Consider the following 54,296-nt stretch of genomic DNA (forward strand, 5'->3'; position numbering starts at 1 on the left):
AAGTGTGATCTGCAATAATATTAATGATATTTTTAATGGCCCCTGTGCAAATGTTTTCGTGTGTGTTGTCTGGTGTTTTTTTACACCTTTCAATGCACTGTTATTTTATAAGCCCCAGAGAAAAGGTTTTTATATTTGTTCTCTCCTGTTTTTCACACCTTGTAATACTCTCCTCTCATATTTAAACATGGTAGACATAATTTTCACTGTACCCGTGGATACATGACGTAAAATGCCCCCATGTTTGAAAAAATTGTATCTGGTGTTTGGATAGTTTTTATTCATATATTCACTAGCATGTTTTCTCACTTAACACGCTCCTTTTCCATGTCCCTTGCAGAAACATCTTAATGAGGTTTTACTGCATATATATATATATGCTCTACTTTTCTTTTGCTGAGGGTGGAAGCATATATACTAGCTGTTACCCATGCCTTTGCTCGCGTGGATTTTGTGATTTGATTAAAGTAATCGTTCTCGGTACTGCACTAAGACATTATCTGAAAATCCCTAAAACAGAGTGTCTGTGAGGCCCCCTGAGCATATTACATGTCCTTGCCACAGACCATTTAGTAAATAAAAACAGAATTTTGTAATGATACCATACCATGTTTGGTTTTATTCATGTAATTTAGGACTAATATTTACTTTCTTTGAAAGTTTAATTCATTTACATAAAGATACTTTATAAATAACACAATGTGACACTTGGCTAATAATCATAATAGTCTGGATCTGGACACTTGTTGCGGTTGTTGGATGAATGGTGCTGTTTTACAAGCATAGTCACTCGAACCGAAGATCAGCCTCTACATTAGCTCTGTTTCTGTACTTCATTTTCATGTGTGAGAGCAGAAAACGTAATATCACACAAATATGTTGTCATAAAAGGCATTCAACGCAGCATTTCCTTTCTACAAAATGTAGGGTATAGGGGGTGTCATGGACCCAAACGTCTTTTCAAATAAATATTTTTATATAATCCTCCTATTTAATACAAATCCTTTGAAGAAGATCAACTAACTGAAGTATCTTGACAGAGAGAAAGTGAAAAATAAATTGTACTGAAAAGGAGGATTTATATAAAACTTTTTATTTGTAAAGTGATAACCGTCAATACGGAATGAGAATTATAACATGAACACCAAACATCTGTCATAGACGTGGAGTTGTGATGCATTCATAAAATTTCCTGGAGCTAAATATGCCACACCATGTGATTCTCCACCCATATCATACTTCAATTTATTTTTCAATTTCTCTGTCTAGATAAGTCAGCTAGTTGATCTTCAAGGGAGGGCAGTTCATGTTCACTTTCGAAGAAGTGTTGCCAAGGTAACGTGTTTGGAGCCCTCTCCATTAACATTTTAGACCTGGCAAACTCACCGTAGAAATTCTTGTCACTGGGCATTTATTGTCACTGTGTTTTCTACTGTTATTTCCTATGTGACTTGATGTCACATTTTTAATATTATATCCTCTACGTCTTGAGCACCAAGCTATTCCTTTAAAAACTTCATTATGTCTTTCAAAAACTAAGCATGATATAAGCTTATTTGCTTCTGCTTGGTGCTGTTCTCTCTCCGGCAGCCACTCTAACCTTGTTGGCTCTCTCTCTCTCTCTCTCTCACACACACTGACCAATCAGCGCACAGCATCTTCTTGGCTCAGTTAAGGAATTCTTGTGAGCTCTAGTCCGCCATGACTCGTTGCTCAACTACGATGGAGGAAGGATGTTTTTTTTTAGTCCACACCGCGCCCTGGCTTTGAGCTTTATAATGGATCCAGGATAAAACTCTACAGTTTTGAGGGTGTTAGAGCCCTCAAAAGATTTGTTTTAATTCTTAAAAGCCGAGGCTGTTATGAGGAATGCCATGTGGTAAGGCATGTTAAAGTGTTTCTACAAGATGAACCAGAAACTGTAAGTGTTTTTCAGTCTTCTCTTATTTGGATTTCCTTCCTGGCATGTGAATTTGGCTTCTGAAGAAACTATAACTCCTCATCGTAATATTTCGTGTGTTTGATGTGATGCTTCGAAATTACGTACATTAACTTTTTTTTCTTTTCCCTGTTTTGAAAAGGTTATCGGGTCGTTGAAATGTAATATCAATCTATATTACCTAAATGGTCTTGCATTGCTTGTCAAACTAAATAGTCTACTGCTATATATTTGAAACATGTAATCATCATCATCATCATCATCATCATCTGGGCATCCTTCCAGCGGGCCAGGTACGACTTTCGTGTACAATATGTCTCCATCGTTCCTGTCATTATAGAGTTCCTCTCCTTTCATATGTTTTCCATTGCTCATATAGTTTGTGATTTGATATCAAAATGTGGAGTGGCAATTTGAGGGTCATTGATTGGAAGACAGCCTCTTTTGCTGCTTGATCAGCTGATTCGTTGCCTGGCATTCCTCTGCTAGATGGTGTCCACATAAAAATAACGTCTTTCCCTAGAATCTTGATCTTGTGGTACAGCATTTGAATTTCTTTAACAAGGTGGTGTGTTGTTGAGGGATTTTGTATTGAATTTAATGCACTTTTGGAATCAGAGAATATTATGAAAGTTATTATAGCTTGCTTTTGAAATATGAATCGTGGCCTGTTTAAGAGCATACAGTTCACTTGTAAAAACTGTGAAAAGTTCTGATATTCTGTATAGCATACTATAGTCTTTATATTTCATTCATTGTGCAACCATTTCTCTCTTTGAATTTTGACCCATCAGTATAAATTGCACTATATGCAGTTATTTTATGAAATAACTGTTGGGATTTCAATGTATCAGTTTGAGCTTTAAGACTGTTGTTCAATTCCCAGTTGATTGGAGGCAAATGAGCCTTCCATGGAGGGGTATGTAGTGGGTTGTACGGAAGTAAAATGGTTGGAAGGCTGAGGTTTTGTTCTTTGAGAAGATGTTCTGATGTTAAAGGGTTGGGGTTGAGATCCAGTTAGCTTTGCTTTATGTCTCTTTGAAAATAGGTGAGATTTTAAGTAGCGGTTTCTTGTGCCAGCTATCTTGAATGTGTATGTCAAACTCAGCTGTTTACGTCTTGATTTCATGTAGTGGTTCATTGGCTTCAATCTCTATACTAGCAATGGAGCTGGTGCGATGGGTATTGGAACTACAATGACATTGCGCCATTGATCAGGAAAAGTCTTAGAACTCCATATTATGTGGTTGAAAATTACCAGAAGATATATTGTATTTAGTGGAAGTTGTTTTAGAAATTTATGAAGGACTGTAACTGGGCCAGGACTAGATTTGCCACATTTGTCAAGTTCAATAATTATTCACTCTAGTTGAAAAGCATCATTTAGATTATATATAGTTAGGGTAAGAGATGGCTTTCCTTAGATCAACGGATTCACTGGATTTCTTTGTATGGAGAAATTCGGGGTCATAATTGTCACTAGAGATCTTGGCAAATGTGTCAGCTAATTTATCAGTGATGTTTTGAGGTTTGTTTATGAAGGGTCCATCAACCGAGTTTCTGAGGAAAGTAATGCAGAAGAATGTAGAATGAGTCCATTTATTCTTTGAAGTTTATTCCACATTTCCTTTTGTGGGGTTTGGAAACTTAGCGAGGAGACAAATGATAGCCATGAATTCTTTTTGTTGGGTTTTATTTCTTTTCGAGCAATTGCTCTCCATTTCAGAAATTGGGCTTTATTTTCAGGTGTGGGTTTTCTTTTGTAGAGGTAGAAAGCGTGATTCTTATTCGTTCCACTAAGGTACTGATTTTTAAAGGAATTTGAGATTACTTTTGGAACACTCATGTCCGCAGATTTAACGAGAACTTCTGTGAAATCTTGAACCATGGTATTTATGTGCTTAGAAGGGAAATTATTTGGAGGGGTCAAGTCATTTAAGTGATTATTGACTGTCTGCCTAAATTTCGTCCAATTTGTTTTATTTAAGTTCCATTTAGGGTTGTTAATAAATGAGGAATTGACCGAAGAATTTTCATTATTGATTAGTATCGGGAAATGGTCACTATTTCCTTGGAGTGTTGAATAAACAGACCAGTTGAAAAGGGTTGCTAACTCCAGCATGCGGATGGTTAAGTCTAGTGTATACTACTACAGGTGCTGTGGGCTATGTCAAAGCGAGTTGGAGCAGTAGAGTTCATTAGAATTAAATCAAATTCATCAAGTATCTTTTCTATCTTTTTTCCTCTTGCATCAGAAATATGACTACCCCATAACGTGTTGCGGCTCTTGAAGTTGCCCCCTAGGATGAATGATTTAGGTAGTGGTGGATAAGGTTTCGTAGATCGTCACCTTGAAACAAATAACTGTGTGGAATATAAACATTGCAGATACACAGAGAAGGTGGTAGATGGACTGAAAATGGTACAGCTTCCAAATTAGTGTTAATAGTAATTTCTTTGACATAGATAATATTTTTGATATAAGTAGCTACTCCTTCACTTGCATGATGCACATTAGTTCTATTTTGTGTTAGACACTGACAGCAAAGTCGTTCTGAAAGTTTGCTTCTTGGAGACAGATAACTAATGGTTGGTGTTTATTTATTAGGAGTTGTAGATATTCTAACCGTGATCGATAACTCTTAAGATTTCATTGGAGTAATGTTGTCATAATAATGATCAAAAGCAGAACGAGATTTATCTCCATTATTATACTGGGAAGGAATTGTCGTCACTGGAATAGTCTGGCATTACATTGATATGCTTTGGGTCTGACGGATTTCAGTAGTTTTTTTTTTTTTTACTATTCAAGTGCTTTAGTTTTTTATGCTTTTATCGGTGTAGTAAGGGTAGAGTTGTTGTAGGGCTTTAGTAAAGCCCTCTATGTCTTGTGTATAGTTGGAAGCGATTGCTAATACGTCCTTGGCACCAAGTGTATTTTCAAAGAATGATTGGAGCTGTAGGTAACTGAGGGGGAATAGTGATGGGTCAGCTTCGAGAACTTGTTTTACTGGCAGGAGCATATCACTTATTGTTGATTTTTGCATGTCTGTCTTGTGTTTCTTAGAAGTATGATTTATTTTGCGGTTTTCGATTTGTTCAAGAGAGGCCAGTATGGATTTGTTGCTATCAGGAGGATTTGGATTAGGTGTTTCACTACTAGCTAGAGAAATTGGCCTTTTACATCCAGGAAAATTCACTGTTGTAGGGGTGAAGTGTGTTGCCATTGGTCCAGCAATTTCTCTCTCAGTTTGAATTCCAGAGAAAGGAGGATTACAGACTTGGATAAGTGCTAAGTCAGTGTTGGTCAGTGAATTGGCTTCTTGAATATCTTTTCGGAGGGAGCTAGAAGTACCGATGACAATTTTGAGGTTTTCGATCTCTGACTTTTGTGAATTCTTTTGGAATTGAGGAAAATGATTGGAGGAGGATTCATCTTTTGGAAGTGAAATGTTATTAGGACAATCTTTGGCCAGATGTCCTTTGGCATGGCAAAGAAAACAAGTGGGTGAGTCGGATGATAGGTAAATCCAGTAGTAGTACCATAATATTCAATATGAATGGATTCGGGGAGTTTATCAAAGTCTTCATTTTGAATGTACATTTGTCTTTGGAAGCTTAAAATGTGGGAGAATCCTGGAATTGACAAGCCTGCTCTAACTGGAGTAATCCTAGACATGATTTTCAGTGATACATTGCTTATTAAAATCTTGGGGTTTGTCATTATCATATCTTCTACAGCTTTCTTACTACAGAGAAAGATGCATATCCTTCCGTTCGATATACGTGAAACAAATCGAATGTTATTAGGGATTATAAGTTTCCCTATATCTGTCACATAATCCTTGATACTGATCCCATCATGACATTTGATTACAATAGCTTGTTCTTTGGAGTGGTACAACTGTATTACATCAGAATAGCGTAACCTTGAATTATGTTTGTTACTAGTTGTAACAGTTGTCATTTGGTTACCTCATGAACTGTTAAGATGTGGAGGGTTATTTACTGTGTTGTTATTATTCGTTGGCTTACTTGGTGTCTGTTGAGGTAAAATATCAGTGATTTCTTAATTCACTGAATTTGATAGATGCCGACTTCTATCAACAGAGGTGGCTATTTTGAGTGAGTCAACAAAGAGTTTTAGGTTATCTGTATAGTTTTTTACTTCTCACAAATACCACGGATATATGTCAGGTATCTTACTTACAAGAATGTAGTAGGTGAACCAAATATTTACTTCTGATCAGTCATACACTAATGCAATGATTACGAACCTCTATTACTGTATATAGCAAAACTTAAGTAAGAGAATTACTCGCGAACATCATCAGTCACTGCCTTCTCAGTGCCTGCTTGAATGAATGTTCTTAAGTTGATCCTCATCATTAAGGCTAGTGACTACATTATCAACACAAAAGACCTTTAATTGTGGTCTCGGAATATGCAGAAACTCCCTGACGACATTCATCTAGAACCCTAGTGAGACTGCATTTAGCAGATATGGACTACAAACAACACCAAACACAACTCTCCTGTGTCGATAAACAATTACCTTTCCCAAATCATCCTTCCATAAAAATTGTAGGGAGTTCCTGTCATTTGCATGTCCACTGTTCTGCAAGAAAGCTTGGTAGATGTCAGCTACAGCTCCTACTTGCTTCAGACAGAATCTTAAAAGAAGTTGTGGTATCTGTTCTATGAATGGTTCTATCAAGATTTCTCCAAGCACATATTCAATGATGGACTGTTCTTCACACAAGCTGATGCATCAAACACAGATCTAATTTTTGTACTACTATTTTCTTTCACTACATGTCTGGGAGGAAGACAATGACACCTATCACTAACAAACTCAGAGTTGGGAACGCTTTCAGTTACACCTTCTACAAGCCACTCCTGAAAAACATGTTCATATTCTGAGTACAGGGCATTAGCCTTCAACTTCTTGACAATAGAATCCAGTTATTTTTCTGCAAGAATGTAATTTGATGGAAGAGGAGGATGTCTATCCTTCCAGGGAAGCTGAACTTTGTATTGACCTTCACAATTTACCCTCACAGTCTCTTAAAAATGCTTATTCTGCAATTCAAGCTTTGTTTTTTCTATCAATAGGATCAGTAATACCAAGTGTACCGGGCGGTACACCTCTACACCGTTTATTTAAAAGTTGCGCTAGTTGAAACTCCTCTTCTGGAGGAAGGTTGAACTTTATCTATTCTATTAATTCTCTACTTTCTCAGAAGATGTCACCACGTGGAAAATTTTGAGTTTTTGAACTGTGTCACTTTTGATGTGTTTTTGTCTCGCTTGAAGTAAGAAGTGTGAACTTTCTCTTCTAGAGGACACTACTGAAGAATTACAATAGTGCAACCTAGTGCGAAATCAAAGAACTATTTTGTTGAAGAAATTTTTATTTCAAATGTTTGTTCCTTGCTAAATTTCTTTCTGTTATTGTTTAAGTTGGCTGTATACCCCTCTTTTTCCCCTTAGTTTGGATCTAGCCAATCCCGAATTTCTTTAATTAATTTTCCACCAATAATGTGTTTCTTTTTCCTCTATGTAGGGGTTTCTTTTCCCTAGCCAATAAAATTTTTTGTGGGAGGGTGTTTTATTTCCCCTAACGCCTAGAATCTTCCGCGAGAGGATATAAACTGCTGATTTTAGGGTCTCCAGGCCACTTCTGTTCCATCTTTCAGTGTATTAAGTACATAGCAGGAGGCGGGAAGCGCCTCTTTCTTCGGCGGCGTCTACAACAAGGTAATGGCCAAGTAATAACTTCTTTCTTTGCTTGCTCAGCAGTTTAATCTTCGGGGCGGGTTCTAGGCCTTCCACCATGTAACCTTCCTTTAAAATGTAAAGACTACTGGTACCTATCCTATCTTCTAAACCACATATTGGGATAGAGAGTGCTAACCCTCTCGAGTTCCCACTCATATTGTTTTGAGGTGGACTTATTTTCTCAAACCAATTCTTCCGTGATGTAATGTAAATTGTTATTTTCTGAAGTCACCTCCGTAGTATGGGATTAGCCCTTGTATTAACGGCCTAGTGCCAAGTAGGTCTTAAACAAAGTGTATCAGGAGTGCGGTTAGCCTCCTCTCAAATTGTTATTTTAGAGATCATGTAATCAACTTTCTTTTTCATTCAATAGACCTCAGTAGGTTGGGTATTTTACCCCTGTGAATACGTCCTTAGAGGACAGCTTGAAGGTAGAGTTTGGTGTGGCCTTTGAGAGGCTTAAATTTTGAGAGCGGATCGCTCTTTTGAAATGGAGTGTCATATGCCTCGTGGAGGCTTTTCTGTGTAATTCGGGGCCAGGGGCTCCTAGGGATGAATGGGGCTTTCTGCCCCTCTGTTAAAACTTGTGTTTGTGGTAAAACTGAGCTGATCGCTGAAGTCAGGGCGTGAAGCCCAAAACCTGTAAATATTGTAACTCCCCTTGTTTTGCTACATTGTACCTGCCATGTCTGTTATTGCTTTGTTTTTGAAAAGGAAATATAACCTTGTTAAATTTTAAATTAATTTTACATGCACTATAATTTCGTAGCTTGAAACCCATTCACACCCGCACCTTCTTTTACGCATAACTACCGCTAAAACACGGTAACACCAAGCAACTCCAATTTCCAAAGATCTGAGATATTTTTAAAAAATGGTCCAACTCAGCCTAGTCTCCATAGCTATCAAACCACATGATACACTTCTAACATTGCCAGTGAAGCAATGTCAGCACCAATCAGAATTTCTAGAGGACCTGGAGTATCTGCGACTTCTGGCAAAATTATCATCATCAGCTATTTCACTAACAATGCACTATGTTGAATATGAGGTACATTATTACAAATATTGTCTTGGTCCAAGACCTCAAAATTGCATGCAAAGTCATTATTGAGACTTGCAAGATGACTTCTATATTTATCATGCTCACAACTGTCAATTTTTTGACCTCCAAATAGTGTTTCAAATACTTTGTTCTACACGCGATATGGCTGAAGATGACCTTTAAATAGGTCAAAACTAGTCCCGTTAAATGTTTATTTAATGTGTATTGAAAAGGTGGAATAACTCACTTATTATTTTACTTGGTTCAGGAACGCTTACTGTCTTCAGGGAGTGAAAAACCAAAATGTGAATTTTTAATGACTTTTCATGTGCATGTGTCAATGTGATTATAATAATTGAATTTTTGCCTCTCTTTTTTTAGATGCGTGAAAGAAAGCGCATCAAAGAAGCAGGAGGATTCATTACCTTTAACGGCGTGTGGCGCGTTGCTGGCATTCTCGCTACATCTCGCGCGTTAGGCGACTATCCTCTAAAGGACAAGAAATTGGTTATAGCAGATCCAGATATCTTGACATTCGATTTAGCAGACCATAAGCCAATGTTCTTGGTCTTGGCTTCAGATGGATTGTGGGACACGTTCTCTAATGAAGAAGCCGTGTCATTCATCAAAGAGAGACTGAATGAGCCTCACTTTGGAGCCAAAAGTATCACTTTACAGTCTTTTTACAGAGGCTCTCTGGACAATATTACTGTAGTTGTAATTAATTTCAAAGATCAGAAATGGAGTTATGTTTCTGTGAAGAAGAATGAGTAAGTGTGGTTTGCACAAAATGGCCTATCCTAGATTTTGTATTCATGAATTTGTATGGAATATAAGTTTATTGTATTATATTTAAATTGGTTACTTGTTACAGTGACTTGAGATTATAAAATATTTTAATTACAGAACTGCCTTTGGTGCAGTGCTGGTATTTTTAAAGAGAAGGTATTTATTTTTGTGATATGCTATTTACACTATTTTGAATGATTATAGAGGGGTAAGACTATTGTCATTATTGTTGTTAACAAGATTGAGTTTAAAGAATGACAGAGAGTAGTATCCCAGTACAGCATTGATCTAGTCTCAAAAGATATCTAGTGACTAAATTCTGTACAAAGTGTTGTGCCAAAACTTGTTGTACTGGGAATTTGTTGTGAACTGATGCCAAAGGTTTGCTCATTAATTCAGTATTTGTAGTCTATGGTTTTACTGTTTGTCCCACCATCATTATTCATCACAGTTTAATAAGTACGGGTTTCCTGAATTGTATTTTGGGAATGTTTGATGATTATTCATGTGTATAGAATTTTGTATGTTCTGTGTGGTGAATAAATATCTGAATCAATGTAATATTTGTATTTGTAACTACTGTTGGATGGTGAGCAGTAGTAGTTGTCCACCTAAAGTTTTATAATTGTCAAGAATCCTTATAATTGAAAGGACTACTCAGAGAGGTAGCGTGTTTTACTGTTGACTAAATTTAGTAAACTGCTGTTTACATTTGAAGGGTATGGGGAAGAAACAATGAATGTCGAAAAATATTGGGAAAAAGAGGCAAAATTTTATGTTGGTGTGGTGAACAGAGATCCATGATGGTCATCCCAAAAATGAGGATGAAAGAATCTGTGTGCAGGTGAATGTCACTGCTCAGGTCGTCATGTTGCAGTGACATTTCCTTTCTTCCTAGTATAGTAATGCAATACTGGCAGCATTTTCTATATTTGTTTGATTTATCATCATCATCATCTTCTTCTTCATTTAACATTGGCCAGGTCGGGGTGTTGATGGCACTCTCCACCGTTCCCTCTCCTTCCACCACTCATTTTCAGTAATTGTATTCCAGTCCAGTCTTCTTTTTCTTATACTGTTCTTGACAGAGTCATCCATCTTGCTCTGGGCCACCCTCTTGCCCTCTTTCCTTCTATCTTAGCCTCCAACACTTGTTTTGGTATCCTTTCGTCCTCCATCCTCTTAACATGTCCAGACAATCTCAATTTATTCTTCTCCATCCTATCTCTCAGTTTTTCTACCTCTATCTTTTCTGACCTCAACATTTCTTACTCTCTCTTCTTGTTTTCCCTACCATACTCCTCAGGAACTTCATCTCACTGGCCTGAATTTTGCTCTCATTTCTTGCTGCTAAAGTCGCTCTCTGATGCATACGTTAATATAGGGTTAAAGTACATCTTGTACATTATCACTCTAAATTTCATAGGAACTCTGTTCCACACCAGATTCCTTACATTCTGGTAGAACAGATTTCCTGTCTCCCAAATATTTGAAGTATTAAACAACCTCAAGGTCTTGTCTCCTGATACTAGTGATTCCTTTTCCTTCTCTTTCTCCTCTTGTCATCACCACTGTTATGCTCTTCTCCACACTGATTTTCATACCATATTTCTTAATATTGTCATTTAAAGCCTCTAGTTGGATTTGCACTTCTGTATTGTTGACTCCCCAGATCACTGTCATCTGCAAACAATAATATTTTCATATCCCCACCATATCTTGCCTTTGTTTCCCTTATAATTTCATCCATAACCATTATAAACATAAGTAGAGACAATACACTTCCCAGTCTTAGTAAAGTTTGGTTCATAACCCAATCTGTTCTCCCCACTGGGGTCTGGACACAACTGGAACAATTCGTATACATTACTTTCACTAGTTCCCTTGACTGCCTTTCACACCTGTCCTCTATTAACACTATCGTATGCTTTCACTAGATCAAGGAATACTATCACCAGATCTTTCCCACATTCCCACTGTTTTTTCATTAGTAATCTCATGGTAAATATAGGGTCTATTGTTGACCTGTCCTGTTGAAATCCATACTGCTCTTCTTGTAAATTTCTTTCTGCTCTTCCTCTCATCCTACTTTCTTTTATTCTCTCCAATATTTTGGTTACTTGGGACAACAGTGTAATTCCTTGATAGTTGTCACATACTTTCCTGCCACCTTTCTTAAATACTGGTATTATTACACCTTTACGCCAATCATCAGGAACTTGCTTTTTCCTCCATATACACCTTTGCGGTCTATGTAACCAATGTAGACCAATAGATCCTGCTGTCTTTATCATTTCCACACATATTCCATCCATCCCTGCTGCTTTGCCTGTTTTCATTTGTTTAACAGCCATTTCCACCTCTGCCATTGCAATATCACTCTCAATTTCTGGATCATCCTAATTTCCCAGTAAACTCTCTTCTGCATCATTTCTCATATTCAGAAGTTTATCAAAATAATCTTTCCACATATTCTTTATCTCCTCTGGGTCTGTTATTATATTTCCACATTCTTCCTTCACTTGTTTTGTGTAGATTTTGTCTTTTCTCTTATTTTTCACCAATCCATACATCATCTTTTTCCAACTCTTGTGCGAATCTCTACCAACATTTTTTTTCTTTTCCTAATTCACCAATTATTTACACTTGCTTTTAATTTCATGATATTTAATCGTACTTTCTTCTTTTGTTTAACAACCTTCTTTACCTTTTCATTCCTTCACGCTCGCCGAAGTTCTGCCACAAATCTTCTTTGCACAGCTTAAAAATATATTTTTAAATTTGGTCCATTCTTCCACAGTTTCTATTTCTGATATAGGGATGTGCTGTTTTAATTCCTCCTGAAATATCTCGCGAGTTCTTTTATCTTGTAATTTCCATACTTTTATTTTCTTCTGTCTTATTTCGTTTACTCTTACAATTTTACCTATTTTCAGTTTTGCCACCACTACTCTGTGGTCTCCATCAAACGCCTCACATGGTAGTGCTGTTACAGCCATTAACTGTTTATGATTTGTTTTCTCAACCAAAATATAATAATGGTAACTTTTGTCCCTTCTTTCACCCCAGCCATATCTAATGATCTTTCTACTATTCTTCTTTCAAAACAACTGTTACCGACAATCATTGCATTTCTCTTACAAAAATCAATCAACTTATCTCCCGCACTATTTCTTTCTCCATATCTAAATTGACTAATCACTTCTTCTTTACCAATTCTGTCATTTCCACCCTGCGCATTGAGGTCTCCCATGACTAACAGTTCCACATCTGTGATGTATTGGTTTGTTATATGTCATTAATTAGTTCCTCAGTGTTTTAAATTGCTGTTCGTTGTAATGTTGCTAATTGATTGTGTATGTGTTTGAACTGAGTTTGAAGAAGTTTCATATTTCGTGATCGATTTTTGTTTTAACTGTCAGTAGAAATGAGTAACATAGAAGATAATGTACAGGTAACCTCTAAAAAGGCCTTCTCATGGCAGAATTAGTGGGGCATCAAAAAGCACATCAAACCCACGAGACTGGAGATAATTGCAACTGCAAGATATTAAAGTGCTTTGACAATGTGGTTGAAAATGAAAGGATTAGAATAACTAGATACTTTAATGAGTTAAAAACTTACTGAATTTTCACGAACGCATTGTAACGTATTAGGTCATGTTATGTACATGTAGTACGTGTTGAAGAGATGTTAAGTACAGAACAAAAATGGCCAGCCGGACACCAGTGGGAACTGAACCCACAACCTCCCGATTTCGCGTCGGTTGCTCTACCAATTGAGCTATGGTGTCCAGCTGGCCATTTTTGTTCTGTACTTAACATCTCTTCAACACGTACTACATGTACGTAACACGACCTAATACGTTGAAAGTCTGTTTCGATTACAATGCGGTCGTGAAAATTCAATATTCATTGACATGCCCCACAACGGGCGACTTAAACGCACTCTACAGTGTGCTAGCAGCAGTGCCAGACCTGTAGCTCAGATCCTTTCAAACAGAACAAAGATGGCCTAGGCCACCATAGCTCAATTGGTAGAGCAACCGACGCGAAATTGGGAGGTTGTGGGTTCAGATCCCACTGGTGTCCGGCTGGCCATTTTTGTTCTGTACTTAACATCTCTTCAACACGTACTACATGTACGTAACACGACCTAATACGTTGAAAGTCTGTTTCGATTAAAAACTTACGATGAGCAAAACATTTACTGTATTTTCCTCCGATCTACAGCATTGAAGCCTTATTGATCTATTAAGGAGAAAAATAATAATGCCCAACCTAGGCAGCTTACTCTAATATACACATATAATCATTCCTGTAAAATAAACATATCTAACACCAAAGCAAGGGAAAAAAAAGCAATATTGATGTACATAATAATAATCAAATGGCAACGAGGCAGAATGGTCTGTTTTCCCTAGTATAAGACAGTATGGCGATATGGCAATGAGAAACTAAATTGGTAACATATTGCTATGTAGAGTACGATGTTGTGTCAGATTTGCATCTGCACTTTAAACAAGACAGTATGATAGTATGGCAATGAAAAACTAAACTGGTAACATATTGCTATGTATAGTAAGATGTTATGTTAGATTTGCATCTGCACTTTAAACAAAGAGTATATCACTTCCGGCCAGGTTCGCACTCAGCATATTCTTTCTTGAACACTGACCTCTCTGGTTTTCTACTTAAATTGCAAACCTGGCTTCGTATTTCCTCTACTATAGTGCCGGTGTGCAATTTTTCACCCTACGTTTCGTTACTGTTGACCACTATTTGAATACTGTTGTCTCACTATATTTATTATCTTTAGAATCCAGACAACTCACCACATTAACTGAAACCATATTCACTCACCATTAACTTGGAACCTCAGCTCATATACCAACCATCTCCACATATTAGCTTTATCCTTAACACCTGTCCAATTTACAGTCACTCTCTTCCTCATTCACTGCATACTTTACCGCCTACGGATTTAACTATTTAATCACTCTTGTCATGGTTACGAATAACACACAAACTCCACTATTTTCATGTGTACACCAATTTACTTTCTACTGCAGATTGCCTTTTTTGCTTCTTGTCACTATGCCTTCGTCCAATTTGTTGTTCTTACCCCATATCTCCCTTAGGCTCAAACTTCTCCCTTTCGCCAGGGTACCTCTTGCTTCTTCTTCCTGCCTCCCAGCCGTATTTTCACTTCATTTGTGTGCTCTTGTCACATCTTGTGTTTCCGCCCCCACAATCACTTCCTGTATCTTCCTTTCTTCTCTCACACAGGCCTTCGTCCTCATCTCCTTAATTAATGCCCTGGTCTCCTTGGTTTCCTTCCTTATCTCCCTCCTCATCTCAGCTGTTACCTCTCTGGTTCCTTCTTCGATCGATTCAAAAATAGCTTCTGTCAAGTTAATTTCTTCTTGCTGCGAGCTTGGGTCCAGTGTCTTATTTTCTTTGATTCTTTCTTTATCTCCAGGTCCGTCTTCACCCACTTTACTGTCTCTGACTTGCCTTTCTTCCACTCTTCCCCACTACACCTTCGTCCTTCCTGTTCTCTTCCATTTCCTGTAATTTCACTGTCCACACTCTGGTCCATAGTCCATTGGATACTACTAGTTGTTTACCCTTAATGTAGGCTCTTAACCCTTGTATTTTAGCCCTGACTAAATGTTTTTTCAGCGTGTTTATATTCTTTATCCCTTCTCTTCCCATGTCTCTTTTAATCCAAATTTTTTTGCTACGTATATTATCTGCGCCTCTTATCACTACTTCCGCCATCAGGGTGGAAAACAACTTCAATTTTATCGGCCTATCACCCCGTTTTTTACCTATCCTTTCCACATCATCAATATCAACTTCACTAAAATTAATTTTCATCATTTTCTGAATAACTTCCACAACTTTGTAGGTTGTCAGAACTTTGTCTGCCCCTTTGTCTTCCGGCACTCCATATATAAATAAGCATTTCTTCCTGCGTTCTCGGTTGCTGTCTTCAATTTCTGCTTTCAGCTTCACCACCTCTTCCTCCATCTCCTTTGTTTTTGCCTTGAGTGATATCATTTCTCTCTCGATGATTTCCACTTTGTTCATTGTCTCGTCTGTTCTTCCCTGTATCCAACGCCTCATATGTTCAAATTCCTTCATTTGTTCTTTCATCATATTTTTAATCTGCTCAAATGGACATACTTCTTCCATCACTTCTTTCACCACTCTTCTTATGATCTCCACATCTTCCCAGTTCATGTTGCCACTGGAAGTCGGGCCGGGGTTCACCTCCACACCTCCTATGGCTAACAGTACCATAATCACCGCTGCCACCAGTATCATCTCGCCCATCATTCTTGTTTCCACTTTACCTCCTTTATTTCTAACAGTTTCCTTTTTCCATCGCCCCTGCCATCTTCCAATAGCTGCACGATATTGATCCACACCAATCATCTTCCTCTTCCTTCCCGTCTTACTTTTCCACTCACCGGTCACACTCCACACCGGCTCTACCGGCACTTCAACTCAGCACGTCTGTCACCGAACGCTGACTAGGTTAGACTGCAAAACATTTACTGTACTTGGCAGGATTAATTACATTGTGGCCTATATGTAATGAGCGTTCTACAAAAGATGAACATGAAGCCTCTTATAGATATACAGTGCACTCCCAATAATTCGTGTGTGGATAATTCGCTTTGCGGTTAATTCGCAGGTCTCTGAAAGTTATTATTTAAAGTATTAATTCTTACACCCACTAATCATCACATTGAGTAAAATTATCTCTGCGTAATTTAAAAGAATTTTAATGCGGTGCATGGAGACAAAATCATTGATATTTGAGGAGACTGGACTTCGTAGCAGTAGGCCTATAAGCACACTGCTGCCAGAATGCTGCAAACTTGGAAAAATTCGAGCATGTTGCTGCGCGTGGCACAGCACAGATTTCCGTAATCTTGGAAACAGAGACAGTGAAAGAGGAATGCACTCAGAATTTACCCTCCCTTTCCCCATAGCCCAAGGTCGCTGAACTGTACGCCAAGTGAAGGGTAGGTGCGCCGGCAGCGAGTGTATTGTAGGCTACTCTACTTAAGAAGTGTGAACGGAGTGTGGAAGTTTTTTCGAGTTTTGAATAAGTCGGTACTGTAGTAAGAGTTTTCAATATGAGTGGTTGAAAAATGAAGTATAAAAGGTTAACCGTCTGTGAAAAACTGAAAATTATAGAAAGACTGGAGAAAGGCGATACGTCATCAAAGTTAGCCTGCGAGTTTGGTGTGGGTGAAACAACAGTGAGAGACATGAAGAAGCAAAAGGAAACCCTCATCAAATTTTCTGCTAATTGTGATCGTTCATCGTCCCGGAAATCAGTGAGAACATCGGACTATGCAAATCTAGACAAAGCCACAATACGGTGGTTTAATAAAAAACGAGTGGAAAGTATTCCTGTGTCTGGCCCAATGTGTGCGGAGCAAGCAAAACGTTTTCACGATGCTCTTGACTTAGAAGGCGATTTTAAAGCATCTTCTGGCTGGCTTACGCGGTTTAAGAAACGCTATGGAATATGAGAAGTTGCTATTAACGTCTCAGCGCAGACACGGGTGCTGCTGAAAAGTTTGCACAGGAATTTCAATCATTCATTGAAAAAGAACAGCTTGACCTTGGACAACTTTACAATGCAGACGAAACAGGGTTGTATTGGAAATGTTCACCGTCCAGAACATTAGTGATGCAACAAGCAAGCCCCAGGCCACAAAACATCCAAGGAAAGAATAACCATTATGGTATGTGCTAACGCAAGTGGTGATCATAAATAAAAATTATTAGCAATAGGGAAATCCAGAAAACCCCGTTGTTTTAAATGAGAGAATGTACCTTTGCAATACTACCATCAAAAGGCATCGTGGATGGACACAGATATTTAAGGAGTGGTTTCATAATCATTTTGTGAAACAAGTGACGGCCTACGTAATTAAGCAGTCACTGCCAATCAAAGCAATGTTCTTCATTGACAATGCGCCTTCTCATCCACACAAAAGTGAACTTAAAGAAGGTGATATTTACGTGAAATAGCTTCCCCCTAATGTAACTTCTATTCTTCAACCTATGGACCAAAGCGTTATTGCTGCTTTAAAGAAGAACTACAGGTCATCTCTGTTACAGCAATTGGTTGAGGAAGGCATCGATATTCCAACATTTTGCAAGGACTTCTGTTTGTTGGATGCTCTTCATGCAGTCAATAAGTCATGGGACAAAATTACCGCTACTACGCTCGCACGATCATGGAAATCTGTTCTAGGTGAAGAGGAAGCATTTGCCGGCTTCAGTGACGATGATATTTCGAACGGGCAACGTAGTCTCGCTACGATGATATCATTATTGAAAAACCTGGATAAATGCCAAGATGCAGAAGAAAGTGACATTATTGAGTGGTTAGACATCGATAAGGACGATTATGGTTTCGGACATGAAAGTGAGGAGGATATTGTACGGAATTTGATAGTTGGTGAGGAAGACAGAGTTTCAGATGATATAGAGTGCGGGAGTGATGCAACGGAAACTCCGAAAGTTTCCCACAGCCAAGCTAGTGCCTCTGTAGACACACTTATCTCTTACATAGAAAATAAGGTGAATTTTCATTTTCAGATATTGTTTTCTTGAGAAATGTATGATCCAAAATTAGAAAAAATGAACAATCGTCTAAGAAACAAAAAATTATGACCGATTTTTTTCGTTAGATACCGGTACGAATGTTGGCATAATCCACATGGCATTTTGTAATTGTTCTCTAGCGTATCTTACAATACATTGTGAAGTGTTATAATTATTTTCTGTTTGTTCATAAAATACATTTCATTGTTTTGACCTACGGTTTTGTTTTTACGAGGCTTAAAAATGGCAACGGGTAATTCGCAGTTTCCGATAATTTGCGGAAGTGTGTGCATTAATTACCACGAATTATCGGGAGTGCACTGTACAGTGAAAGTGAAGATTCCATTGTTGACATTCAGATCTGCTACAAAGCTGTGTTGTCATTTCATGGTATTACAGCTTAGTGAATCCAAAATATACAGAGGCATTTGAGGTTAACTGGAACAGCACTAAAAGATGGTCGTCTTCAACGTGTGAATAGGCCAAACAAGTTGAATGATGAAACAATCCGATGCATTAATGAGAACATAAAGCCTTTCAAGGAAGGAATTAACATTATTCTTTTCATGATTTCAAAATTTCAAGATTTAACTGTTAAAAAAATGCATAACCTATATGTACAGAAATGTCCTGAAAACAAGGTTTCATATGAATGCTGCAGGTGTATATTTAATTTGGTTATCCTAGGAAGGGCAGTTAGGGTGATTCAGTTAAGGTCAATAAAGAGAGTTATGAAGATAAATTGTCAACACTTCAAATTAACCGACGAGCAGGAAATGAAGAGGGCTGTAATCAATCACAGTCATTGGCTTGAGAGTTGCAGACATTGGAAACACAGCATCAATTACATCTCTGGAAAGCAGTGGAATTTTATAGCAGCAAAAGGAAAGCAATCTGGAACGGAGCAAATCAAAGCACAGCGAGGCCACACGTATGGATTTCCAGAAGAATCTACATGTGCCATGATGTATACTGGCGCCGTCAGCTATCGCTTTTCCTTTTTAATATACATGTTCTCTCAGCTTAACTTCCAAATCCTTCTTTTATATTTACACAGAAACTCACGGGAGAATGGGAGCCGAAGAAGTTGCTTCGATGATATGGAATTTCATATTTAATGACTCAGATGAATCTGCGGAAGAACTGGAAATATTTTGTGATTCATGCCTTGGCCAAAATAAAAACTACGTCATTTTTTCAGTTCCTCCATTATGTGAAGACAGTGAAAACGACTTTCCCTGAACATGGTGACTCCTTTGTGGAATGTGACAGGAACATGGCTTTGCTGAACCAGAAGGCTATCATTGTGACCCAGTCAGGGTGGAATGACGAATTTATGAAAACCAAACCATAGTTTTTGTCATGGACTAAATTTCTGATACCATTGTATATAAAGAAATGTCCTTTAGTAATGGCAAGTCCAAGGACCTTATTATGTTGAAAAGCTTCTTTTGAATCATTACCTCATTGTAGACAAGCCCAAGATGAATGAAAATGCACTTGCAACATTCATTACCAAAGTTTAAATACACTGACAGAATGATTATTGTATTGTTGTGTTAGTGTTCATATTGATTGGTTTTTAGTAGTTTAATGTGACATTCATTTTTTTATCTTCACGACCCAGTTTTATAATGGATAAAACATTAAATAATACCTTATAGTGAGATGATGCCTGCTTGTAATGCTAATATGTAAGTACCATTTACTACTGTGAAGTGGAAGAATACATGAGCCAGTAAACTTTAACCACTCAGACCGGTTCGATGTACATATCACGTTCACGGGATTCTACTCGTTCAGCCGGTTCAACGTACCACAAACAGCCGGTGCAGGCTACTCATGTAACACTGCTGATTCGCGGGATTTGTTTTCACCTTATGAATCGAGAACTTATGTACTTTCATGCCTTCTCTGTTTCATAACTAGAACTAATACAAAATTGATCTATATCTGTTGCTTTTGAATCATATCGATAAGGGATAGAACATGAGATACGCTCTATTTAGTTTCAAGGTATTTGCTTTAAAAGGTATCTCGTCCTTTCCTGCCATCTCGAGAATATTTTATGAACTATATCTAACTTGAAAATTCTTGCCACATATGAAGGGAAAGCACCGAAAGCAAATATTGTGCAGATATTTTTTTGCTTAGCAGGCTAGCGGCTACTCGGTCGCAGAGGAATGGCTGGGCCATCTCATTCTCTTACGGGTGCGGAGATTATTGGTTTGATAGATCACAGTAGTGGAAGTGATGTATCGGTAGTGATATGCACAACAAGAGGTTACTGGAGAAGTGGCAGACAACGCAGATGAAGAAGAAATAGCTTCAGCTGCTGTTTGTTGGTTGTGGCGAGAGGTAGCTGTTGTCACGAGCACACAAAACATCCTCTTCACAGGTGTGTCAGGTACAAGAAAGCATTTCGTGTCTGTTTTAGATGCTTTTTCTTGCTATTTGTCAACGACAAAATGATTGACCTAATTGTTTGAGAAACAATGTAGGTACACGGCAAAGGGTTTATTTGGTGCGCCCTTGAAACCAAGGTCGCACACCCAGAAGTGGAAGACAGTGACAGGGGAGGAAATTTATGTGTTCTTAAGGCTTGTAATGTTCATGGGCACAGAAACCCACCCTGAAGAGCTATTTCACTAGGGATGGATTTTTAGAAACCCCTATATTCCTTCAGACAATGGCAAGAGACAGGTTTGAACTCATCTTGCGATATTTACATTTTGTTGATAATTCTACACGGGACCTAAAATGCGTTTAAAAATTCAGCCTCTCCTGGAAATTATAAACATAAATTTTCAGACGGCCTCATCTCCACCGAAAATATTTCTGTGGATGAGTCCCTTACACTCTGGGAAGGCAGACTTGGAATAAAAATTTATTTTCCTCTAAACGCTGCAAAGTTCGGAATCAAACCTCTGCGAATCCCCATCAGGGTATCCGTGGTCATTTATCATTTACAGTGGGGCTGACACAGATATCACACCTTCCGTTGAGGTACCTGATAATTTGAAGAGCTCTAAAATTGTGGTCACACCATGTGAGCCACTAATGCAAAAGGGGTACACACTGTGGATGGACAATTATAATTCTCCATCACTTTCTATTCTTTTCAAACAAAAGGGCATAAATGTTGCTGGCACCCTCGGACTGAATAAAAAGAATGTTCTGGATTCAGTCAGACGTAAAAAACTAAAGAAGGTCGAAGCCATTGCTGCGGAAAGCAACAGAGTAATAGTGTTGAAATGGAAAGATGTCTCCATTTCAAGATGTAATAGCAATGAAATGGTCTGCAAAACAATTAGGGGAAAGGATATTGAGAATCCTAAATGCATTTTTGAATACAATTGCTGTGTGGGATGAATAGACAAGAAGGACCAAATGACACAGCTGTATCCCATGGAAAGGAAAAGATCACAAAAGTGGTATATAAAACTGTTTATGCTTTTCTTGAGTATGTCAATACACAATCCGTAACATTTTGTTTTCAAAGAAACAGTCCACTGATAATCTGGCATATAGTCTGGATTTGGTAAAATCAGTTATACTGGCTCATAGGGCACAAATATCTGTCTGTAATTCTGGACGCCCCTCAATAAACACCCCGCCAGCAAGGCTATTGGAAAGGCATTTTATTGAGAAAATTTTTGCCAACTGGATCAAAAGCTTGGCCCCAAAGGAAATGTGCTGTATGTAAGGCACAAAAGAACAAATGAGAGGACACATATACTGATATCCGGACTGTGAAGTTGGGCTGTGTCGTGAATTTTATTTCAAGGGGTTTCATACAAAAATAAACCTGTAAATGCAAAAGAAACTCCCTTTTAGTACCTGTGTGTATATGTAGATTGAGTATTATCATGTAAATATGTTGCTTTCATTGTAAATATACTGGAAACAAATTTCAAAATTGGAACTTACCCAAATTATATATTTTTGTAAATATTGCGTGTGATTATGGACAACCCTGAACAGCAGCCATCGCATATATTACTAAAAAACATTGGACTTGATCTCGGTAGGTAGTCCTAAAATTTTTATTACGTTATTTTGTGAAGATTTAACATTATGAATTTTTTAACTTGATGGTGTCTAAACCTCTGCTGAGCTACGATTTAAATACCGCCTGAGAAGTGAGCAGCTCTGGATTAAATTGCTGGCTTGAGGGGTTAATACAGCATGGTTTCAAACTTTAAAATTCAATTTAGACAAAAGTAGAAAAATTGACTGTTGCTTCTCCCCTGTACCCTTTAGTTGTTAACAAGTACACTCACCATTCAAGTTTTCCACTTCACCACTTTGTACTCGTTCACACAGCACATCTGCTCTCCAACACAACCTCCCACAGGGCAGTATCATCTCCTGTGCAGTTAACGTCACAGTTTACCGTGTGTTGTGTAATCAAGACCATCTTATTTCTTGCTGACACACTACCAAATGACTTGCCACCGACTCATAACTCACTCACAACTGACTGACTCCTGCCACCTTCTTTCTTTAGGCCAGCAGAATATTATTGCAGTTTCCACTTCTGAGCGCCTTCTTCATTCACCCAGCTTCTTCTAACTCTTATTTTGAAATTTTTCTAATTCTATATTTCCTCCTGTTCAATACGTTTTGTTTACATTCTAGTAATACGTGTTTGGGCCATCTTCAGTAAAATAACTCCAAATACAGCTTGCTTACTTACTTAGTCGGTCCTCTTCTAGCTTGCAGTGTCAAGGTTTTCTAGAGGGTCCTCCAGCGAGTTCTGTCTCGGGCCAGCTGCATCACTTTGCTCCTCTCTCCATCCCTGGCTTCCCCAGCTGCCTTCATGTCTTCTTCCCATGTTCTTTTGGGGTTCCCGTGCGGTCTTGCTCCTTGCATTCTGGCATCCAAAGCTTGTTTAGCCATTCTTTGGATATGTCCAAACTATGTAACTGGCTCTGTTCAGTTTTCTCGAGCACAGACTAGACATTAAGACTAGTTCTAATGGTCTGGTTCCTGATTCTCTCCCTTCGAGTTTCCCCTCTATTTTGCGGCGAAATTGTATTTCTGAAGCCTGAATTCTACTCCGGTGTTTGCTGGTAGGTGTCCAAGTTTTGCAGCCATAGAGCAAGGTAGGGAGATATATCACTTTGTATACACAAAGTTTCATGGATTTAGTCACAGATTGGATGTTAAGGAAATTTCTCTTCAGTGCACTGAAGAGCTGCCCTGAGGTTTGGGATCGAGCTGTGATTTCACCATTCATTCTACCATCTTGCTGCACTGTAGCTCCAAGATATTGAAAATCTGTGGTCTGAGGATGCACCCTTGTTTAAGTCCCACTGAAGACTTAAACTCCCAAGACTGTACATTGCAGGTGTAGACATAATTCCAATATTTCCTATCTGATCTGGTGTGGGTTAGGCTATTGTGACATCATCATGGTCTTAGTTTTGTAGCATTGAATTTCATGCCCCTTTTTTTCCAGCTCTACTTCCCAGATTAACAACTTTTGCAGGTTTCTTTCTGAGTCCCCCAGTAGTAGTATGTCATCAGCAAAGGCACAGTAGGTGATATATACTGTCCTCAGAAACTTATAGCCAAGCTTGAATTTCTGCACCTGCCCTTTACATGATTTGGTAACATCATCCATTAGGATATAGATGTCGATTCCCATAGGGAACCTGAAGTATTTGTCCCGAATGAGTAAATTTTTAATACCAATATAAATGGTCCATTATTGGACATTATACATTTTCCAGCTAACTCATTCCTGGTTGCCAGCGTTTCGCCCTCGTGTGCTAAGTTGGGCTCATCAGTTGGTACTTAGCACACCCACCAAGACGCATGGCTAGTGCATACCGTGGAGGCCACTCATTCAGGACAAATATTTCAGGTTCGCTATGGGAATCAACATCTATATCATCTGATAGCCAAGCAGGCATCAATTTTTGGTAAAGAGACAAAGTCTCTCATAGTGCATTGGCATTGCCGGTGGCTCCAAGTAGCCTACGCAGTGGCCTCCACGGTATGCATTAGCCATGTGTCTTGGTGGGTGTGCTAAGTACCAACTGATGAGCCCAACTTAGCACACGGGGGCAAAACGCTGGCAACCAAGAATGAGTTAGCTGGAAAATTTATGTCCAATAACGGACCATTTATATTAGCTGGAAAATTTATGTCCAATAACGGACCATTTATATTGGTATTATCCATTAGGATAACGGAAGAGAAGTGGACTGAGCATGCACCCTTGTTTAACACATTGCGTGCCAAGCGACCCCATTTGGGTATGTGAGAGTAGTCAAGTTTTTGAACTTCATGTCCCCATATGGGGTCGTACATTCGTTCTAAATCGAGAACTTTGCGAACCCATTTGGGTGCGCAGTAAGTATGTGTTTCGAAGCTGCATAAAGTCTCTTCCTGAGATCTGCTGGTCGTCTATTTAAGTACGTGCATAGTCCATCTTCCATTCCTTAATTCCTGTTTTGGCGTGACCCCATATGGATACGTCAAGAGTGCTTTGTAGGGTGACAAAGTCATTGTCTATCTCGCGCACGGATTGTTTATGTAACTGTGCAGTGCTGTGAGTTTCCTTTTATTTTTCAAGTCGTTACGAGTAAATTGAGCAGTAAAATACTTAGTGCAGATAGTCTGGACGACATATCGAACAAGTCGGACAATGGTTATCTTGACAAAGTTTATAGTTACAGTGATTTTGAACCCAGTACAGAGTAAATAGCGATCTCGCATGTTCATCCACATTGATGAATTACAGTCTTCAGCATACACATCCCCACTCTACTCTGGGTTTCCAAGCCAGCTGTTGCAACAATTCTGTGGCTTGGTTCTAAAAGGGCCAATGTCAAAAAACCTGTTTTTGAGCTACGAGCATTTGAAGTTTTGCTTATAGTTTTCAAACTATTTTTTTCAACAACTAACTTTAAATAACTTTATACCTTCTTTGTGGAAGTCACCTTATTAACGCTAATTTTTTCTATCGTATTCTTTAAAAATTGCCAGGTCTCTAATCTTTATTGGTAATCTAACATTATTGGCAAGGGCCTATTTAATAAAACGTTAACTGTTCGTTTAGTACTTAACAGAGACATTGCCCTTTGAACATGTTGCAAGCCAGGATAAAACGCGTTTGTATCAGTTAATATCTCAATTTCGATAAAAAGTGACATTGGCCTTTTTAGAACCAAGCCACAGAATTATGACCGTCTTCAACGATATAGTCACTGATTTCCCATCTGGTACAATCATCGCTGCTAGGTTCTCTTACTCAAATTAAAAGTTATACAAACACAATTATATACTTATTCAATATTCCGTAACTAATTCTTATTATAATATTATTCTGTTACATCCTAATTTACCAAATTCACATGATTTTCAGTACTTTATATAACTACATTTTATACGAAAATTTCCTAACCTAAAATCGGAACATTTCCTGACCTAATATCGGGGATCGTACATTTTTATGGTTCCAGTATGAACAAGCTAATACATCTCTCATAAGCAACAGCATATAATGCGTCCCTGCAAAGGAAAAGGTAAGTATGACCAAGCGTCGGGACAGTAACTACTGTATAAGTACGACCCCATATGGGGGCGCGTGTACGTGTACAGTTCGTAATGACCAATATCGATTTAGGCGTAATCCAATTTCTAGGCTTGCTTCCTCTACTCTCTTGATCAGCTCTGTCAACTCCTCTTCAGATGATGCTATCAAGGTGGTGTCATAAGCAAATTTCAAGTTGTTGATCTTGCATCCCCCAATGGAAAACCCTTTGTCCCAGCCATCGAATGCAGTTCTCATTGCATATTCAGCATAGAGATTGAAAAGTAACGGTGACAGGATACATCCCGGGCAAACTCCAGCCCTTGTACGAAACTGCTGAGACTGTTTGTTTTAAATCTTCACAGGGCTGTATTTTCCTTATACAAGGACTTGAGGAGATCAATCAAATGGAGTGGCAAACCCATGTCATCCAAAATTTTCAAAAGATGGTTCCATTTGCCAGTATCGAAGGTCTTTTGGTAGTCAACAAAGCACAGGTATACCGGAACATTGAATTCTCTAGCCTTTTCTATGATTTGTCTTATGCTTAAGATCTGTTCTCGAGTGCCTTTTCCTTTCATGAATCCAGTCTGGACTTCAGGAATTTGATACTCTAGGAATGCTTTAGTGCCTTCCAAATTTCATCCATCGGAATCAAAGACTTTCCCTAGATCGATGAAGGCCAGGTGTGCCTCTTTTCCGTACCTCATCAGTTTTTCGCTGATCTACCTGATTGTAAATATGAGGGCTTGGGTGCTTCTTCCTGGTCGGAACTTACACTGTGCCTCTTTCAACTGTGGTTCTATAACTTGCCTTAGCCTGTCTTCCAAAATCCTTGCATATATTTTCCCCGGCACACTCAGGAGCAATATCCCTCGATGGTTTGTGGAATCTCTGTTATCACCCTTCTTGAATTTTGGCACTCTTCCAGGCAAGATTGATAATCTGGTGGAACAAGTCTTCGCCACTTTTGCTCATAAACTGGAGCATCTCAGGTGCTATCTGATCACAGCTTGCAGCTTTACCTAGTTTCATTTTCATCAATGCACACTTTAGCTCCTCAATAGGTCCAACTTCCTCTTGGTGCTGCTGTTCTTCTCCAACCTGATCACATCTCCACTTTCCATATTCCCTCCTAACAGTTCTTGAAAGTGTTCTTTCCACTGTTCCATGATGTCATTTTCATTTCGGAGGAGGTACAGCTTCTGTTCTTTCTGAACTTAAGGGGATCCTGCTTCTCTGTTCACAAATATTTCAACACCCTATAAAACAGCTTTTGGTTGTTTTGGAGGTTTCTTTCCATTGTTTCTCCCAACTTTTCCCACGATTGTTCTTTTGCATCTTTCACTGTGTTCTTCAACACAAGCCTTTGGTTTTTGTGGGTCTCATAATCACTAGGATGTTTTGTGAGTATTTCTTCCACAGTTCCTTCTTCTTTCTAACTAGTTCCTTTACCTCTTCCGTCCACCATGGTGTCCTCTTCTGTTGTTGCCTTCCTCTGGAATTCGAGACTTTGGCTGCGGCTTCGAGGATTACCTCCTTGAAGAGCCACGATGTCTCTTCCAGTTGGTCTTCTCCCATAGGCGGCAGTTCCAATTGGTCAATCCTTTGTTTCACCACCTCTTGGTAGACTTTCAATTTATGAACCCTTATTCTTTCTTTAGGTTTACTCCTGCTAACAGGGTCTTGGGTCTTGATGTTAACATGCAGTCTCATAACTACTAGATGGTGGTCACTTCCAATCTCATAACCTCTACACAGTCTTGCATCCAAGATACATCTCCACCGACTCCTCTGTGCTATTGTGTAGTCAATGATAGATTTCTCTATGCGGCTGGGGACTTCTCTTGTATAGTGGTGCACTTCTTTGCATGGGAACATAGTATTTGTGATTACAAAATCGTTTCCCCACACACATATCCAGGAGTCTTCTCCCATTATCATTCTGGTGTGTTTCTCTGTATTTCCCCAGCAGGTCCTCCATTCCCTCTTTGTTGTTTCCAACCCTAACATTGAAGTCACCAAGAACAAAGACAGTTCCCGTGGTGTTGTCCACTGTCCTCTGCAATTCATCATAGAACCTGACTTCCTCTTCTGAAATATCATCTTCATTAGGGGCATATATTACAATGAAAGTGGTGTCTTCATTGGTGCTTCTGTTGAAGGTTAAACTCACCAAGATCATTCTTTTGTTGATGAATTTCCAGCACTAGACATAAAGTGGGCAGCCTTCGGGTATAACTATATAACTATGGCAACTCCTCCCTTTGCACTCTGTTTCTTGCCCATGTCTGAATGGACCATTAAAAACCTTGCACCACTGCTTGGTTCCATTAGCTGATCTTTTCTTGGTCTCTGTCATCGCCAGAATGTTCAGCTTCGCTCTTAGCATTTCCAACATCAATTCAAACTCTTTACCTGCAACTCCTCATACATTCCATGTTGCCATATTCATAATCCTTTTTCCTTGCTTGGTTATCAATACTTTTTCCTCCAGTTTCTTTTAATAATTGTATCTCGGACACTTGGGTTATCAGACCTGGTTCTAAAGCCTTATGGGAGGAGCTGCCTCCCTCATAGTCCTTGCTTAGCCTGCTAGATTTTCTGTCAGAGTTTCTTCCCTTAGCCTTTGAGGTTTCTCCCTCTCTCTGCCTTAGTCCCAGACTGCTTATTCAGGTTTCCTGTTATTCACAGCTAACCCCCATATTTGAGGGCTGTTTGCTATCCGCCACCTGCGTCCCACCTGGTAGGTGAGGGCTCATCCTGGGTCCAAATATAGAATGAGAAAAATTTCAAAATAATACTTAGCTGTCAATATGGATAAATAATATAATTTATATCATGTACTTCTTCTAACTGTTTGTGGGCAGAAACATACATTTACATACAGTGAAACCCTCATTAGTGCATTCCTCTTTAACACGTTTTCCCGCTTAGTACATCGTAAATTCAAAGTCATGATTCTGATCGTATTATATCGATGTAAAAATACCTCGCTTGTTGCATCACTAATTTTTGCTATTACCGCTTAGTAGATCACATTTTTCCTAGCCCTGAAAATGTTATTTATCATCCCTTGTGAAAGGAGCATGATTTACAACTCGGGCAAGAGCCCTCGTCATAGTTGCGTAATAATAGGAAAAGTCCCTGAATTACTGAACTTCACAGAATACTGTAAGTTGCACCTTCAGGGAGCAAACCGTTAGCCTCAGGAATGTTCAGTTTTGCTTTCCGGTTAGCAGTAAGATTGTTGAATAACACAATGAGCCTGTTTGTACTTGTATTTCGCATTCCATTCAGAAGTTAGAAATTTGTTTTGTGTTGAGTGCTACAGTGAAGGGTAGCGAATATTTGTCATGTGATAGCCTGCATCTGGATTAAGAAGATAATAGTGTGAAGTTGACTAGTGTGGTTCATATTTGTCTTGTGATAACCTAATTATGGATACAAAAAACATTGTAAAATTCCATACTAATGAAGACAAAATTAAAATCGTCAGAAAGTGGAGTGGCATCCGTTTTAAGCGTGCAGAGGTGACAAGAATGTTGAAACTCGCACCTTCGAGTTTCGACTCGATCACTCAAGTTTTATTACATGTTATAAACCTCATTTTAGGTCCGTATTGAAAATTTAACAGTTCAACAATGATAAAGGTGTTTTAATTTATTCCACCTATTCAATACTTATATTATCACGTATAGTTGTTACATAATTAAATTCTTAGTTACATGGGACATGTTTCGCCCTCAATTAAGGGCATCTTCAGCCTAAATACAATAATCAAAAATACAACTAAATTAAAAGTGGACGTTAAATACAATCATCAAAAATACAACTAAAATAAAAAGTGGAAGTTAAAAGTTTAGTCTGTTCTTAAAATTCAGAACAATAAAATTGTGAAAAATGATAAAATAAAAAGATGCTAATGGAAAACTGTCTTATGATTAAACTATAATCTTGTCAGAGACTAAAACTTCTATTAAAATTCGAATTAAAACAGTTCATATAAAATATTGGAAAATCAAAGTAGTAATAAAAAGCCAACGACATGAGGGCGTGTACACAAGCATAAACTTGATTGTCATGAATACAATCTTTTCAAGGCCGTTGATGAAATTCGTAGTAAGTAAGGCAGAAGCATCTATTGAAAAATTGTAAGAGGCCGTTAGCACCGGTAGGTAATAAAATGGCTGAATCCTTGCCAGAAAATGTCAACAGATGCAGAAATAAGTTTTCTGTAAGAAAAGGAAAAGAAGAAATAAGAAATTGAACGTAAGGAGAGAATTCAGTCTTGCATAATTTTGAAACAGATGAGGACTTACATGTAAGTGGAAGTTGTTATTTCTTAACTACTGTTGAGTTGGTTGCTGCCCGTCTGTTGGCTCTAAGTCTGGTGTTATAACTGTGCTGCAGAGGCGGTAGCGAACTCGGAGGGGAAGGAATAGGGGAGTGCGGAAGGGAGGAGAGGATGGGTGGAGTCAAATGTGACGAGGCTGACAAAGGGGCGGAGTCAACTGCATTGCTGGAAGTAGGCCTAATATCTGTAGGTATGGGAGGAGTATTAGGGTTTGAAGAATTAAATATATTAGGTATCCTAAATTTATTCGAACTAACTGACTTTAATAATTTCGGCATTAATTCATGTAACATACTTTTATTGTCCGTGGTTTCATTGAGATTCTTTTGCTTATTGTACGTCTGATCTAAATAGATGTATAAACTTTCTAATTCATTCAGCATTCTTCCTTTTTGTATGTTTCTAATTATCATTAAGTCTTTCTCTATGGATTCAAATCTGTGGCCAGTCTCCCTCATATGCAAACTCATCGCTGAGTATTTCCTATGTTTTTCCGCGTTAACATGTTCCATGTATCTTGTCATAAAATTTCTCCCAGTCTGTCCAACATATGAAAAATTACACTGAGTACATTTAAGTCTGTATACTCCCGATCCTAAATAACGATTCTTATCATAATTAACTTTTTTATGATTAAAGAATATGGACTGGTTAGTATTAGTAGTTTTAAAAGCTATATTAAAATTATGTTTCTTGAATACGCTAGTAATCTGGTGTATAGCTGGATTATTAAAAGTGAATGTAGCATACTCAGTTTTTTTGGTCTTTTCTGGTATCAGATTCGTAGATAATTTGTTCTTAATTTTATTGATTAATTTGTTGATCATTTCTATTTTGAAACCATTTTGTTTAGCGAGGTATCTAATATAATTCAATTCTTTCTTCAAATTCATGGGAGATAGAGGGATTCTAAATGCTCTATAAATTAGACTGTGAAAAGATGCTTGTTTATGTGAACTCGGGTGTAAAGAGGAATTGTTTATAGTTGTAGATGATTGTGTCGGTTTTCTAAATATTTGGAAATCAAAAGTGTTAACCTTACGCGTAACTGTTATATCTAGAAAATTCAATGAGTTATCGACTTCGTCCTCTTTCGTGAATTTCAAATTAGGTTCGATTTCATTTAATTTATTTAAGATTTCTTGACTATTAGTGACATCTTTGTTTATGATTACAAATGTATCATCTACATATCTCAACCATAAATCCATTCCTTTAATTTTTGCTATTATTTCATTGTGTTCGATTGAATCCATAAATATGTCGGCAAGGATGCCCGATATTGGGTCACCCATTGCTAATCCATTCTGTTTATAAATATTATTGTTAAATGTGAAGTAGTTATTGTCTAATACGAACTTTAACAATCTAGTGAATTCTTCTACTTCCATTTTACTAAGATTACTGTGTTTACAAATATTATCATGAATGATATTAACAGTTTTATCTGTCGGAATATTCGGGAACATATTCACTACGTCATACGAACACATCATCTGGTTTGGAAGTACGCCAAATCCAAGCAAAATGTCACACAAGTCAATGGAATTTCTTAATGGTTGTTTATTATTAAAAGTGTAATGTCTTTTCAAAAAATTGTGAATGTATTTGGAGACTTTATACGTGGGAGAATTACGGCAATTGATAATCGGACGAATCGGAATATCTTTTTTATGTATTTTGGGCATAGCTCTAGTTTCCGGGAGCCTAGGATTCATATTGACAAGTTTTAATTGTTCTTGTTCAGTAAAGAGAGATGTGGATCTTTTAAGTAAGGCTTTTAAGTTGCGTTGAATTTTAGTTAGCGGATTTTTTGTTACTAATGTGTATTTATTATTATCAAAAAATCTTCAGTTTTTTTGATATATGTATCTTTATCCATCAAAACGATCGCACCCCCCTTGTCAGCCTTGGTTACTATAATATTGTTATCTTCAATTTTCGATTTCATGTTTTTTATTGTTTTCTGTTGTTTGGGATCAAAATTGGAATAAATTTCTTTAGCCAGTCTGGGTAATTTCTTCTTTAACTCCAATCTTACTTCATCTTGTACATCGCGTGGGAGTTTTGATATGTTCGCCTCCGCTTCTGCAACTGTGTTAATGATATCTATTTCTCTATCTTTATTAGGCCAATTGTATTTTGGACCCCTTTTAAGTAGGTCATTCTCTCCTTCCGTAAATTTTACCTTGGTCAAGTTAACTACCGTGGGAGTGACATTGTCCGATGGGCCCTTAATTTGTTCTTGTTTCGTTTGTTTACTACGACGTATTTGTGTGTCTATTAAATGATTCAATTTCTTATTCAATGTATCCTGTTTCTTACTAAGTGCGTATGTTAATTTGTGTTCCATGTGTTGATAAAAAGACTGCCATTCTAATGGGGCTAAATCCTGTGTCACCGCTAAGTGAACGTTATATAATTGCAAATTCAATTTGGACTTCTTCCTGTAATATGCCTTGATTTCATTTTTAAGCCATAATTCATTTACCTTATTTTGGGTTACATTATGGCTTGGATTGCTTATGTTCTTACGTTGTGTTGATTTTAGAAAAGTAGGTACAAGTTTTAGTCTCAGACATTGTTTAAGAAAAGCTAAATCTTTTCCTAACTTACAAATCTTCATTTTCAGGTTGAGAAACTTATTTAATCTACATTTTGCCTGGTTGGCTGTCACATTACATGTTATAAACCTCATTTTAGGTCCGTATTGAAAATTTAACAGTTCAACAATGATAAAGGTGTTTTAATTTATTCCACCTATTCAATACTTATATTATCACGTATAGTTGTTACATAATTAAATTCTTAGTTACATGGGACATGTTTCGCCCTCAATTAAGGGCATCTTCAGCCTAAATACAATAATCAAAAATACAACTAAATTAAAAGTGGACGTTAAATACAATCATCAAAAATACAACTAAAATAAAAAGTGGAAGTTAAAAGTTTAGTCTGTTCTTAAAATTCAGAACAATAAAATTGTGAAAAATGATAAAATAAAAAGATGCTAATGGAAAACTGTCTTATGATTAAACTATAATCTTGTCAGAGACTAAAACTTCTATTAAAATTCGAATTAAAACAGTTCATATAAAATATTGGAAAATCAAAGTAGTAATAAAAAGCCAACGACATGAGGGCGTGTACACAAGCATAAACTTGATTGTCATGAATACAATCTTTTCAAGGCCGTTGATGAAATTCGTAGTAAGTAAGGCAGAAGCATCTATTGAAAAATTGTAAGTGGCCGTTAGCACCGGTAGGTAATAAAATGGCTGAATCCTTGCCAGAAAATGTCAACAGATGCAGAAATAAGTTTTATGTAATTGGAAGTTGTTATTTCTTAACTACTGTTGAGTTGGTTGCTGCCCGTCTGTTGGCCAACAGACGGGCAGCAACCAACTCAACAATCAAGTTTATGCTTGTGTACACGCCCTCATGTCGTTGGCTTTTTATTACTACTTTGATTTTCCAATATTTTATATGAACTGTTTTAATTCGAATTTTAATAGAAGTTTTAGTCTCTGACAAGATTATAGTTTAATCATAAGACAGTTTTCCATTAGCATCTTTTTATTTTATCATTTTTCACAATTTTATTGTTCTGAATTTTAAGAACAGACTAAACTTTTAACTTCCACTTTTTATTTTAGTTGTATTTTTGATGATTGTATTTAACGTCCACTTTTAATTTAGTTGTATTTTTGATTATTGTATTTAGGCTGAAGATGCCCTTAATTGAGGGCGAAACATGTCCCATGTAACTAAGAATTTAATTATGTAACAACTATACGTGATAATATAAGTATTGAATAGGTGGAATAAATTAAAACACCTTTATCATTGTTGAACTGTTAAATTTTCAATACGGACCTAAAATGAGGTTTATAACATGTAATGTGACAGCCAACCAGGCAAAATGTAGATTAAATAAGTTTCTCAACCTGAAAATGAAGATTTGTAAGTTAGGAAAAGATTTAGCTTTTCTTAAACAATGTCTGAGACTAAAACTTGTACCTACTTTTCTAAAATCAACACAACGTAAGAACATAAGCAATCCAAGCCATAATGTAACCCAAAATAAGGTAAATGAATTATGGCTTAAAAATGAAATCAAGGCATATTACAGGAAGAAGTCCAAATTGAATTTGCAATTATATAACGTTCACTTAGCGGTGACACAGGATTTAGCCCCATTAGAATGGCAGTCTTTTTATCAACACATGGAACACAAATTAACATACGCACTTAGTAAGAAACAGGATACATTGAATAAGAAATTGAATCATTTAATAGACACACAAATACGTCGTAGTAAACAAACGAAACAAGAACAAATTAAGGGCCCATCGGACAATGTCACTCCCACGGTAGTTAACTTGACCAAGGTAAAATTTACGGAAGGAGAGAATGACCTACTTAAAAGGGGTCCAAAATACAATTGGCCTAATAAAGATAGAGAAATAGATATCATTAACACAGTTGCAGAAGCGGAGGCGAACATATCAAAACTCCCACGCGATGTACAAGATGAAGTAAGATTGGAGTTAAAGAAGAAATTACCCAGACTGGCTAAAGAAATTTATTCCAATTTTGATCCCAAACAACAGAAAACAATAAAAAACATGAAATCGAAAATTGAAGATAACAATATTATAGTAACCAAGGCTGACAAGGGGGGTGCGATCGTTTTGATGGATAAAGATACATATATCAAAAAAACTGAAGATTTTTTGATAATAATAAATACACATTAGTAACAAAAAATCCGCTAACTAAAATTCAACGCAACTTAAAAGCCTTACTTAAAAGATCCACATCTCTCTTTACTGAACAAGAACAATTAAAACTTGTCAATATGAATCCTAGGCTCCCGGAAACTAGAGCTATGCCCAAAATACATAAAAAAGATATTCCGATTCGTCCGATTATCAATTGCCGTAATTCTCCCACGTATAAAGTCTCCAAATACATTCACAATTTTTTGAAAAGACATTACACTTTTAATAATAAACAACCATTAAGAAATTCCATTGACTTGTGTGACATTTTGCTTGGATTTGGCGTACTTCCAAACCAGATGATGTGTTCGTATGACGTAGTGAATATGTTCCCGAATATTCCGACAGATAAAACTGTTAATATCATTCATGATAATATTTGTAAACACAGTAATCTTAGTAAAATGGAAGTAGAAGAATTCACTAGATTGTTAAAGTTCGTATTAGACAATAACTACTTCACATTTAACAATAATATTTATAAACAGAATGGATTAGCAATGGGTGACCCAATATCGGGCATCCTTGCCGACATATTTATGGATTCAATCGAACACAATGAAATAATAGCAAAAATTAAAGGAATAGATTTATGGTTGAGATATGTAGATGATACATTTGTAATCATAAACAAAGATGTCACTAATAGTCAAGAAATCTTAAATAAATTAAATGAAATCGAACCTAATTTGAAATTCACGAAAGAGGACGAAGTCAATAACTCATTGAATTTTCTAGATATAACAGTTACGCGTAAGGTTAACACTTTTGATTTCCAAATATTTAGAAAACCGACACAATCATCTACAACTATAAACAATTCCTCTTTACACCCGAGTTCACATAAACAAGCATCTTTTCACAGTCTAATTTATAGAGCATTTAGAATCCCTCTATCTCCCATGAATTTGAAGAAAGAATTGAATTATATTAGATACCTCGCTAAACAAAATGGTTTCAAAATAGAAATGATCAACAAATTAATCAATAAAATTAAGAACAAATTATCTACGAATCTGATACCAGAAAAGACCAAAAAAACTGAGTATGCTACATTCACTTTTAATAATCCAGCTATACACCAGATTACTAGCGTATTCAAGAAACATAATTTTAATATAGCTTTTAAAACTACTAATACTAACCAGTCCATATTCTTTAATCATAAAAAAGTTAATTATGATAAGAATCGTTATTTAGGATCGGGAGTATACAGACTTAAATGTACTCAGTGTAATTTTTCATATGTTGGACAGACTGGGAGAAATTTTATGACAAGATACACGGAACATGTTAACGCGGAAAAACATAGGAAATACTCAGCGATGAGTTTGCATATGAGGGAGACTGGCCACAGATTTGAATCCATAGAGAAAGACTTAATGATAATTAGAAACATACAAAAAGGAAGAATGCTGAATGAATTAGAAAGTTTATACATCTATTTAGATCAGACGTACAATAAGCAAAAGAATCTCAATGAAACCACGGACAATAAAAGTATGTTACATGAATTAATGCCGAAATTATTAAAGTCAGTTAGTTCGAATAAATTTAGGATACCTAATATATTTAATTCTTCAAACCCTAATACTCCTCCCATACCTACAGATATTAGGCCTACTTCCAGCAATGCAGTTGACTCCGCCCCTTTGTCAGCCTCGTCACATTTGACTCCACCCATCCTCTCCTCCCTTCCGCACTCCCCTATTCCTTCCCCTCCGAGTTCGCTACCGCCTCTGCAGCACAGTTATAACACCAGACTTAGAGCCAACAGACGGGCAGCAACCAACTCAACAGTAGTTAAGAAATAACAACTTCCACTTACATGTAAGTCCTCATCTGTTTCAAAATTATGCAAGACTGAATTCTCTCCTTACGTTCAATTTCTTATTTCTTCTTTTCCTTTTCTTACAGAAAACTTATTTCTGCATCTGTTGACATTTTCTGGCAAGGATTCAGCCATTTTATTACCTACCGGTGCTAACGGCCTCTTACAATTTTTCAATAGATGCTTCTGCCTTACTTACTACGAATTTCATCAACGGCCTTGAAAAGATTGTATTCATGACAATCAAGTTTATGCTTGTGTACACGCCCTCATGTCGTTGGCTTTTTATTACTACTTTGATTTTCCAATATTTTATATGAACTGTTTTAATTCGAATTTTAATAGAAGTTTTAGTCTCTGACAAGATTATAGTTTAATCATAAGACAGTTTTCCATTAGCATCTTTTTATTTTATCATTTTTCACAATTTTATTGTTCTGAATTTTAAGAACAGACTAAACTTTTAACTTCCACTTTTTATTTTAGTTGTATTTTTGATGATTGTATTTAACGTCCACTTTTAATTTAGTTGTATTTTTGATTATTGTATTTAGGCTGAAGATGCCCTTAATTGAGGGCGAAACATGTCCCATGTAACTAAGAATTTAATTATGTAACAACTATACGTGATAATATAAGTATTGAATAGGTGGAATAAATTAAAACACCTTTATCACTCAAGTTTTGTCAGATTCGAAATGACAGCCAAAGTTATTTGCAGTCAGACATGGTCGAGTGTAACCTCCAATTCATTGTCCAAAAGGGTGACCAGAAAATAATGTTTAATAACTCACTGGTCCCAAATATAAGGTTTCCAAGTGTGATCTGCAATAATATTAATGATATTTTTAATGGCCCCTGTGCAAATGTTTTCGTGTGTGTTGTCTGGTGTTTTTTTACACCTTTCAATGCACTGTTATTTTATAAGCCCCAGAGAAAAGGTTTTTATATTTGTTCTCTCCTGTTTTTCACACCTTGTAATACTCTCCTCTCATATTTAAACATGGTAGACATAATTTTCACTGTACCCGTGGATACATGACGTAAAATGCCCCCATGTTTGAAAAAATTGTATCTGGTGTTTGGATAGTTTTTATTCATATATTCACTAGCATGTTTTCTCACTTAACACGCTCCTTTTCCATGTCCCTTGCAGAAACATCTTAATGAGGTTTTACTGCATATATATATATATGCTCTACTTTTCTTTTGCTGAGGGTGGAAGCATATATACTAGCTGTTACCCATGCCTTTGCTCGCGTGGATTTTGTGATTTGATCAAAGTAATCGTTCTCGGTACTGCACTAAGACATTATCTGAAAATCCCTAAAACAGAGTGTCTGTGAGGCCCCCTGAGCATATTACATGTCCTTGCCACAGACCATTTAGTAAATAAAAACAGAATTTTGTAATGATACCATACCATGTTTGGTTTTATTCATGTAATTTAGGACTAATATTTACTTTCTTTGAAAGTTTAATTCATTTACATAAAGATACTTTATAAATAACACAATGTGACACTTGGCTAATAATCATAATAGTCTGGATCTGGACACTTGTTGCGGTTGTTGGATGAATGGTGCTGTTTTACAAGCATAGTCACTCGAACCGAAGATCAGCCTCTACATTAGCTCTGTTTCTGTACTTCATTTTCATGTGTGAGAGCAGAAAACGTAATATCACACAAATATGTTGTCATAAAAGGCATTCAACGCAGCATTTCCTTTCTACAAAATGTAGGGTATAGGGGGTGTCATGGACCCAAACGTCTTTTCAAATAAATATTTTTATATAATCCTCCTATTTAATACAAATCCTTTGAAGAAGATCAACTAACTGAAGTATCTTGACAGAGAGAAAGTGAAAAATAAATTGTACTGAAAAGGAGGATTTATATAAAACTTTTTATTTGTAAAGTGATAACCGTCAATACGGAATGAGAATTATAACATGAACACCAAACATCTGTCATAGACGTGGAGTTGTGATGCATTCATAAAATTTCCTGGAGCTAAATATGCCACACCATGTGATTCTCCACCCATATCATACTTCAATTTATTTTTCAATTTCTCTGTCTAGATAAGTCAGCTAGTTGATCTTCAAGGGAGGGCAGTTCATGTTCACTTTCGAAGAAGTGTTGCCAAGGTAACGTGTTTGGAGCCCTCTCCATTAACATTTTAGACCTGGCAAACTCACCGTAGAAATTCTTGTCACTGGGCATTTATTGTCACTGTGTTTTCTACTGTTATTTCCTATGTGACTTGATGTCACATTTTTAATATTATATCCTCTACGTCTTGAGCACCAAGCTATTCCTTTAAAAACTTCATTATGTCTTTCAAAAACTAAGCATGATATAAGCTTATTTGCTTCTGCTTGGTGCTGTTCTCTCTCCGGCAGCCACTCTAACCTTGTTGGCTCTCTCTCTCTCTCTCTCTCACACACACTGACCAATCAGCGCACAGCATCTTCTTGGCTCAGTTAAGGAATTCTTGTGAGCTCTAGTCCGCCATGACTCGTTGCTCAACTACGATGGAGGAAGGATGTTTTTTTTTAGTCCACACCGCGCCCTGGCTTTGAGCTTTATAATGGATCCAGGATAAAACTCTACAGTTTTGAGGGTGTTAGAGCCCTCAAAAGATTTGTTTTAATTCTTAAAAGCCGAGGCTGTTATGAGGAATGCCATGTGGTAAGGCATGTTAAAGTGTTTCTACAAGATGAACCAGAAACTGTAAGTGTTTTTCAGTCTTCTCTTATTTGGATTTCCTTCCTGGCATGTGAATTTGGCTTCTGAAGAAACTATAACTCCTCATCGTAATATTTCGTGTGTTTGATGTGATGCTTCGAAATTACGTACATTAACTTTTTTTTCTTTTCCCTGTTTTGAAAAGGTTATCGGGTCGTTGAAATGTAATATCAATCTATATTACCTAAATGGTCTTGCATTGCTTGTCAAACTAAATAGTCTACTGCTATATATTTGAAACATGTAATCATCATCATCATCATCATCATCATCTGGGCATCCTTCCAGCGGGCCAGGTACGACTTTCGTGTACAATATGTCTCCATCGTTCCTGTCATTATAGAGTTCCTCTCCTTTCATATGTTTTCCATTGCTCATATAGTTTGTGATTTGATATCAAAATGTGGAGTGGCAATTTGAGGGTCATTGATTGGAAGACAGCCTCTTTTGCTGCTTGATCAGCTGATTCGTTGCCTGGCATTCCTCTGCTAGATGGTGTCCACATAAAAATAACGTCTTTCCCTAGAATCTTGATCTTGTGGTACAGCATTTGAATTTCTTTAACAAGGTGGTGTGTTGTTGAGGGATTTTGTATTGAATTTAATGCACTTTTGGAATCAGAGAATATTATGAAAGTTATTATAGCTTGCTTTTGAAATATGAATCGTGGCCTGTTTAAGAGCATACAGTTCACTTGTAAAAACTGTGAAAAGTTCTGATATTCTGTATAGCATACTATAGTCTTTATATTTCATTCATTGTGCAACCATTTCTCTCTTTGAATTTTGACCCATCAGTATAAATTGCACTATATGCAGTTATTTTATGAAATAACTGTTGGGATTTCAATGTATCAGTTTGAGCTTTAAGACTGTTGTTCAATTCCCAGTTGATTGGAGGCAAATGAGCCTTCCATGGAGGGGTATGTAGTGGGTTGTACGGAAGTAAAATGGTTGGAAGGCTGAGGTTTTGTTCTTTGAGAAGATGTTCTGATGTTAAAGGGTTGGGGTTGAGATCCAGTTAGCTTTGCTTTATGTCTCTTTGAAAATAGGTGAGATTTTAAGTAGCGGTTTCTTGTGCCAGCTATCTTGAATGTGTATGTCAAACTCAGCTGTTTACGTCTTGATTTCATGTAGTGGTTCATTGGCTTCAATCTCTATACTAGCAATGGAGCTGGTGCGATGGGTATTGGAACTACAATGACATTGCGCCATTGATCAGGAAAAGTCTTAGAACTCCATATTATGTGGTTGAAAATTACCAGAAGATATATTGTATTTAGTGGAAGTTGTTTTAGAAATTTATGAAGGACTGTAACTGGGCCAGGACTAGATTTGCCACATTTGTCAAGTTCAATAATTATTCACTCTAGTTGAAAAGCATCATTTAGATTATATATAGTTAGGGTAAGAGATGGCTTTCCTTAGATCAACGGATTCACTGGATTTCTTTGTATGGAGAAATTCGGGGTCATAATTGTCACTAGAGATCTTGGCAAATGTGTCAGCTAATTTATCAGTGATGTTTTGAGGTTTGTTTATGAAGGGTCCATCAACCGAGTTTCTGAGGAAAGTAATGCAGAAGAATGTAGAATGAGTCCATTTATTCTTTGAAGTTTATTCCACATTTCCTTTTGTGGGGTTTGGAAACTTAGCGAGGAGACAAATGATAGCCATGAATTCTTTTTGTTGGGTTTTATTTCTTTTCGAGCAATTGCTCTCCATTTCAGAAATTGGGCTTTATTTTCAGGTGTGGGTTTTCTTTTGTAGAGGTAGAAAGCGTGATTCTTATTCGTTCCACTAAGGTACTGATTTTTAAAGGAATTTGAGATTACTTTTGGAACACTCATGTCCGCAGATTTAACGAGAACTTCTGTGAAATCTTGAACCATGGTATTTATGTGCTTAGAAGGGAAATTATTTGGAGGGGTCAAGTCATTTAAGTGATTATTGACTGTCTGCCTAAATTTCGTCCAATTTGTTTTATTTAAGTTCCATTTAGGGTTGTTAATAAATGAGGAATTGACCGAAGAATTTTCATTATTGATTAGTATCGGGAAATGGTCACTATTTCCTTGGAGTGTTGAATAAACAGACCAGTTGAAAAGGGTTGCTAACTCCAGCATGCGGATGGTTAAGTCTAGTGTATACTACTACAGGTGCTGTGGGCTATGTCAAAGCGAGTTGGAGCAGTAGAGTTCATTAGAATTAAATCAAATTCATCAAGTATCTTTTCTATCTTTTTTCCTCTTGCATCAGAAATATGACTACCCCATAACGTGTTGCGGCTCTTGAAGTTGCCCCCTAGGATGAATGATTTAGGTAGTGGTGGATAAGGTTTCGTAGATCGTCACCTTGAAACAAATAACTGTGTGGAATATAAACATTGCAGATACACAGAGAAGGTGGTAGATGGACTGAAAATGGTACAGCTTCCAAATTAGTGTTAATAGTAATTTCTTTGACATAGATAATATTTTTGATATAAGTAGCTACTCCTTCACTTGCATGATGCACATTAGTTCTATTTTGTGTTAGACACTGACAGCAAAGTCGTTCTGAAAGTTTGCTTCTTGGAGACAGATAACTAATGGTTGGTGTTTATTTATTAGGAGTTGTAGATATTCTAACCGTGATCGATAACTCTTAAGATTTCATTGGAGTAATGTTGTCATAATAATGATCAAAAGCAGAACGAGATTTATCTCCATTATTATACTGGGAAGGAATTGTCGTCACTGGAATAGTCTGGCATTACATTGATATGCTTTGGGTCTGACGGATTTCAGTAGTTTTTTTTTTTTTTACTATTCAAGTGCTTTAGTTTTTTATGCTTTTATCGGTGTAGTAAGGGTAGAGTTGTTGTAGGGCTTTAGTAAAGCCCTCTATGTCTTGTGTATAGTTGGAAGCGATTGCTAATACGTCCTTGGCACCAAGTGTATTTTCAAAGAATGATTGGAGCTGTAGGTAACTGAGGGGGAATAGTGATGGGTCAGCTTCGAGAACTTGTTTTACTGGCAGGAGCATATCACTTATTGTTGATTTTTGCATGTCTGTCTTGTGTTTCTTAGAAGTATGATTTATTTTGCGGTTTTCGATTTGTTCAAGAGAGGCCAGTATGGATTTGTTGCTATCAGGAGGATTTGGATTAGGTGTTTCACTACTAGCTAGAGAAATTGGCCTTTTACATCCAGGAAAATTCACTGTTGTAGGGGTGAAGTGTGTTGCCATTGGTCCAGCAATTTCTCTCTCAGTTTGAATTCCAGAGAAAGGAGGATTACAGACTTGGATAAGTGCTAAGTCAGTGTTGGTCAGTGAATTGGCTTCTTGAATATCTTTTCGGAGGGAGCTAGAAGTACCGATGACAATTTTGAGGTTTTCGATCTCTGACTTTTGTGAATTCTTTTGGAATTGAGGAAAATGATTGGAGGAGGATTCATCTTTTGGAAGTGAAATGTTATTAGGACAATCTTTGGCCAGATGTCCTTTGGCATGGCAAAGAAAACAAGTGGGTGAGTCGGATGATAGGTAAATCCAGTAGTAGTACCATAATATTCAATATGAATGGATTCGGGGAGTTTATCAAAGTCTTCATTTTGAATGTACATTTGTCTTTGGAAGCTTAAAATGTGGGAGAATCCTGGAATTGACAAGCCTGCTCTAACTGGAGTAATCCTAGACATGATTTTCAGTGATACATTGCTTATTAAAATCTTGGGGTTTGTCATTATCATATCTTCTACAGCTTTCTTACTACAGAGAAAGATGCATATCCTTCCGTTCGATATACGTGAAACAAATCGAATGTTATTAGGGATTATAAGTTTCCCTATATCTGTCACATAATCCTTGATACTGATCCCATCATGACATTTGATTACAATAGCTTGTTCTTTGGAGTGGTACAACTGTATTACATCAGAATAGCGTAACCTTGAATTATGTTTGTTACTAGTTGTAACAGTTGTCATTTGGTTACCTCATGAACTGTTAAGATGTGGAGGGTTATTTACTGTGTTGTTATTATTCGTTGGCTTACTTGGTGTCTGTTGAGGTAAAATATCAGTGATTTCTTAATTCACTGAATTTGATAGATGCCGACTTCTATCAACAGAGGTGGCTATTTTGAGTGAGTCAACAAAGAGTTTTAGGTTATCTGTATAGTTTTTTACTTCTCACAAATACCACGGATATATGTCAGGTATCTTACTTACAAGAATGTAGTAGGTGAACCAAATATTTACTTCTGATCAGTCATACACTAATGCAATGATTACGAACCTCTATTACTGTATATAGCAAAACTTAAGTAAGAGAATTACTCGCGAACATCATCAGTCACTGCCTTCTCAGTGCCTGCTTGAATGAATGTTCTTAAGTTGATCCTCATCATTAAGGCTAGTGACTACATTATCAACACAAAAGACCTTTAATTGTGGTCTCGGAATATGCAGAAACTCCCTGACGACATTCATCTAGAACCCTAGTGAGACTGCATTTAGCAGATATGGACTACAAACAACACCAAACACAACTCTCCTGTGTCGATAAACAATTACCTTTCCCAAATCATCCTTCCATAAAAATTGTAGGGAGTTCCTGTCATTTGCATGTCCACTGTTCTGCAAGAAAGCTTGGTAGATGTCAGCTACAGCTCCTACTTGCTTCAGACAGAATCTTAAAAGAAGTTGTGGTATCTGTTCTATGAATGGTTCTATCAAGATTTCTCCAAGCACATATTCAATGATGGACTGTTCTTCACACAAGCTGATGCATCAAACACAGATCTAATTTTTGTACTACTATTTTCTTTCACTACATGTCTGGGAGGAAGACAATGACACCTATCACTAACAAACTCAGAGTTGGGAACGCTTTCAGTTACACCTTCTACAAGCCACTCCTGAAAAACATGTTCATATTCTGAGTACAGGGCATTAGCCTTCAACTTCTTGACAATAGAATCCAGTTATTTTTCTGCAAGAATGTAATTTGATGGAAGAGGAGGATGTCTATCCTTCCAGGGAAGCTGAACTTTGTATTGACCTTCACAATTTACCCTCACAGTCTCTTAAAAATGCTTATTCTGCAATTCAAGCTTTGTTTTTTCTATCAATAGGATCAGTAATACCAAGTGTACCAGGCGGTACACCTCTACACCGTTTATTTAAAAGTTGCGCCAGTTGAAACTCCTCTTCTGGAGGAAGGTTGAACTTTATCTATTCTATTAATTCTCTACTTTCTCAGAAGATGTCACCACGTGGAAAATTTTGAGTTTTTGAACTGTGTCACTTTTGATGTGTTTTTGTCTCGCTTGAAGTAAGAAGTGTGAACTTTCTCTTCTAGAGGACACTACTGAAGAATTACAATAGTGCAACCTAGTGCGAAATCAAAGAACTATTTTGTTGAAGAAATTTTTATTTCAAATGTTTGTTCCTTGCTAAATTTCTTTCTGTTATTGTTTAAGTTGGCTGTATACCCCTCTTTTTCCCCTTAGTTTGGATCTAGCCAATCCCGAATTTCTTTAATTAATTTTCCACCAATAATGTGTTTCTTTTTCCTCTATGTAGGGGTTTCTTTTCCCTAGCCAATAAAATTTTTTGTGGGAGGGTGTTTTATTTCCCCTAACGCCTAGAATCTTCCGCGAGAGGATATAAACTGCTGATTTTAGGGTCTCCAGGCCACTTCTGTTCCATCTTTCAGTGTATTAAGTACATAGCAGGAGGCGGGAAGCGCCTCTTTCTTCGGCGGCGTCTACAACAAGGTAATGGCCAAGTAATAACTTCTTTCTTTGCTTGCTCAGCAGTTTAATCTTCGGGGCGGGTTCTAGGCCTTCCACCATGTAACCTTCCTTTAAAATGTAAAGACTACTGGTACCTATCCTATCTTCTAAACCACATATTGGGATAGAGAGTGCTAACCCTCTCGAGTTCCCACTCATATTGTTTTGAGGTGGACTTATTTTCTCAAACCAATTCTTCCGTGATGTAATGTAAATTGTTATTTTCTGAAGTCACCTCCGTAGTATGGGATTAGCCCTTGTATTAACGGCCTAGTGCCAAGTAGGTCTTAAACAAAGTGTATCAGGAGTGCGGTTAGCCTCCTCTCAAATTGTTATTTTAGAGATCATGTAATCAACTTTCTTTTTCATTCAATAGACCTCAGTAGGTTGGGTATTTTACCCCTGTGAATACGTCCTTAGAGGACAGCTTGAAGGTAGAGTTTGGTGTGGCCTTTGAGAGGCTTAAATTTTGAGAGCGGATCGCTCTTTTGAAATGGAGTGTCATATGCCTCGTGGAGGCTTTTCTGTGTAATTCGGGGCCAGGGGCTCCTAGGGATGAATGGGGCTTTCTGCCCCTCTGTTAAAACTTGTGTTTGTGGTAAAACTGAGCTGATCGCTGAAGTCAGGGCGTGAAGCCCAAAACCTGTAAATATTGTAACTCCCCTTGTTTTGCTACATTGTACCTGCCATGTCTGTTATTGCTTTGTTTTTGAAAAGGAAATATAACCTTGTTAAATTTTAAATTAATTTTACATGCACTATAATTTCGTAGCTTGAAACCCATTCACACCCGCACCTTCTTTTACGCATAACTACCGCTAAAACACGGTAACACCAAGCAACTCCAATTTCCAAAGATCTGAGATATTTTTAAAAAATGGTCCAACTCAGCCTAGTCTCCATAGCTATCAAACCACATGATACACTTCTAACATTGCCAGTGAAGCAATGTCAGCACCAATCAGAATTTCTAGAGGACCTGGAGTATCTGCGACTTCTGGCAAAATTATCATCATCAGCTATTTCACTAACAATGCACTATGTTGAATATGAGGTACATTATTACAAATATTGTCTTGGTCCAAGACCTCAAAATTGCATGCAAAGTCATTATTGAGACTTGCAAGATGACTTCTATATTTATCATGCTCACAACTGTCAATTTTTTGACCTCCAAATAGTGAGTGGACAATAGTTTTTCTCCCGACAGATGAATAATTAATTTCCCGTGCTGTTCCCTTTAAGATGTACAATCGCTGTGACCATGTATCAAGAACTGCCTTCACGATATGTTCAGTTCCATTCCCTTGAACCTTTACCAGAAACATAGGAAGCAACACACTATTATCACACGTTAAATTGGCAGTCAGGACTTCAGGCCTGGGGGAGTCAGTACCGGTAACTACAATCTTAATTCTCTTTAAATCTGGACACAACAAGATAATGTCACACTTAAAGTTTCACTTTTTAGCCATATGGTTTGGTTTAATGCGAATGAAATAATATTTCTTATCCTTAATAATTTCAAGTTTTTCCGAGAGAGGCATATCGCATGCTTTGTAGCAGTCAGTGTTACTATGATGAACATAACTGCAAAAGATACAAGGGGAACGTTTATTTTCCTGTAACCCATTGCTGTAAGAACATCTTGCCTTGAACATGATTGAGGACTGCTATCCTTTTGCATTTTGATTGCCCTCAGCTGACTGTTTAAAACCAGACATGGCAACATGGTTCCTTTCCTCATTTTGAACTTTATCCTTCATGAACATGAACGTAGCCATTATTCTGCATTAGCTACATCACTATATAATGGACTTTGCAGCCATACTCTTAAAACGTGTTCCGTCGTGCATAATTCTAACAAAGGGCAAAGGATTGCTACACATTTCGCAGTTGTAACACCAAGAGATTCAAGTGCCCTTAAATGACACTCCAGATTATCATTACATCTCTGTGAGGGAACGGCATGATTTACTGGCAGGAAGGGTCAAACTGAGCAGATCCTTGATAAGATCCTCCCTACCCAAAATGCCTCTATCACTAATGTGTAATTACTAGACCTAGCTCTGGAGTTTGACAATGTAGCTTGCATCAGATAATAAAATGTATCTGCTGGTGCAATCTCTATTTTATCATGGTTCCATGGCAACTAATCTCAGAGTTCACGACTGAACTTATCAAATTCTATGGTTGGAGCTTGAATTTCCTATTTATTTGAGCAACATTTGCTGAATCTTCATTTGCGATAGACTGTTGGTCTAGGAAATACATTTTTAAGCTCTGTACTTTCAACATTTTGTACTAACTGCGGTACTCGTCAGACAATAGTACCTCTTCCTCGTTAGCACCGTTATCCAACATCCATTCCATAACTTCTTCATTCTGGGCATTGATATTCTCAAAATATTGTTCCAAAGAAGCAAATGCTGTGTGCTGCTTCATATTTCTTCTCTACAAGAAACTTATCAACATGCTCTGTTGATTCTTCAACTTTAATCTTCTCCATTGTAGAAGTAATCACAAAACACTATTCTGCCGTCATGCTTGGGTACCAAATGTTCTGGCCCCCGCCAAATGGAAAGACTTAATAAATGTAAAATAACAGAACTTTATTTCTGTAATAGTACATACGTCATCATTTTTACTCCTAGATCTTAGAGGTTACCAAGTTTCACAAAAACATCTCACTCAGAGGACCCAAGATGGGTCATCAAGGGTCTGGAATTTGGTTGTATTTTTGTAAGAAATACAGGTACATGCATTTCTTCAATGCAGAGGTAGGAAATGAGAGTGCATTTCTTGATATTTTGCTGAAGAGAGGCGCTTCCAACACCACGCAGAACACACAGAGCAAGAAAACTTTGAGAGGTCTCTATCATGTGGCAGCATGTGGATGAAAGTGCAACTGGGAAGAAAGATGGTAGGTGGTTTGATTTACTCGTGAGGCAGAACGTGTAATTTTATTTGATCCGGAGCTCTCGATTTATGGTGAATGGGGAAGATCTATATCCTTCTTATAATTTAGTGAATGTAATATTTTTAGCATATATTTACAACTAGAAAGAGTAAGTCCCTTAGAAGTCCCAGAAAATATGGAAAAAATGCAGTATGCTCCCCAAGTGTAAGTTTCAAAAGCAAAAATACATTGAATGAAATTCACATTTTGAAGAGCAGTCAGACATCGGCTTGTAGCTCTTTGACTTTGTGGGTTGCACTTACAGCTTAAATCATGTTCTGATCTACATTTGTTTCTCTGCAAATAAGTAGTAATAAATTTACAGTTAAATACTTATTTTTATTAAGAAAACAAGAGAAAGCATATTTCAAAGGAATAAAAAACTCAATTTTTATTTAATTGTAAATAACTTGCAGTAAAACCTGCCTTAAATGGACTTCTTATGTGGTTCCATAAAGACTTTATGCAGCCTAAAATGGAACCTGTCCAATGCGGAAATCGACTGATATTTTACGTTCCCGTGAGGGAATAATTTCTGAATAAAGCAGAACTCCTGTCAATGTAACGTTACGTGTAATTTGTACAACAGAAAAGGCAAGGAAATAACTCTACCATATAACTGATTACTGTTGTTGCCATTAATGCTTTTAATGTTAATTTGTTTTTCCTGAACCATGATTCTAACCTGCACAGGACTGCATTTGCTGCAGTTTCTATAGACATAGAGTCAGGATTATTAATTATGTTTGTATCATCAGCATACAGAACTGCAGTTTCTACTTGATTATTTTGAGGAAGGTCATTCACATAGATCAAGAAAATAACAGGCCCCAAAATACTACCCTGTGGAATACCTAAGTCTATGTTTTCCACCTGAGAGTGATGTGTCTCATTATGCCCTTTATTGTTACAATGTGTAATTTCAACAAACTCCGATCATTTATCCACACACGATCTAAACCAGTTGTTAACAATTCCTCTAACCCCAGTCTGATATAATTTCTGCAACAAAATTTCATGATCAACAGTCTCCTCAGTTGGTGGAATGCTGGACTTCCTAACAGAAGAACATGTGTCTCAACATGATAGCACCGAGCTCAATAGCTGCAGTTGCTTAAATGCGGCCAGTATCCAGTATTTGGGAGACAGTGGGTTTGAGCCCCCTGTCGGCAGCCCTGAAGATGGTTTTCCGTTGTTTCCCATTTTCACACCAGGAAAATGTTGGGGCTGTGCCATAATTAAGGCCACAGCCGCTTCCTCCCCACTCCTAGACTTTCCTACCCCATCGTCACCATAGGACGGTGCAACGTAAATCAACCAGCAAAAAAAAAAAAAAAAAATCTCCAAATTCTATTTTTTGATACATGAAATAGGAACACAGCAAGCTTAAAATATTGGTTAACCTTGCATAAAATGGAAATCCCCCTAAATTAGAAATATTTTCTGGTCCCTAGCAATTGCAGTTTAGACAGGTTTGACTGTACATGCTTTTCTTACAAGTCGGAAGTTTTGAGAGAGAAATGTGATTCGCACATGCGTGCAAAGAACACGGTACTACTCTTTGACTCTAGAAGGATTATACTGTAAGATTCTCGAGAATTTGGCCACATGCATCGTGACGAGAATTCCCATCCCTATTTAGAAGCCTGACGTACCCATTATGTTCAAATACTAACCTCTATGAATTTGATAATGAAATGAAGAGTGAACTGAGGAACAGAATAGGAGTTAAAGATACGGAAGATAGGATAGAGAAATGTCAACTAAGACGTGTCGAGGATACCCAGGAGATGGAAGTGGGCAGCATGAGGCTGAGAGGCCAGCTGCTGGGGACGGGACTGACGTCAATGGGTGCATTGTATGATGGCACGCACTGCTTAACAGGTGGTTTGCTTCCAAGGTCTGATTTACCTCAGTCAACCTACAAGGCAGATGAGAGAATTCATCTGAGCCTTCAGTTTATGGTGGATGGGAAAGATCTGCACCCTTCTGCTCCAAAATGATTGAATGTGGTACTTTTAGTGCACACTGATTGCTAGCAATCAGGTGCCAGAAAATAAAGTGCTTTGTAATATTTGTTTCCAGTGTATTAGTTTCATTGGTCACATTTCACCATTTGAAAACTCGTGAGAGAGTCAAGCATTGGCTAATAGCTCTTATACTTTGCAGGAAAACTTAAACGGCATTCTGTTTTTCTACATTCCCTTTTTTTTGGCAAATAAGTTTTTTTTTTTTATGAATCAACGACTCCCTGTAATTACGGGTTGCCACAATGGACATATCAGGATACAGAAATGTTTATCTTATAAAAATATAGCAGTAATATGGCTTTTTCATTATGGAGACCTGAACATCTCAGGATGTGTACAGAGCCACGTATGGTGGTGGTTACTTACTGGTCGGCATGACAGTCAATGTAGGTCCTTGACCTCCTTAATCACCTGCCTCCATTCATCCCGGTCGTCGGCTTTCCTTCTCCAGCATTTAACTCCCATCTTTCTAGGGTCGTCCTCAACATCATCAATCCATCTCTTCCTGGGCCTTCCTCTCCTCCTTCTTCCTTCCGGTTTTCCTATAAAGACTTTTTTGACAGTACTGGTTCCTGCCATTCTCTGAACATGACCAGTACACCGAATTCTTCCCTGATTAATTTTAACAACAATATGTGGCTGGCCAAACAATCCTTGCAGCTCTGCATTTGTCCTCATTCTCCATCCATCCTGATCTCTAACTGCTCCAAATACCTTTCTCAATATCGTCCTCTCCCACCGTTAACAGCCACTGTTTTTCTCTAGTAGTCATCACCCAGCATTCTGAGCCATACATCACTATAGATCTTAGTACTTTTGTACTTCTTGGATTTAAACATATTTTGCAAGGTGTAAAAGAATCGGTTCCCATTTGTTATTATCCTTTCCTGTATTTCCACAGAGGTTTAATTTTCTGCAGTTATTATTGAGCCTAGATATTTGAAAGTTGTAACTCTTTAGTATTCCTTCCCATGTATTCTCACTGTGGTCCTTCCTCTTGCTCCCTCTGTCTCTCCCATCTTCATATACTTTGTTTTATATATATTCACTTCTAGCCCGAAGTCCCGTGCTTTCTCTTCTAACAAAGCATAATTCTCTTCAAGAGCTCTTTCGTTTTGTGTAATAATTGCCACATCATCAGCATATGTTATCACTGGTACTAATCTGTTCAAGATGGTTCCCCATGGATTGATGGGTAGTTGGCGTATTACTTTTTCCAGTGCTAAATTGAATAGGAGTTTGGAGAGAACATCCCTCTGTCTCAGCCCTTTTTCATTTGCCTCTGACAGATCCTGTTCCATTCTCACCTTTCTGTCAACCTAACCAATTTCCTCGGGATTGCAAACTCTCTCATAATTTTATAAATTTTGCCTTTATCTATACTGTCGTATGCCTGTTTAAAATCAACATACAGCTGGTGCAGCTGCTTGTCATACTCATAAAACGTCTCCAGTAATTGTTGCAATATAAAAATCTGATCCAGTGTAGAGCGATTTTTTTCTAAAACCTGCTTAGTATCTTTTCCATCCATAGTTCCAGTCTTGAGGCTAATATCTTACTGAAAACCTTGTAAGTTCCATCCAGCAACGTAATCCCTCAGTAATTTCCACATACTGCCTTACCTCCTTTCTTATGTATTGGATATATTATGCCCACTGTCCATCATCAACTCATGAACAGCCTTTTCTACTTCTCCCCCATATCTCAACAGTTCTGTCTCCATCCCATCTTCACCTGGGGCTTTTTTAATGCTTTAATTGCTATCCTGACCTCTTCTAAATCTGGCTGCTCTATTAACTCTTCATTCGATTCTCTTTCTTCCCCATCATCACAGATGTTTTCTCTATCATCCTCATTATTTCCATTGAGTGCCTTGTAAGAATAGTCCTGCCATCTTTCAAGCACTTTGCTTTCGTCACCGATGAGGTTTCCATCCTCGTCCTTAAAGAAAACAGCCCTTGGTTGAAATCCTCTCTTAAGATCCCGCCGGCATAGCTCTAAGGATCATTTGAACACGCAAGCGTCCAAACACCTGGCAAAATATATTTTGCCATCGTCAAGGTGGTGATACCTTCGGGAGGAGGTTTACAGTTGGCCAACAACAATTATTCAGAATGTTTATGTGCTTTTTCATTTTGGTTCTAGGTTAAGATGACCCAACTGTCCTATTTGTATATAATACAGTAGTTGTATAACAATTTGGTATTAACCAGCTGGAACTAAAACCCTTGCCATAGCATGCTTTCAATGCTGTTGATAAACAGCTTGAATTTCTTCCAGAATTCCATGAACAAGGCAGGTATTGTGCCCTGACCACCAACCATTAGGCCAATAATCAGCTGGTATTTGTTTCTGTAGAACAGTATGGTGGGCGTGTAAATGTTCAGTTTCTCAACATGGACTTCAGTAGGCTGGTCGACATGGTGCTCCAATCAGATGGTTGGATTGATAATGAAGCCTTTCTTGCTGTTTTCTAAAAAAAAAAAAAAAAAAAAAAAAAAAAAAAAAAAAAAAAAAAAAAAAAAAAAAAAAAAATTCAAAGGAACAGCACCACTCGAGTGTTGTCCGACTCGTTGGCTGAATGGTCAGCGTACTGGCCTCTTCGATTCAGTGGGTCCCGGGTTCGATTCCCGACCGGGTCGGGGATTTTAACCTTCATTGGTTAATTCCAACGACCCGGGGGCTGGGTGTTTGTGCTGTCCCCAACATCCCTGCAACTCACACACCACACATAACACTATCCTCTACCACAATAACACGCAGTTACCTACACATGGCAGATGCCGCCCACCCTCATCGGAGGGTCTGCCTTACAAGGGCTGCACTCGGCTAGAAATAGCCACATGAAATTATAATTATTATACTCGAGTGTTACAAAATTGTGAATTACAGTACAATGCATCTGTTTTTTAACAATTCCTAAACTGGGTTTTGTTCTATTTAATTTTTTTTACACACAAGTTGTTAGTATTAACGAAGAAGATCCAACATACAGTAGGCCTAATCTTGAGGAAAGAAACTGGACAGAAATACTGTGCATGTGCTAACAGAGTGGGAAAGGTCATCTATTCAATAAACTTAATGTAATTTGTTATATCTGTACTTTATTTATTGATTATTACAGATACAAAAAATTAACTCTGCAAGTAACCTTGTGGGTGAGGTTAACTTCCGAAAGTAACCAGGGGAACCTGACCCCTAAAGAGCGCATCCCCAGGTGGCAGATAGGGGGCCCCTACATTATGTAGGGCTGGTTGAAATACTCGATACAACCTGCAGACCAACAGGTAGCCGAGTTCTTGGGGGCTTTAAAATACTGGGACACCCTCTCACCAAGGGTCATAAATATGGAGGGCCCCTGCCCTGGGTTATGGCTGAAGTCCTCAACGGCATCTAAAGTGGAGAAGATGAACTTTGGTACGGTGTAGATGGCGGAAGAGGCAAACCCATAGAATCTGTACTCCAGAGGAGCGGCTATGAAAGGCATCTGTCTCCATGTTAGGAGCAGCCTAAGTTCGAACCTGGCAGTAGGTATAATATGCCTCTGGGTGTGGCAAGCCCATCGTAACAATAGCCTATATGGACAAAGCAGATATGGTGCCTCGGAAAAGCTCTTTGGGCGCTAGGAGAAGTGTGAGAAGTGGGCAACAGGAACCAAACTGCATCAAGATTACGACAGTAAATGTCCCAACACTGACGGGAAAGACAGAAGAACTGGTTGACTTCATGAAAGAAAAAGATAGCCATACTTGGATTGTGTGAGACCAAGAAGAGAGGTACTGGAGATATTCCTCTGAAAGAAGGATACAGGCTGTCAAGGGAACTAGAATAAAAGTTAGGCTACTCCGGTGGTTGAAGCTTCCATTGGCTGGAGCGCTACGATGCTATGAACGATGGCGAGTAAGGTACACAGTCACAGTACAGCAAGCATGTGAGTTCTCGTGCCTGTGGAATACAATGCATAACAGTCTTGTTTGTACACATTCACTACCATGTATTTGCTCAGGAACATTCCTAGTTAGCTGGTGTGTATCTGTGCTGTGCTAGTGTGTATAGTTTCGCA

General features: G+C 37.7%; 1 non-coding gene across 1 annotated transcript; it reads right to left on the minus strand.

Annotated features, from left to right (window-relative positions):
• Nucleotides 1-13,274: 13,274 nt before the first annotated feature.
• TRNAS-CGA (transfer RNA serine (anticodon CGA)) lies at nt 13,275-13,347 on the minus strand. Its single transcript has one exon. It is a non-coding gene; the product is annotated as a tRNA-Ser (tRNA).
• Nucleotides 13,348-54,296: the final 40,949 nt, after the last annotated feature.

Source organism: Anabrus simplex, chromosome 7 (assembly GCF_040414725.1).
Source record: "Anabrus simplex isolate iqAnaSimp1 chromosome 7, ASM4041472v1, whole genome shotgun sequence".
Classification (NCBI taxonomy): domain Eukaryota; kingdom Metazoa; phylum Arthropoda; class Insecta; order Orthoptera; family Tettigoniidae; genus Anabrus; species Anabrus simplex.